This window comes from Triticum aestivum, chromosome 2D, assembly GCF_018294505.1.
Source record: "Triticum aestivum cultivar Chinese Spring chromosome 2D, IWGSC CS RefSeq v2.1, whole genome shotgun sequence".
NCBI lineage: Eukaryota > Viridiplantae > Streptophyta > Magnoliopsida > Poales > Poaceae > Triticum > Triticum aestivum.
Window position 1 is genome coordinate 248,286,898 of NC_057799.1, and position 72,089 is coordinate 248,358,986.

Genomic DNA, 72,089 nt, shown 5'->3' on the forward strand with positions numbered 1-72,089 from the left:
CAGCCGAGTGGAAGCGCGGTTGGGGAGGCCGCGCAACCACGGCGCGTCTCCCTTCAACGATGGTGCTTCCGCGACCGGAGCGACCCCTGCCACTCGTAGCGGCGCCACCCCGGGAGCGAAGGGCCGCGGCGTGGGTCGCGGTGTGCTTACGGGGACGGCCGCATCCACGCTTGGGCAAAGGGGAGCTGGGCGCCTCGCGGGGGACCTTCCCCTTCTCCACGGCAGAGAACCTCTTCGACGGCGCCATTGTTGCTAGCAGAGGAGAAAGGAGGAAGAAGCAAGAGGACTGGGGAGAGATGGACGACGGGGGCTTTGCCCCCTCCCCATTTATAGTGGAAGAAGGCCAACCGGTGCCTCCCACGATGACAGGTAATGATGGTTTTCCCTTCCATGTCGCAGGGACTTGTCAAGTCGGGCAGTTGCCGAGGCAGCGTGGGGAAGCGGAGACGCCCACGTACAATCAACCGCCATGCGTCGACCAAGGCCGCAGGCTTTTGGGGCCTGCGGCACTCCGGACTTGACCTTTGGCTTCGCCTCGAAGCCATGCCCGAGCGCGCCTTGGGCCCGGGGGCTACTGTCGGTGTTCTGGGAACAGGGGTCCCCAAACTTGCCTGCCTGCGGGCCATGGCGTGGCTGTGCTAGCAGCCCTGTACGACCCATCTTCATCAGCAAGGCATTCAAGACCCTCGCGAGGGGCGAAGCCTCGCGAGGAGGACGACACAAGCCCTCCTCAGGAGTGGCCTCACCAGGTTGGCTCGTGAGGGGCGGAGAGATCAAGGCAAGGCAAACCTCGCGAGGTTCTCGTGACGTGAGCCATGACGATCAAGATCAGGCGGGCGCCAGCGCGCGCAGCGTCCTTGTTTCCTCTTTGGTGCTAAGGAGGCAAGCGCAGGCGCGGAGTACCAAGGTGTCAAGCAAAGGTTTCCATATCTGTGCAACGAGACCAAGACCAGCGGGACGGCAAGATGGAGGTCACCATGGAGCCCAAGGTGGGGTCACCACCAGAGCTTTTTGCAGGCGAAGACCGCTTTTGTCAGGATAAGCTGTACTAGCTGTCCCCTTTGAAATTGGCCGTTGTTGGCTCCCTTCCCGCTCAATGTTTGGGAAGTGGACCAGGGCCTATATAAGTAGAACTAGCCACCACCGTAGGGGATAACTCATTCAGAGGCATCTCATCTGACCCTTAGCCACACACCAAGCACAAGAACACCTCAACCTCAGGAGGCTGTTCTTCTCCTTGTACTGCTCATCATCAGCCCAAGAGGCAATCCACCACCACCACACTGGAGTAGGGTATTACACCAAAATGGTGGCCCGAACCAGTATAAATCTTGTGTCCCTTGTGTTGTGAGTTCGTTGAGTTGGTCCACGAGATCTTAGCAAGCTAGGGCGTGGATCGGTAGGGGGGAAAGAACTTCGCGTGCACCCCAGAGTTCGAAGCTTAAGGGTTTTACCGGAACCCGTGATCCGAGAACCGCACGCAAGCTTCTCCCGTCCTGCAAGCTTCTCCTCGTTTGGCAAGTTGACGGGACACAACAAAGTAATGCTAGTCCATACTGCCTCCTTTTCGGTTATTATGGCTTAATTTCAAACGAGATTAATACACTGTCTATCACTGTATATTTGTAAAAGTATGGTCAATGGACTTCATAATACTCTCATTGCACTCAATATCAATTTTCCGGTGTTTATATGGTCACTAGCTCACCATGGGGGAGTATGTGTGTGCATGCACATGTAGGTTGAGCACTTGAGCGTGACCGTGTGTGTTCCGTCGTGTGCTCGGACGTGCATGCATTAAGGCGTCACGTGCGTTTTTACATCCGTGTGTATGTGTGACTGTTGCATGCATGCACGAGGTTGTAGTCCCTCACATTCACATGTTCATAAGTCAATGCTTTGTCAAAATGTTGCATGCAAGGTTTAATCATTCGTTGTTCACGCATGCATTCCCGATATTAATACGTTGGTAAAGAAAACTTCTTGAGGAAAACGAGCCCATGAATTGAGTACAAAGGGGACCATTAAGCCAGGATGGAGGGAGTACCAGTAGTGAACCGGAAGGAGGGAGTAGGTACTGGTAGTACTACGTAACAACGTGCAGTAACAAAATTCCTCAATGCGCATCCTGTCTATGTAGGGTAACGCGACATAAAACATAAAATTTCTGACTTACGCACCAGCCCAGGACCACTATGGAGACTACATACAAGGTTTGATCTTTTTCGTTACCAACTCTTAGCGCAGCGGGAAGTAGAGTCGATGACGATCGACGGTGCAGATCCCCGCAGCTAGGATTTACAACCTCCCAACCACGAGGATGTATACCATCATCTTCCCCTCGGACAGCCCTCCAGGAGGTGGTCGGACAGTCCCCCAGACGGTGTCGCGGACAGCCCTTCGGGAGGACCTTCGAAACTCGGACGGTCACTCGGACAGCCCTTCGGGAGGACCTTTGAAACTCGGACGGTCACACGGACAGCCTTTCATGAGGCACTCTCGAACTAAGACCGAAACTACGAGCTCCCTACAGAGTTGCACACATACGATGTAATCTATCCGGCAGGGCTTCGTCGTCCAGAACTAGTTTCTGCCGGAACACAGACAGCCTTTCGGCTCTACGAAACTATTTTGCTGGGAGGGAGAGAGAAGGTCAGATCATGCATGGCATTTGTATGTGAGAAAGAGTGTCTTTAGGCAGCCCCTCCACCCCTGTTTATAGGCCGATCCCAAGGGTGGCTTCTCCAAGAAGCCAAGGGGATAATACCAAAAGGCCCTCAAGGTGGCTTCTCCAAGAAGCCAAGAAAAAAGCACTTTCACTATTCATGACGACATTTTTCAGCGTCTGTTCGAACTGAAAATATTTATGTGGGCTCAGAACATTTCTAGCACCCACTAAATTAATTTTCAACGCATTCCGAAACAATTTCGGTTCAGTGATTTTCATCTGCGCAAAGAAAACAAGAATGCATTTTCACTATTCATGAAGACAATTTTTCGCGTCCAATAAATCCGAAAATATTTCTGTGGGTCTTAGAATAATTCCAGTGACCACTAAAATGATTTTGGATTTGTTCTGAAACAATTTCAGATTAGTGTATTTCATCTGCGAAAAGCAACCAAACCGGTGCGGGCAGCTCCGGAACATTTCCGATTTTTATCCCGAAAAATTCCCAGAAGTTTCTAGAATAATTCTAGCACCCTCCAAGAATTATCAGGCGTGTCCCAAACCAATTTGAATGAATGGTATATCCCGAAACAACTTTTCGGTTTTACGAAACTATTTTGCTATTCTCTCTCCGGAACTCTTCCATTGTCTCCGAAACTTTTTCTGCAAATTTCTCTCATACTCCCTGTCTTTTATTCAGCAGATAGATGACCCTTAAGCATGTGACCCTATAGGTTCGGTGAAGCATAGACATGATCGGAACACTTCCCGATCAATGATCAACATCGGAGCCGTGGACACCCATATTGACCCCTATACCCACACGAATGAATATTCGAGTGAACATCCAGTTGCCGTGTGCTATTCATGTTGCTTCGTGATATGTTACAAATACCCGAGGTGAGACATGTTGGCATCCCCGTGGATCAACAACTTGTCCACTATGCCAGCTACCTCGTTACTGGTATTGTTCTCTTTTCTCGTTGCCGTGTTCCGGCATCCCATGATCAAATCACAAAGTGTCTGGCCAGACGATGATGGATCCCGTAACATCGAGAGGGCCCAGAGATATCTCTCCATCGTCGGAGGAGCAAATCCCAATCTTGAGCTATCAAGTTACTTGACATACTTTTCCATGAACCCGTAAGCCGCCGTAATAGCCACCCATTTACGGATGACATTTAACAAACCCCAAAGTTCATGAAGCAAGCATGAAGAAACTCGATACTCTCATGGTCTAAGGAATCATGCAAACATTAACCATCTCTGTGTTATGTACCATTAACTTGTGACAAATGAATCTCATAGCATAACATCAATCCGGGTCGATTTGTAGCTTCATCTAGACACCATGCAACCGCATCCGAAAAACATTCATACACAATGGCCGCCTAAGCACACATGCGCGTGGCCGAAATCGCTCCCGCCCACTATTTGGGACACCTAGGATTACCATCCTACCCCGACCCGCAGTAGGTCCAAAATTTAAGAGGGGGGCAAAGTTTGTACTTTCCCCAAATTTCAAACAAGCGCGTCCCATCTTCTGTTCAAAAAAGCCAAAAACAAGCGCGTTCCAGACCGAAACATGGTTCCCCCACCCATCTGATTCCCCATTCGTACTCCGTGGGCGCCAAAACTACCTTTCCACCAGCCGCAAAACCCCGGCGTCCTCCGTCCGCCACCCCATCCCACCCGTCAACCGCCGCCCTCCTCCATCACGCCGGAGCCGATACCCCGACGTCTTCGTCTACCGCAACCTCAACCGCAACGCCCTCCACGACTAGTAGTTGAAGCCGAGGCCGAGCCGTCCGTACCCGAGCCAGTTCAACCACGCCGTCCTGCGCCTCACCGCTGCCGCTCCAACTTCACCACCCTCCACCGCACCGGAGCTGTTCCTGCTACGCCATCCTTCGCCGCCTCGGATCTGCTTCCCCTCTGCCGACATACGGCCACGGCAACATAGTCAACAATTTGGCCATGGGTTCGTCCAAGCCTGCACCCTCGAGAACATCGGTTTCCCCGGTAAAAAGAAGAAGATCGGCGCGACATGTGGAGGTGACCACACCGACAACCGAAAAAGGTACTCCTCTTCCCTTATTCGTGCAAATCTTACGTCTCTGCTTGCACGGTATTCATCCCACAGAAGGCACTAGTTGACCGCTTCTTCTTGATACTAGATGTTCCTAGTAACTCGCAATGCACAAGGTTTCTCCTCATATACTATTTCACCTTAGCTAGAGGTCCGTCGCCCCCCTGAATTTCAATTTCTGGCCAATTGATTCCCAATTAATGGAAGCATTCCCCGGCGTAACAGGCGCTAGTACGCCTATTACGCCGAGGAAGCAGTGCCTTGGTGTTTATCTTAGGGGCGTGTGCAGCCTAGACCTACTTGCGCCCGATCTAGAGGTCGGCCGGGATTAAAGGGATGGCCTGGGGGCGCTACCAAGCACGGCGGTGGTGTGAGGTCGATGGGAGGGCGGGGCGGCGGAGGCAGGGGTCTTGGCCGGTGGTCGCTGGCGGTTCGAGAATGATCGTCAACAGTGACTGGCGGGAGGTAGACGAAGGCCATCTGCCCGTTCCTTATAGATCGGACGGTTCATTAAAAAAATCGACTGACCTATTTATTTTCAGTCGACTGTTATCTTAGATATGACCACATGTGGTGGTGTGCTAGAGGAGTACCTGCATTTCCTGTGCTCCTATATTACAAAATCATACGGAGTAGAATCTAATTTTGTTTGCCATGCAATGTTGTAGAGCTATCATCTGTCTCCTATCATTTATTTTTCAGCTACCTGCTATCTGCTACTTTTACAGTGCACTAGTTCTGCACGCACTTCACCCTTACTCTCACTATTGTGTTTTTATGCAAGGGTATTTCAGACTCTGCTGCCATGAGAGAAGCCAAAAAGAAAAGAGAGAAGTCGCTCCAGCTTCGTATGCGGGTAGGCAAGACATGTTACAGCGCTATAAAGGGTGCAGAGTCAGCAGATGGAGATAGTAAACGTAGCTCTGGAGTTGATGACCTCGCTCGCAATGAACCACCATCCCAGGTGCTTGCTTTAACTTCGCGGTGTCATATGTGGTTGCATGTTCCATATGGTGTCTAGCTTGTATTCGAAAGGCCAAAGTCGGTAAGATAAGGAAAGATATTTTTTTACATGAACCACCATCCCGTGAGCACCAGAAGACAAATAGCTAGTCAGGGCATTGGCCGAGCCAGTGACAAGCCCAGCAAAGATAGGCATCACCTAGAAGCCAACTAGAAAGCTGTGATGGTGGCGAAGCAGCCCGCCTCCCACCAGGCTCTCAGGTCCTAGATGATCATGCTCAGCACTCCAGCCGGATGTCTAGCTTGTATTGTTTCCAATTTGGTTAAATTGCATCTGCTTAGCTTACACATTATACCTTTGAATATGACATGCCTTTCTGTTTTTGGTACATACTAGTACATCTGTGTATTAATCATGTTCTTACATCAAACCAATGTTCTTGTGTATCCCTCATCAATCACTTATGACGAGGCAGGCAGGCAAGGGGACTACTCCTCATTTAAAGAATGCAGCGTCAGCCTCCCGACATGATTCTCAAGAAACAGAAATGCTAGATGAAGATAGTGAACGTAGCTCTGTAGTTGATTACAGCATTTCCCCTACACTAGCATCGCAGGTGCTTGCTCTAACTTGGCAGCGTGATATGTGGTTGCATGTTGCATATGGTGTCTAGATTGTAATTCTTCCAATCTGGTTAAACTGCATGTGCTAGTCTGCTTAGCTTATACATTATACCTGTTAATGTGACATGCCTTCCTGTATTTAGTACATAGTACATCTGTCTATTAAGCATGTCCTTACATAAAACTATTGTTTTTTTGTATCCCGCATCAATCAACATGACGAGACACCTTTAGTATATGCAGTGCGATATTAGTTGCATCTTTCATATGATTTATAGCATGCGCTGCTTCTAATTTGTTGAAATTCCATTTATGATGGGACGCTTTTAACTTGGCAGAGTCATATTGGTTGCATCTTTCATGTGGTGTCTAGCTTGCATTGCTTCTTATTTGCTGGAATGGTTTCTGCTTAGTTTACACAAACAGTTGTGAACATGCCATGCCGTCCTGTTTTTCGTACATATTCCATCCTGGTATCATGTGTTTGCCTTACATCAAAGTAGTGATTGTCAGTATCATGCATGAATGAGTTCTGAAGAGAGAATTTTATTGCTTTTTCTTGTCGGTTTTACTTGACAATTCAAAATCAATAAAGCGGAAGGAAGTTAGCAAGGCAGCGGATAAAGGTGCTCCTTCCGAACGGAGGGCCTCTACAGTTTCTACTCCTCCACACCCCCAAGATGATTTCCAAGACAACACATGCATAGACACTCAACAAAGCTGTGTTTATGATGAGCACGTCTCCCCTAGTGCAGCATCACCGGTGCTCCCTCTAACTTGGCACTGTTATATGTGGTTGCATGTTATGTGTGATGTCTAGCTTGTATTGCTTCTAATTTTGTTGAATTCCATCTGCTTACTTTACACATTATACTTGAATAAGACACGTGTTCCTGTTTCTAGAACATACAATATCTGTCTATCACACCATGTTCTTACATCAAATTACTACTGTTGTGTAACCTGCAACAATCACTTATCATAAGACACGTTTGACTTCGGAGTGTGATATAGGTTACATCTCACATTCTTTTCTAGCTTGTACTACTAATTTGTTGAAATGGCACTTATGACGAGACAGTTTTAACTTGGTAGAGTGATATTCGTTGCATCTTTCATATGGTGTCTAGCTTTCATTGCTTCTAATTTGTTGAAATGCCTTCTCCTTAGTTTACACATCATAAGCTGTGAATATGCAATGGCACTAATGACGAGAGACCTCTAACATGGTAGTGTGATGTTGTTTGCATCTTGCATATGATTTATTTCTTGTACTGCTTCACATTTGTTTAAACGCCATTTATGATGAGACACTGTTAACTTGGCAGAGCGATATTTGTAGCATCTTTCATATGGTGTCTACCTTCCATTGCATTGCTTCTAATTTGGTGAAATGTCTTCTTCTTAGTTTACACATCATAGTTCTGGTTATCTCTTCCGTCCTGTTTTTCATACATATTACATCCTCCTATCATGTGGTTGTCTAACATCAAAGTTCAGTTCGTCTGCATCACGCATCAATTTGTTCTGAAGAACTAAATTGTTATTCGTTTTTCTTGTCGGCTTGACTTAACATGGCACAGAGAAAGAGGAAGAAACACAGAATGGCAGGGAATGAGAAGCGGATGAATCCTGCAGATTCTGCTGGTACTGATGGTGCAATAGAAGGTCAAAGTCCAGCGGAAAATTCTACAAACACGGCATCCCATGCTACACGAGTTGCAAAAAAAGCCAAACAGAAACAAATAGCTGCCACCAAACAAGCAGAGACAGCCCTAGTTCTTGCAACACCTACCACAGTACTACCAGCTGCACGACTTACTCGTGCGTCAACTGAGCTAGCAGCACGTTCCCAAGCTCCCTTGCCACCTGACACTACTTCCCAAGCACTCTTGACACAAGACGAGTTGGCAATATCAGATGAACCTTGTGAGCTTCAACAGCAAGAAGGTAGTTGCTGGAGTCAAGTTACAGTTGCATGCTTCTTTATATGTAGTCTCACAGTTTGATGTACACTAACACTTCCTATGTTCGTTGTTGGACTAGCACCTAGGCGCAAGAGGAAACAAACATCAGGGATAATGCTCGATAGGTTAACTAAATCTAGAGGAGGAAGAATGGAGATCCGTTTTGAGGCAGGTTTAAAAAGGCCACGTGATGCTACAGAGTCAGCCAAGTTAGTATCAGAGGCAGCGGTTGCCGTTAGGTGTCATGTACGTATCCTCCCAACATGGATTCAGTACAGGAATGACAAAGACGAAACCCAGTTCAACACCTTCCTCGACCATTTATCTGTAAGTATGGTTATGTATGGAAACTAGTAATATCGTCTTGCTCTGTCCCATACTTTCTAGGTTGCTGATAATGAGACTCCCATAATTTTCAACAGATGAGGTTCAAGTTGGATAGCCAAGATGATGCAACCAGACAAGCTTGCACCCATGTTTTCAAGTCTGCTCTGCGACAGTATCGGTATAACTTGAGGAAAACTCACTTTGAAGGCAAGGCTAACAGTGAACTTTCCCAAACATCTCCAGTGGAAAATATATCGGATGAAGACTGGAGGGGCCTTGTTAAACACTGGTCTGATCCGAAGTATCAGGTACATTATATATATGTGATCAGATCACATGTTGAAGTCCTATTTACGCATGTGCCACACAAATCTATCTTCTTGTAGGTGAACTGTTCAAAGAACAAGGCCAACCGTACGAAAGTGAAATTCCAACAGACGACAGGATCTCGTAGCTATATTGCACACTGCGAGGCTCTTGTAATTAGCTGTTGTTTCACTCTTTTCGCTGTACCATATTATCAGATCTATATTGACTTGTTCGAAATGCAGAGGAAAGCCCGCAAGGACCAAAAAGTACCTGAACCAAATGCTGTGGAAATCTTCAAGGACTGTCACACCAGCAAGAAGAAGGGCATGACTACACCAGTCAAAGCCGCTGTTGTAAGTCCTTAATCCTCATGCCTTTTAACTACTACTTACTCTGACTTGTGCCTTGAACTGCATGGTTTGCAGCCAATGTCTATTACTCTTTTCAATTTTATACACAATTGTCTTAGCGTATCATTGCACCTTACAAGGTTTAAAAGAGAGGAGTGATGTTCCTTTGATCTTGACCCGTAATCTAGTTCCGTGCTGGACTTGCCCACACAACGTTACAATTGCCTGTTTGTCTGTTCTCAGTTGTTTTGTGATATGAATGATGTCATACTATGCTTACCGTATTATAAACTTCGTCTCTTTATCCTTAGCCCTCAATACAATGTGAAGAAATAGACAATACATTAGCGATGGTACATGGTCATATGTTTGGAACCTGGTTTTATTATGTACTTTGCAATAAAATACAACTAATATTTTACATGGGTTCACCAGAATAAGTTCTGTATATAGACCAAAGCTATTTTGTTTGGTTTTGCTGCCTCCTTAATATCTTCTGTTCTGGTACTACTAATGTAAAACCTCAACTTTTCAGCGAGCTATGGAAAAAATGGTGGAACCGCCACCTTCTGAAGGTGGCGAGGCAACTATAACCGCAATGTCAGCTCTTGCTGCAGTGGGTCAGTACCTGTCCACTAACAGTGCCAAAAGCACGTTCCTGCGTAATACTGGGTTGGTTGTTAAGGCAATATCGTCCAAACTGCCTCATGATCAAGATATGCAAGCTCAAAGCAATGTTGTATCTGCGCTCCAGACACAAGTCCATTCCCTAACAGAGACCCTTTGTGAAACAAGGAGAAACATTGCTCAATGTCGTCAAGATATGCATGGTTTTGAAACCAGACTATCAGACATTTGCTATGTTGTTCAGGAGCCTAGGGGAAATGAAGGCGAGGGTTATGGTGCTCCATCGGACAATACAGCATGAAAACGTAACAGTCAGGTCAAATGAACTGAGCTTCTGAACTTCTGGTGGTGCATTTATCTGCTAGACTGTTAAGTTTTATGCCAACCTTCCTTTTGTTATATAGTTGTAATTTGTTTTGGTGCGATACAAAATTTATTCTTAACGTGCAGCCACCGGCTGAAGAAAACAGCAAGCCATTTTTGTATAGTGTAGGGTGTTCCCTATATTTGCACTGGTGGCGATCTTTGATGCCGAGTGGATGTAATCTGTGCAATCGCCTTAATAGCCTAGCGTTAGTTTCGGCCTTATTTATTTCCTAGTCTTCTTTTTCCCTGGTTTGCTAGTGGCCGCAACTACCATGGGCCATATACGGGCCGTAGGATCCATGGGTCTCCTACGGGCCGTCGATAAATGGGCCTGTAATCGGTGGGCCTCGGGCCGTCGGATAAATGGGTCTACATGGGCCGTAATCGGGCGTAATTGGTATCGGCCCAGCACGGTAACAGGCCGTTAACAGGCCGTAGGACAGCAAAGGCTTAATTCTGTCACAGGCATAACGGGTCGTTAATGGGCCAGAATATAGGACGGGCTGGAAACGGCGCAACGGGTTAACAGGCCAGAAACGGGCCGACTCTTGCCATGGGCCGAATTTGGCCCATTAGGGTAACAGGCCAGTAACGGGCCGACTCTTGCCATGGGCCGAATTTGGCCCATTAGGGGAACAGGCCAGTAACGGGCCGACTCTTGCCATGGGCCGAATTTGGCCCATTAGGGGAACAGGCCAGTAACGGGCCGGAAGTAATCGAGGGCCGAAAAGGAGCCCAAGAACGTATGGGCCGTCAATAGGCGAAAGCTAACACGGGCTGGAAACGGCCCATGTAAATCACGGGCCGTTAACGGGTATAAAGAAAATTACTGTTCATTATGGGCTAGAGTCACCGTGGGCCTGTAAAGGGCCGAAAGATACGAAGGCCTCATATGGGCCGAAAGACGTCGTGGGCCATACATGGGCCGAAAGTGAAATGGGCTGGTGTTATATTCGACGGCCCACATGACGTTGTTGGGCCGATTTCCTTTAGGGCCTAACGGGCCGTGAGTTAACGGGCCGTAAAATGGGCTATTTGCGAAGAGACCGTTAACAGGCTTTTCATGGGCCAGCCCGTTAACTTTTGACCAAGTCAAACGGGCCGGCTTTGTAAGCTAAATGGGCCAGTGGTGGGCCGTGGCACGTGTCGACATATCATAGGCGCCTATCTGACCCACTGACGAGCTGACAAGTGTTCGTCCGGCCAATAAGAATTTTACACGTGGAAATTTCCCATTGGTCGGGGCTGTTAACGGGTTATCGGATCCAAAACCTGACCCGATGGCTTAACGGCGTTCCGTTATGGTGGATGCCACGTGTCGGTCACCCTTGACGAAAGCACTTCTGTCACGCGCGATTTATCGTCATGGAAGTGGACACTTCCGTGATGATAATTTTGGTAATGTCATGGAATACTTCTACGACAACACAGGTATTACTATCTTGATTCTGTCATAAAATCGTCATGGATGTACATGCATGACAAAAAACGCGACCTACTGTGACAAACACGTATCATCACGGAAGTGTATTTTTTTTGTAGTGCCCCTAGACTATATATACTCCTTCTCCTCCATCTTTCTAGGTTTAGCATTGGTTTAGCTCATATGTGAGATAGAGCATTGCTCATCCATACGGATCTGCTCCACGAGAGAGACCGCGGCCCCTCTACGGAGACGATCCACATTGGATTCAAGACCCCCTTCTTGGGTGGCCCGATCAAGACCTCCTCACGGAGAAGAACTAGTTACCCTTTGTATCGTCTGTTGTTGACTTTGGATCTTGTATCTCCTCTTGTGTTTCGAGGATCTAGCATATGTGTGACTATATCTTGTTGGTTTTGAGAGTTCCTCTTGTGTTTTCCCTCTTTTTCCCCTCGTGTTCTTCGTGTTCTTAGTTGGGATCCGCTCCATTTGTGAAAGATCGGCCGTATAGGGTTCCACCCTACATCATCTTGGTATCATGAGCCACGTTGATCACGATTTTGGAGCCCCCTCTCTTTGTTTTCTAGCCTAGTTTTGTTGATTTTGTCCCTAGTTCAAAAATTGCCCCACAAAAATTGCCCCAATTTTTTTTGTGATTTGTTGGTGTGGTGAAGCCCCTGACAGCATCTCTTCCTTCCACCACTCCGTTTACCGTCCAACTTTCGTCCAATTTTGTTCTGGAACCCACATACACTTCCGTATACCACCACCACTTCCGCATACCACCACCATAGCTTTACCGCTGCGAACTCCGACAATTTTGACCCGTTTTGCTTTGAGAATTTGAGTTGTGGTTTCCGTGTCCTATTGTGTTTCGACTATTTAGGTACGGTTCAACATCAAAATCACCACCGCTCATCTTCGCCACGGACTACTGCGAACGGCTACATCACTTTGGTATCAACCTCACCTTGGTATCATCTTGGTATCGTGATATCATCATACTTTCTTGCATTTGCATTGATAACCCCATAGCCTTAGTTTCGCGTCACTTACCCATCGAGACTAGCCTTTGAGTATTGCCGGCAACGTGACTTGTGCACATTAGTGATCATACTTCCCATAGCATACATACCATATCATCGTGTTGCATATATTGGTATCATCTCTTGTGTCACAAAGTTGTCATCGCATACACAATTGCTATCTTGGTTCGTGAAGCATTGCATGAGAAAAGAGCTCAAACAACAAAGAGCCAAACAAGCTTTTAAGCAAAAAGAAGAGGAAAGATAAGCAAAGAGCTTATAAGCAAGAACCATTGCATCATACAACATTAAGATTGTCATACTCGATCATCTTGGATCATATCATCGGAATACCATACATATAGCATACTTGGGGTAGAAGTCGTTGCATTTTTGGTTAGTAGGTTGTGCACAAGTTCGTATCCGCCTATTGTGCAATCGTGCTAGCGTCTCGCTAGTGTTGTGCAGCAAGAGCATTTTTGTGGACTCCACATTTTGGCTCATCCCTTGATTGCACAACCCCGTCTTATCTATTTGTGTGTGTGTGTGTTTCCGTGTACCTTATCCTTCTATTGGTCTACTTGTTGCATTTGCAAATTTGTGAATCTTTTCCAACATTATTGAGTCTCACTTACAATTGCATCAAATTTTGTGCCACCATCCTAACCGAGCTCCACTATAAGCTTTTACTTGTGTAGGTGTGAGAAACCGACAAGAATTGGTACCAATTGTGCTATTTCCTTGTTCCACATTGGAGTGATCATTGATCCATTTTCAACATCGGTCAAGGTACATTTGGTATAAGTTCTCTTTCTCCCACTCACATATCTTTGTTTGGAATGATGGATAGGCCAAGTACTTCTACCAACCCACTCTTCCTTGAGCAAAACGACGACCCGAACAACTACGTCTCCAAGCTACACCTCTTTGGTACACAACGAGCCTTGCATGAAGAGCAACTAGCAATGAGCGACTGCATCGACAACCTCACCACCAACTTGCGACTCTCCGAGCAACGCACAAGAGACTACTTCGACAACAAGCTCAACGAGCACAAGCATGAGGCTGACACAAGAATGGACGAGATTCGTGCCTTGTTGGTCAACCGCTCTTCTACCACTTCGTCCTACTCAAGATGGAGACGCTCGAGTCGACACTCCGACAACACTATCTCCGGCCCAAGTACCCCGACATCGAACACTCTTCGTCATGCCGCGCATCAAGATCATCAAGCAAACCGCAATCCTCTACACGACAACGACTCTCAAGAGCAAGCTCGCGCAGAAATAACATCGACACCGTCAAAATCAAGCTACATTCGCACAAGCACAAGAACGGCAACGCCAACGACAACAAGAACAAGAGGAACGAGCGCGACAACATCAAGATGCACAAGACGCCGAGGCACAACGTCAAGAACAACAACTACGAGAAGCTCAAGCACTTTAGGCGCAACGTGCCCTTCAAGATTCAAGTTGAGCCGTAGCCAACCGAGGCCGACAAGCTCGTCTACATCAAGAAGCACTTCGCGACGAAGCTCAAGAAAGGATTTATCAATCACGTGTGCGTTGTCAAGTTCCTCAAGTTCCTCGTCAAGCTCGACAAGCTCCTCCACAAGCTTGCCAAGAACATCAAGTTCAACAAGAGCAACACGACAATAAGACATGAGCAACATGAGAACGATAATCCTCCTCACCAAGAGAAAATGACGTTGTCAATCCTCAACGACATGGGAATCATCATCCCTGACCCCAACACAATGAAGAGCAACAATACGACAGGCTAAAGTTCACCATGCCCAAGTTCACCAGAAGCAATGACCCCGAAGAGTACATATCATGGGCATTGAAGGTTGACAAAATCTTCCACTTGCACAACTACGAAGAAGAGAAGAAGATAGCGATGGCATCCCTTGAATTCCAAGATTACGTTCTCATTTGGTGGGAACAAGTCATTGAGCGCCGAGAGGCAAGAGGAGAACCACCCATCACTACTTGGGCGCGAATGAAGGATGTCATGAGAGCACGTTTCGTGCCAAACTACTAAACCGCGACCTCTTCAAGAAACTCCAACTACTCAAGCAAGGAACCAAGAGCGTTGAAGAGTACTACAAGGAAATGGAGATTTCCATGATAAGAGCCATTGTCATGGAAGATGATGAGCAAACTATGTCACGTTTCTTGAATGGACTCAATCATCCTAACAAGAAGATCGCCGACTTCCAACCATACTCGAACCTCATCGAGCTAGGGCACCAAGCTACCAAAGCGGAACGTCAAGTGCAAGATGACATCAAATATGCCAAGTTCTCATCCAAGTCATATGGCTTCTCCAACTCTCAAGCGTCAACGACTACAACACCTTCTACCTCAACCAAGCCATCTACAAGCAACGGCGACAAGTCAAGTTACAAGAAAACTTCGACAAGCTCAAGTCGTCCTCCTACTTCAAGCAACTTCAAGCCAAAAGCTTCATCATCATCTACCCCAACCGATGAGACCATCAAGACAAGTTCCTTCAAATGCTTCACATGCGGCGGCTGAGGCCACAAGTCATTCGAGTGCACGAACAAGCGCACCATGATTCTCAACGACGACGGAACCTATGACTCAATGAGTGAAGGAGAAATGGAAGCCCTTGAACAAGTGGGCATGCACCGGCAAGTGAACAACGAAGATGAAGATGATCAAGTCTTTTGTGACGAAGATTCGAGCCCCGCTCTTGTTGTCTCCAAGGTGTTGACTCTTCAACATCAACAAGATGAAGACCAACGATGCCACATCTTCAAGACCAAGGCCGACATCAATGGACGGTCCGTCAAGGTCATCATCGATGGAGGAAGTTGCCATAACTTAGCAAGTGAAGTACTATGCTCCAAGCTTCAATTGGTCAAGATGAAGCACCCGCACCCCTACAAGGTTCAATGGCTAAGCGACACCGGCACTTTGCAAATCAAGCATAGAGTACAAGTTTCTTTCAAGATCGGAGCTTATGAAGACACTTTGGAGTGTGATGTCATCTCGATGACCGTGTGCCACCTCCTCCTTGGATGGCCATAGCAATATGACCGAGGTTTCATCCACAATGGGCGTACAAACCACTATAGCTTCAAGATGAAAGGAAAGGAGTATGTGCTACGACCTATGTCTCCATGCCAAGTGATCGCCGACAAGCAAGCCGCCCATCATGGAGAGAATAGTGAGAGAGTGAGCCACCAAAAAGAGAGTGAGCGCCACAAGCCCAAATTGAGTGCCTCCACGATGAACAACAAGAAGAACTTAGTCATATTTGCCACCAAACGTGAGATGAGAGAAGTCTGTGAGAACCCATTAAGTGTTATATATGCACTATGTCCTTTTGTGCAAAGACGAAGCACCAAAAGCTAACACCTCTCACAATCTACCTTTAGTGTTAACTTCTCTATTGCAGGAATTCCAAGATGTTTTCCCCGACGAGCTACCTCCGGGTCTACCTCCACTATGAGGCATCGAGCACCACATCGACCTCATCCCCGGAGCGCCACTTCCAAACAAGGCTCCCTACCGAGTCAACCCCGAAGAAACAAAAGAAATACAAAGGCAAGTAAAGGATCTCATAGATCATGGACATGTGCATGGAAGTTTGAGTCCTTGTGCCATATCGGTCATTCTTGTGCCAAAAAGAGACGGTAGCTTTCGCATGTGTTCCGATTGTAGACCCATCAATGCCATCACCTTTCGCTATAGGTACCCCATTCCACGCCTTGATGATATGCTTGATGAGCTTAGCGGTGCCACTATTTTTTCCAAAATTGATCTCAAAAGTGGTTACTATTAAATCCTCATACAAGAGGGTGATGAATGGAAAACCGCTTTCAAAACTAAGTTTGGTTTCTATGAGTGGTTAGTCATGCCTATGGGTTTATCCGAAGCACCCGGTACTTTCATGCGTCTTATGCATTATGTGTTTCTCCTTTACATTGGTGAGTTTTTTGTGGTCTACTTCGACGATATCCTTGTTTTTAGCAAATCTCTCAAAGAGCATGTCACCCATCTTCGCACCGTGCTACAAACTCTTAGAAAAGAGCGTCTTTATGCTAACATGGAAAAATGCCTTTTTGGCGTTGATAAGCTTGTTTTCTTGGGTTTTGTAGTATCTTCAAAGGGTGATCATGGTGATGAATCTAAGATCAATGCTATTAAAACTTGGCCCCAACCAACAAATTTGCAACAATTGCGTAGTTTTCTTGGTTTAACCGGTTTCTACCGTAGATTTGTGAAGGATTTTAGCACCATTGCTTCACCTTTACATGCTTTGAGCAAGAAGAATGCACCCTTTGTTTGGGGACCATCGCAAGATAGCGCATTCAATGAGCTTAAGAATTTGCTTACTCATGCTCCCGTTCTTGCATTACCCAATTTTGACAAACCTTTTGAAATTCATTGCGATGCTAGTGGTAATGGCATAGGAGGTGTTTTTAACGCAAGAGAAGCGCCCCATAGCATACTTTAGTGAGAAACTTTCCTGAGTGCAACTCAATTACCCCATCTATGACAAAGAGCTATATGCTTTAGTGCGAGTTTTGCATGAATGGGAGCATTGCCTTCGCCCTCTTGAAATTGTCATCCATACCGACCATGAAACTCTTATGAATCTTAAGGGTCAAACTAAGTTGAACACGCATCATGCTAAATGGAGTGAGTTTATTGAGTCATTTCCTTATGTCATCAAGTATATCAAAGGAAAGGAAAATGTTGTGGCGGATGCGCTTTCCCGTATATGCATGCTCGTTACTCAACTTGAATTGAATGTCACTGGCTTTGAGCATATAAAAGACTTGTATGAGCATGATCCTACTTTTGCTATTCCTTATGCCAAATGTTTGACGCATACATCTTGGGAACGCTATTACATCAATCATGGTTACCTTATGAGAGCTAACAAACTATGCATCCTCGAGTCTTCTCTTCGTTTGTTGCTTTTGCAAGAATCTCATGGCGGAGGACTAATGGGACATTTTGGACACGACAAGACATTTGCCACACTCTCCAAGAACTACTTTTGGCCTAAGATGTTTCGTGACGTCAACCGCTTCACCAACCGATGTTCTACATGTCGCAAAGCTAAGTCTAAAGCTCAATCTCATGGCCTTTACATGCCACTTCCAATTCCATATCAACCATGGGAAGATATTAGCATGGATTTTGTACTTGGTTTGCCTAGAATTAGAAATGGAAAGGATTCCGTCTTTGTTGTTGTGGACCGAGTCTCCAAAATGGCACATTTCATTCCATGCAACAAGATAGACGATGCTTCACATGTTGCAAATATCTTTTGTAGGGAAATCTTGCGACTACATGGAGTGCCAAAGACGATTGTCTCGGACCGCGACGTCAAGTTCTTGAGTTACTTTTGGAAGACCTTGTGCGCCAAGCTTGGAATCAAGCTTTTGTTTTGTTCGGCATACCATCCACAAACCGACGGCCAAACGGAGGTGATGAACCGCACGCTCTCCACTCTACTACGCGTGTTGATAAAGAAGAACATCAAGGAGTGGGAGGAGTGCCTACCTATTGCCGAGTACGCCTACAACCGTGCAAGACGTTCGACTACCGGCAAGTCCCCCTTCGAGGTCGTCTACGGCTTCAACCCGTTGTCCCCATTGGACATTCTACCTCTACCGCTACAAGAGCGCACAAACATGGACGCGAGTGCCCGAGTCAACTACCTCAAGAAGATGCATGAAGATACAAGGCACACCATTGAACGCCAAGTACAACGACTCGCGACCAAGCTCAACGTCAACAACCAACCCATGATATTCAATGTTGGAGATTTTGTGTGGCTACACCTTCGCAAGGACCGCTTCCCCAACGAATGCAAGTCCAAACTTCTACCACGAGCCGATTGACCCTTCAAGGTGCTCGCACGCTACAACAACAATGCCTACAAGATCGACATCCCACGCGACAAGTACTACGTGGGCGACATCTTCAACATCAAAGATCTCTCCCCGTACGATGGTGATGAGGATTTCGATTCGAGGTCAGATCTTTCCCAAGGGAGGGGAGATGATGCAGAGCATCCTACGGTCATCCCCATGGACCTACCATCGTCTTACCAAGAGCCAAGAGGACCTATGACACGAGCACGAGCTAGGGCTCTCGAGAATGAGGTGACTTCTTTCCTTAGTAATATCACATATGATCCACTTGAGACATGGCTACTACCTAAGTCCGATATGCTATGCATGATTAGGTGTCAAGAGGACCCTCCCGGAGATGTACATGAAGATGGACAAGTCACCAAGTCCATGGATGAAGAGAACCAACGGAAATAGTCAAGAACACCACCCAGGCCCTGGACATCCACCCAGGACCCCGGACATCCGGCCCCTAGAGCATCCTCCTCAGCAGCCTCCCAGCCGCCCAACATCTACATGCCCCGGACATCCGGCCCCAGCCCGGACATCCGGTGTGAGCCCGGAAATCCAGCCAGAAGCCCGGACATCCGGCGCCACGGACCAGAACCTATAGAAGCTGCCTCCACCAGCCCGGACATCCGGCCTCTTAGCCGGGACATCCGGCCCTTCGGGAAGGCCCGGACATCCGGCCCCATCTATCTGCGCATAGTAAAGGGCCGAAGCCCATTTACCCCTTCTCCCCCTAGACTATATATACTCCTTCTCCTCCATCTTTCTAGGTTTAGCATTGGTTTAGCTCATATGTGAGATAGAGCATTGCTCATCCATACGGATCTGCTCCACGAGAGAGAGTGCGGCCCCTCTACGGAGACAATCCACGTTAGATTCAAGACCCCCTTCTTGGGTGGCCCCATCAAGATCTCCTCACGGAGAAGAACCGGTTACCCTTTGTATCGTCCGTTGTTGACTTTGGATCTTGTATCTCCTCTCGTGTTTCGAGGATCTAGCATATGTGTGACTATATCTTGTTGGTTTTGAGAGTTCCTCTTGTGTTTTCCCTCGTTTTCCCCTCGTGTTCTTCATGTTCTTAGTTGGGATCCGCTCCTTTCGTGAAATATTGGCCGTATAGGGTTCCACCCTACATCACGTACCATACCAATGCCGTCACTTCAACAAACTTGATGGAGCTCTTTTCAGTGTAAAAGTCGCAGTCTCTAAAGCATTACTCTTTAAAAGTGATAATGGAAAATTTGTTTATGTCATCTTTGATCTTACCATGTCATAAATGGTTTGGTTACATCTTCACAGACATTTCACTCATAGTGGTGTTCCGGGAGGTGTAAGTTATGAAACCCCTTTCACAACTCATCAAACATTCGCTAAACTTGTAACTCAAATTTTCCTTTCAGCAATCTAATTGCAGAAACATAATTTTCTTGTTACAATAAATTCTACTTCATATTGAGAACCTTTTGAATGATTTCCAAAGATCCAGACTTGTGTCTCATCAAGTAAATATCCATATATCTACATGAGTCAAATTTTGAAGATAGACAAATCCACTGCTTGCAACAACATTTATCGGACTACATACATCAAAATGTATGGTCACCAATAAGTTTTTTGCTCGTTCCTTATGGCCTTTGAACAGTATTTCAGTCACTTCACTTTTCAGAGAAAAGTTGCAAGTGTCACATGATTCAAAATCAAACGACTTCAAAATCCATCATAATGGAATTTTTCCATGTGGGTTTCTCCAATGTGAGCAAAATCAGTGCCACACATGTGCGGTATTCTCTTAGTCTTGCGACATTTAGCGTCAGTGTTATGGATGTACCATTTTACCATCAATATTCATAACATACATCCCATCTTGGATGGAAGCATGGCCCTTCATGTTATTCATAATACTGAACAACAATTGTTCTTTTATGAACAACCCTTTTGCAATAAAAATTGTGCAATGGGCTAGAGTGTATGAAACTCTAAAATGAATTATGAAAGTAAACACAGAGGTAATATATTAATATCATTATACATCTCATTCATAATGAAAGTATGGCCCTTATGTTATTCATAACGTCAAACATCAAAGGTTCTCTTATGAACAACCTTCTTGCAAGATACCTTATGCAATGGGCTAGAGTGTGTAAAACTCTATAATGAATTATGAAAATAAACACAGAGGTAATATATTAATATCATTATTCATAACATACATCTCATTCATAATGAAAGTATGGCCCTTATATGATGTAGGGTGGAACCCTATACGGCCGATCTTTCACGAAAGGAGCGGATCCCAACTAAGAACATGAAGAACACGGGGAAGAACGAAGAGAAATCACAAGGGGAAACACTCAAGAACAAGTCCAATCACACATCCACTAGACAATCAAACACACAAGATCCACAAGGTACATGAACGACAAAGGGAAAGATACAAGGTAACGTTCATATCCGTGAGGACGTCTTGAATCCACGAGGGGATCTTCCCATGAGGGGTCTTGAATTCAAGGTGGATCTTCTCTGTAGATGGGCCGCGGTCTCTCTCGTGGAGTAGATCCAATATGGATGAGCAAAGCTCTATCTCTAAATGGGCAAATCCTTTGCTAACCCTAACTAGGAGGTGGGGGTGGTCTATATATAGTCCAAGACACGAAGGGGTAAGTGGGAAAGAGAGATACATGGGCCTCTGGCCCGTGGCTGCGCGCAAGTAGGCGCCGGATGTCCGGGCTGGGGGCCGGATGTCCGGGGCTTCGTGAGTCGTCAGATGTCCGAGGCACTAGCCGGATGTCTGGCCCGAAGATGGGCAAACTTCTGGTGCGTTCTGTCGTCGATGCCGAATTCCGGGGAAGGCGCCGGATGTCCGGGCTTTGGTGAGGTGCCGGTTGTCCGGGGCTGGCGCCGGATGTCCGGCCGCTGAAGCTTGTTCCGCCTTCTGTTGGTGCAGCTGTTGGGCGGCTGCACAGGCACCGGATGTCCGGCCCCTGGGCCGGATGTCCGGCCGCTGTAGCTTCAGCAGCTTCGTCTTCTTCTGTCGTCGCTTCCAGGCTTCCCTCATGGATGGTGTAGTTGTTCCTTGGCGCTTGCACTCCTCCTCATCGTCCGTAGTGTTCCGACAATACCTATGCATGCACATGAGTGGAGTGTCAAGTAGTATACCATCCTCGAAGGTGTCAAGTGAGCACGTGTAAAGGAGATGATTCACCTTTGTGTATGTGAAGTAGATATCGCACATGTCACTCGCCGAACGAACTCTTGACATGGTGATGTCCATAGAATGCTCTGCATCTTCTTCCCTCCCTTGGGAAAGATCCGACCTCGGATCGAAAACCAAATCACCATGGGAAAGAGATGGCTTCACCGTGTAGAAGTGGACGTTCACCAAGTACATGTCGTCTAGAAGCTCGAAATGTGCACTCTCCAATGTCGCACCGTCTAGTGATTCCTTCAAAAGGAGTAAGGACAACAAACACTTGGAAAAACAAATGTGGTCAACGTTAGTGGAAAACCAAACATTCAAGAGGTGATTCACCCAACAAGTGTCTTCATCATGCAAAGCATATGGTGTGACAAAGGATTATGACATGGCATGTAAGCATATCAATCGAGCACAAGCAAAGATATTATGGGGACAAGTATGCAAATGTGAGGTAGTGATGCAAATATGTGTAACAGGAGAATAAGCATCTACCTCAAAGTCATAGCAAGCATTCACAAATTGCTCAATGAAAGGTCTATGGTAGGCATAGGAAGCATTCACAACACCAAATAAAATGAAGTGTCTAAACACATGGGTCAAGTACAAGACAATCCAAGCATAATGTGCATGGGGTGTAGTGAATATCGTGTGGCACTCAACACATTGGAAAGAGCAATTGTTCATCATGTGTGATGCAATCAAGGCAAGCATGTAGCAATCAATGGGACATGGCATATGTGAAGTGATGACGTTGTTGCAACCAAACATATGAGAGGAGCAAGTAATCCAAGAATTGGATGCAACACAAAAGGCATATATATCATGATGCATGGAACGGTGAAAATGACAAGTCGAAGCAAGATCTCTAACAAGTGTTCAATCAAGTAGTCCAAGATGAACAATAAGTCTCATGGTGCAAGCAACACAAGTAGTATGATCTGTCATATCCATGCTCAAGAAAGATGTCACCTTGAAGGCGTGTCCTTGTGCGTCCTTCACAATGCCGAAGTACAAGCAAGTGCGATGTAGAATCGTCGTGGTAGAAGGTGGTTCGCTCTCAAGAGCTTGAATGGTTAACTCACGTGAAGCGGAAGTCGACACATGGTCCAAGTATCCTACACATGCACAAAAGAAAGCAAAGAATGTATGCGCATCTTAGATAAACACATCATCCATCATGATGGTTCTCTTCTTTTGCCCATAACCATTAGAAGCACAAGTGCATGAATAATATGATGCAACAATGGCAATATTCATGGCACTAGGTACATGGTGCAAAGAGGTAAGACAAGCATGCTTCACAAGAATTATGTTAAAATCTCCAAATATATGCGAGAATGCTATGGGGGCAAACTCATTATCAGGATGAAAGGCATAATTGCACTCAATACATGGCAACTCTGGCATGAGAGAGGTAACACAAGGAGGTATATGACAAGAAGTAATAATAATCATGTGCAAAGCATGTAGATGGTTGTCATCAACCACATGAAATGGGCAAGTATGAATCATGGGTGATGCAACGTAAGCAAGCATAGAGGTTAAGTCGTGCAAACTAGTAGTGCGAAGATGCAAGGAAATCATGGCAATCATGTCATGTGAGCAAATAATAGGCATAGGCAATGCACATGACATATCACAAGCACGAACACAAAGCAAGATCATAGTATCATCATAGGAATGGGTCATAAGTGGAACATGGCAATAACAAGCAATATCTCCACCAAGCTTGCAAATACACATACAATTAGTAGAATCAATCATCATGTGTAATGCAAAGCATGGGTCACAAATGCATGGTAAATGTATATGAATAAGCATGTCATGCAAAGTGAACATGGCAAGATGGGCATAGAATATGTAATGGACAATAACCCATAAGCAAGTGAGGGCCATGTAGAATGAATGTGCGAAGTCTTTTCACGAAGAGAGCGGTGGGAAAGGCAATCCATGGGATCCCAAGTCAGCGGTACTCTCTAGAGCTCGTTTTGTCAACTCGTGGGATTGTGAGATTGAAAAGTATTCATGGGTACCTACACGGAAGAGACACAAACCAAAGAAATTGTGTCAGTGATAAATGTACACATCATCCCTCATGATGTGTATGTGCAAGTGAGTGTTAGCACAAGATAAGCATCGCTCAAAGAAATTTGATGCATAGTATAAGAACATGTCATCCATCATGAAAGAATAGTTATTGTGTTCACGATGGGGACACAAATTGAGAATGCAAGTACATGGCACATCAATAGCATTATCATTCATGGGGAGCATATTGTGCACATAATTATTGGGATTATGCAATGGATAGGATGGATAAAAATCTCCTAACATGTATGAGGAAACTATGGGGGTCTCCTCGTGAGCAATAATGGAAACATCATATGGAGAAAATGGACAACATCTAAAACAATGCATATCCGAAGCTAGGTAGTCATGGCGTGGCATATGAGATAAATGATGCAAAGGGAGCATATCAATATCATCACAAGAAAAACAAATGCCAATAACCATGGGCTTGTCATCTATGCCATAAGTGCAAATTGGGTTAATTTTAATGGCATATGCATAGTCACTACGATGAGATTGCAAATATGACATATGGTGGATCTCATGCATAGCATACGACAAGTCAAGCGGATTATCAAACATGATGTGACCTAAAGAATTGTCACAAGAAATCCTATGTAACATGGCATCACAACTAAGAGATTCCACATGGCAATCATCATACTCATCATAACTGGGTAAATCATCGCATGAGGAAATCATACTAGCATGAAGCATGCTAATAGGTTGATCAACATCATGCAAGCAATCAATGTCAAGAATGTCCACTAGTGGGACTAGAGCATCACCGTCACCTATGTTACCTTTGTCATTCCACTCAAGTGTTGAAGGTGAGGTGGGAAAGATCAAATGGTGGTCATCATCTTCATCTTGATGGAACCATGTGGGGGGTGCATCATATTCCACCATGGCCATCGTCTTGTCTAAAGGAAGGACGAAGTCATCGAGTATCGGCGTGTCATCATATATGAGACCTAGCACCAAATGAGAAGACACAATAGAGGTAGAGGTTAAGTCGTTAGAAATCATAGTGGCCTCACATGCCCTATCAACTATCACACTCTCTCTATGTGGTGGTTCACTCACTCCCTCAAAATAGGTGCACTCAAACTCACATATGGTGTAGTCACTCGTCTTACTCAAGTGGTGGGGGTTGTGGCTCTCCTCACATGGGAATTGGGGCAACACATCATATATGGGGCTAGTGGTGAAGTCACTCTCACTCTCAATGTGGTGGCTAAAGTCACACAAGTCATCATACATCGCCGTGGTCGAGGTCAAATACTTAACCATCTCATCGCCGTCGCCATTGATGAAGGCCGAAGATGGCACATCATCACTCTCCTTCATGACCGAAGGGAAAATCCCATGCTCGATCATCTCGTCATCGTCGCCATGGATGAAGGCCGAAGATGGCACATCATCACTCTCGCCTCCTAGGATGGAAGCATCATCCTTGCTCACCACCTTGTCTCTCGCCTCCAAAGCTTTGTTCTTGAGGGTCTCCGTAGTCGTACTCGTGGCCGCACCATCTTGAAAAAGAGTCCAAGTAGACTCGGCACCATCAAAGGCAGGAAGAGGGATGGCGGTGAAGTCGAACTTGGGAGCATCGTCTTGGAGCTCGTCGGGCTTGGACATCTTGGTGGTACTAGCCTCATGCTCGTAGTCTTTGAGCTTGGTCTTCGAGAAGTGTGCTTGGGGTGGAGAAGCCTTGGCCTTCATGAGTTCTTGTTCGGCCTTGAGAGCACCAATGTAGTTGTCGTCGAGGGACTTATAGTTCTCGAGGAAGATAGTCTTGGAGATGTCATTGTTCAATCCCATCATGAAGTGTAACTTCATTGACATGGGGTCGTCCACGCCGGCTCGTCGTAAGGCATGCTTCATCTCCTTGAATTACTTGTCGATGGACTTGTATCCTTGGGTGGTGTTCTCCAATTGGCGTAGAAGTTGTTCCGTGTAGGTTGGAGGCACAAACTCTCACCGCAAAGCTCTCATCGTCTTGGGCCAACTCATGTCGTAGCTCGCCGAAGGTGTGTGAAGCCACCATGTGGACGTGTAGTCGTGGAAGTTCGTTGTGGCGCACTTCACTTGATCTTCGGGAGGAACTTGATGTAGCTTGAGGTAGTCATCCATTAGGCGCTCCCACTCGAGATACTCCTCGGGTTCTTGAGTCCCATAGAAAGGAACCGTGTGGTCGGTGTCAAGGTCGTAGTAGCTCGTGGAAGTCGTGGACTTGAGCTTAGGGAGCTTCTCTTGAGCGTAGTCTTGAGGTGCTTGTTGGCGAAGATGTCGTATATCCGAAGGCGAAGATGCCTTGAAGTCGCTTGGCGAAGATGCCAAGGGAGAAGGTGAAGTCGTTGAGCGGTTGTTGGTGTTGAGCTCTTGACCTTCACGTTCTTGTTGGTGATGGTGTCGATGCTGATGTGACCTTGCCAGAGATGGTAGCTCGGAAGCATGTATACTTGAGCGTCTTCTCGAAGATGATGAAGATCTCTTGTAGGACTTGATGAGGGCTTTGATCTCCTCCATTTGAGCTTGCATCTTGGCGTCGGTAGAGTTATTCGTGGCATTGAACTCGTCGTTGTTGTTGTAGACCGAGGGTGAAATGCCTTGCCTATCCATCACAAGACTCGAGTAGAGGTGAGTAGGAAATGAGATAAACAATACCAAGTTACCTTTTCCCAAAGTTGAGGATGTATCCCGTTTCACTCAATGTGAGATGAAAGAATAGTGGAATTGGTACTGGACTTGTTCACTCACACCTACAAACTAAAGCTTATGGAGTAGGTCGGTGAGGATAGTGGCACAAAAATTTAATGCAAAATGTTAGCAGGAGTCACTAATGTTGAAAGAGATTCACAAATTCGCAAGTGGAACAAGTAGACCAATAGCAATTTGTGGCACACGGAAACACACACACGGATAGATAAATGGGGTCGTGCAACCAAGGAATGAGCACAAAATGTGGAATCCATGGAAAACGCTCATGTTGAACAACTCAAGAGAGACGCTAGCACGATTGCTTAATAGGCGGAATACGACACTTGTGCACAACCTATAAGATGCAAAATGGATAAACTTTCTAACCCAAGTATGCTATGTATGTATGGTTCCCGGTGTTTCTCTCAAGATGATCCAAGATGATCGGATATGACAATCTTATGCAATGTGGTATGATGCTATGGCTATTGCTTATGAGCTCTTTGCTCTCTTTTTCTTTGCTTAAAAGCTCATTATTTTTTTTGTATGGCTACTTTGCGAAATGCACAAACCAAGATAGCAATTGTGTATATGCGGGAACAAACTTTTGGCACAAGAGATGATATGATACCAATATGATATGGTATGTATGCAATGGAAGGTGTAGATCACTATTGCGCACAAGTAACATTGCCGGCAATACTCAAATGGCTAGTCTTGATAAGCAAGTGACGCAAAATGGGCTAGGTGTAACAATGCAATGGCAACGGGATATACAATGGAGGGATACCACGATACCAAGATGATATGGAGGTTACCGTCCGAGACGATGATGAGTGGCGGTGTTCTTGATGTAGATACCAAGATGATGGAGACTCATCCGTAAGTAGCAAAAACACCTTAGGAAACGGAAAAACCGCGAACTCAAAATCTCAAAGGCAAATGTCAAATGGTGGTAGCAGGAAAGCGATGGTGGTTGCGTAAGCTCAATGGGACTGCGGAAATGCAATGGTGGTTTTTGGAGTACGCAATGCGGAAGTGGAGGGTAAGTTGGTGGACTATGCACGGTGCCGGAGTCGGAAGCACGGTCCCTAAGTAGCCGAAACACCTTAGGAGACACAACTCACAACACAAATAAAATTGCGTTAAGTTGGGTTGGCGGAAGTGTATGGTGGGCAAGCCTATGCGGAAGTTATGGTGGTGGTGGTGGTTGATGAAGATGCAACCGTCCCTAAGTAGCCGAAACACCTTAGGAGACTCGAATCACAACTCAAACAACCACTAATGCTATGGGGAACAAAATGGGTTAGGTTGCGGAAGTCGGTGCTGGTTATGCGATGTTATGGTGGAAGCCCTAGGCAAAGATGCCAAAGTTCAAAAAAATTGATGGATTTAAATGGTGATGCAACCTATCTAGATGGATAGAGGATGTCAATAGCTACACAATGAGCTAAAGAACGCGAAAATCGGACTCCGGATGTGAAAGTTACGGTCAAAACGGTGAAACACGGGAGGCTGATGCTCCAGGGGTCGGACATCCGGGGTCGTGGCCGGATATCCGGGACCTGATGTCCAGAAACTTCAGCGATTTTGCGCTCCAGGAGCCAGATGTCCGGCTTGGGGCCCGGATGTCCGGCCTGACGATTCCAGATCGGGATTTGGACTTCGAAACTCGATTTGGGGCGGAAATTGATGATTTCAAGGGAAAAATTGGAGAGATTTCGTGGATGGAAGGTTGGGAAACTTGGGGAAAAGCTAGATCCACTCGAAACCCAGCAAATCCATGGATCAAAATGAACAAAACATCATCAAACCAACAAATCACAAAAAAATTGGGGCTATTTTTGGTGGGGATTTTCGAAATTGGGACAAAATCAACAAAACTAGGCTAGAAAACACAACGGGGAGGCTCCGAAATCGTGATCAACGTGGCTCATGATACCAAGATGATCTAGGGTGGAACCCTATACGGCCGATCTTTCACGAAAGGAGCGGATCCCAACTAAGAACACGAAGAACATGGGGAAGAACGGAGAGAAATCACAAGGGGAAACACTCAAGAACAAGTCCAATCACAGATCCACTAGACAATCAAACACACAAGATCCACAAGGTACATAAACAACAAAGGGAAAGATACAAGGTAAGATTCATCTCCGTGAGGAGGTCTTGAATCCACGAGGGGATCTTCCCATGAGGGGTCTTGAATCCAAGGTGGATCTTCTCCGCAGAGGGGCCGCGGTGTCTCTCGTGGAGTAGATCCGATATGGATGAGCAAAGCTCTATTTCTAAATGAGCTAATCCTTTGCTAACCCTAACTAGGAGGTGGGTGTGGTCTATATATAGTCCAAGCCACGAAGGGGTAAGTGGGAAAGAGAGATACATGGGCCTCTGGCCCGTGGCTGCGCGCAGGCAGGCGCCGGATGTCCGGGCTGGGGGCTGGATGTCCGGGGCTTCGCGAGTCACCGGATGTCCGGGGCACTGGCCGGATGTCCGGCCCGAAGATGGGGAAACTTCTGGTGCATTCTGTCGTCGATGCCAGATTTCCGGGGAAGGCGCCGGATGTCCGGGCTTTGGCGAGGCGTCGGAAGTCTGGGGCTGGCGCCGGATGTCCTGCCGCTGAAGCTTGTTCGGCCTTCTGTTGGTGCAGCTGTTGGGCGGCTGCACAGGCGCCGGATGTCCGGCCCTTGGCCCGGATGTCCGGCCGCTGTAGCTTCAGCAGCTCTGTCTTCTTCCGTCGTCGCTTCCAGGCTTCCCTCGCAGATGGTGTAGTTGTTCCTTGGCGCTTGCACTCCTCGTCGTCCGTAGTGTTCCGACAATACCTATGCATGCACACGAGTGGAGTGTCAAGTAGTATACCATCCTTGAAGGTGTCAAGTGAGCACGTGTAAAGGAGATGATTCACCTTTGTGTATGGGAAGTAGATGTCGCACGTGTCACTTGCCGAACGGACTCTTGACATGGTGACGTCCATAGGATGCTCCGCATCATTATTCTATTCATAACGCTGAACATCAAAAGTTCTCTTATGAACAACCTTCTTGCAAGATACCTTATGCAATGGGCTAGAGTGTTTAAAACTCTATAATGAATTATGAAAATAAATATATAGGCAATACACTGATGGAAGGTATAGTAACTTTTACTATGATCCCATCGCGTATCAAAACCTTATTCCTGGATAGTCTTTCAGGCCGTAGTAGTTCTTGCATCGATTCACAACAGAATGCAATCGAGCGGGTATCTTTGTGATCAACTCACAATACCCAAGAATTAGTGATTAATATGTTTAATCATAATTCCCAAGAACTATTTCTTCTGACCAGCCTTCTATACATCAATAACTCGTATGACATTCATACATATGAGCTGGATATACCAGTCTTCACTCCTTTTGCCTTTATACTTCTAACAGTTTAACTTTTAGTATTTCTCCTACTCGCAAAAGAAGCACCCAACTTAAGAGTGGCGTTAGCCCCGGACTTCCTAGGCGTGTAAGTCATACTAACACCCTTTTGACACTTCCTTTCTCTTTAAGTTGTTGTTTTATTCACCTTTCATCATATGGCAGGCGTTCTTCTGGATCCATCTCTTATCAGTCTAATGCATAGTAAACACTTTACTAATAATTTGCAAACAAACATTGCTTTGGATATTTCATATCTTTCAGCCTTTGTTTGTATCTGAAAATTTATTTCCAGTTCCATGAATATCACATAACTATCCCAAACTTTCGATGTTCGGGTCTCATGGAAGCCAACATTTTGCACTTGAGCGTAACGGAATTCTAGCTTTTGGATCGAAAGATGAGAGTCACATCATCCATAGCATTTGCGGGAGGATACCGAAAGCATGCGATAGGACAAAATCCTTCTCGACACTCTTGAGGACAATCCTCACATTACGTTACCAATCGTATAGTTTTAAACAGATATTTAATAGCTATTCAATTTTAACAGGGAAGGTGGAAACGCGAGCCATTATTCTACAACTATTTTGCAAGAAACACTTAGACAACATACATAATTAATTGCACTCAGAATTAAACATGTTAATTCAACAGTGCGCTCCCACTCAAATCAATATCTCTCATAATTGATTGTGAGTGATTCAAGATCCATATTAAACATGTTAATTCAACTTGCCAGTCACATCTTTATGTGACTCTTGTTCATCTTTCGTTGCGCGTGTTCCGAGCTCATGACTTTCATGCCTGAACGTCAAGACAACCAAGTGATCTTGCTGCGAGTTCTCAACTCACCCGCCTCACACTTCTCTAATCGTTCGTACCCATGCATCCATGTGATACCCCAAAGAGATAGGTGCCATGACGGTGCTACACTTGGGAGAACACTAACTACTTGCTATTTTAAGTGAGAGATCACCCTAATAAAAAGAGACTACCGCGCAATCAAGAAGGGTGCATCATAAGGGATAAACATTTCATGCAATTCATAAATAGCATGATATGGTATAGCCCTTTCTGACGGAGAAGTCTTTCATTTCTTCGTCTTCGGCATTTACGTCGGTGTTCACCTTCGCGAAGATTTCCACCACCTTGTCGATGCACCAGATAATGTTGCTTTCTCTATAACTAATAAAATAAGTGCATTACATAAGGTTTACATGCAGGTCATTTAAAGTGACAATCATATGGCTCCAGCCATCATGCCGAATCATGACACGCAGGTCATGTTAATTTTACATTGTATAATCATCTCATACATAATCAAATTATTATATTATGAGCACTGCTATACCACATCACATGCAAACCATCCTGCAAAACCAAGTTAGATGCCTCTAATCGGTTCATAGAAAAAAGGTTTTACGTGGCTTCTATGGTTTCATAACAAACTGAAGCTACCAACGTCCATCATCAAGTATGATTATTCACGTCGCTAGATTAACTTTGCGGGGTGTATGAAGCACGAGATAATTAAATCTCGAACCCCATACTAAACTTCGTCATACGCCCTTTCATGTGCGAAACATCCATCTTTCTTTAACTATGGTGGAACCCAAAGAACTGTTGGCACTTCATTGATCTGTCAATCAGCATACTCATGAGCAGCATGCAAGGATCGCGGATTGCCAGAACTTTGTGAGATTCCACCATGCCATCAAGATCAGGATTATGCAAATTCAAGGGAAGCAACATGAACATCAGGTAACAGATTTCATCTGCTACCCGCACAAATAATTTTTAGTAATAGAACTCATCTACTACCTAATTATATTGTGAAACACCCATACATCTCTATGTATTCTAGATCGCAACCTGCATCTACGCATAACCTGGCTCTGATACCACTGTAGGGTAACACGACAGAAAACAAACATTTTTTGACTTACGCACCAGCCCAGGACCACTATGGAGACTGCATACAAGGTTTGATCTTTTTCGTTACCGACTCATAGCGCAGCGGGAAGTAGAGTCGATGACGATCGATGGTGCAGATTCCCATAGCTAGGATTTACAACCTCCCAACCGCGAGGATGTATACCATCATCTGCCCCTCGGACAGCCCTCCAGGAGGTGGTCGGACAGTCCCCCGGATGGTGTTGCGGACAGCCCTTTGGGAGGACCTTCGAAACTCGGACGGTCACTCGGACAGCCCTTCGGGAGGACCTTTGAAACTCGGACGGTCACATGGACAGCTCTTTGGGAGGCACTCTCAAACTGAGACCGAAACTACGATCACATACGATGTCATCTATCCGGCAGGGCTTCGCCATCCAGAACTAGTTCCTGCCGGAAGCCAGACAGCCTTTCGGCTCTACGAAACTATTTTGCTGGGAGGGAGAGAGAAGGCCAGATCATGCATGGCATTTGTATGTGAGAAAGAGTGTGTCTTTAGGCCGCCCCTCCACGCCTATTTATAGGCCAAGCCCAAGGGTGGCTTCTCCAAGAAGCCAAGGGGATAATACCAAAAGGCCCTCAAGGTGGCTTCTCCAAGAAGCCAAGCATAAAGCACTTTCACTATTCATGATGACATTTTTCAGCGTCCGTTCGAACTGAAAATATTTATGTGGGCTCAGAACATTTCCAGTACCCACTAAAATAATTTTCAATGCATTCCGAAACAATTTCTGTTTAGTGATTTTCATCTGCGCAAAGCAAACAAGAATGCGTTTTCACTATTCATGAAGACAATTTTTTGCGTCCATTATATCCAAAAATATTTCTGTGGGTCTTAGAATAATTCCATTACCCACTAAAATGGTTTTGGATTCGTTCTGAAACAATTTGAGATTAGTGAATTTCGTCTGCGAAAAGCAACCAAACCGGTACCGGCAGCTCTGGAACATTTCCGGGTTTTATCCTGAAAAATTCCCAGAAATTTCCAGAATAATTCTGGCACCCTCCAAGAATTTTCAGGTGTGTCCCAAAACCAATTTGACTTAATGGTATATCCCAAAACAACTTTTCGGTTTTACGAAACTATTTCGCTATTCTCTCTCCGAAACTCTTCCATTGTCTCCGAAACTTTTTCGGCAAATTTCTCTCATACTCCCTGTCTAGTATTCAGCAGATAGATGACCCTTAAGCGTGTGACCCTATAGGTTCGGTGAAACATAGACATGACCGGAACACTTTCCGATCAATGATCAACATCAGAGTCGTGGACACCCATATTGATCCCTATACCCACACGAATGAATATTCGAGTGAACGTCTAGTTGCCATGTGCTATGCCTGTTGCTTCGTGATATGTTACAAATACCATAGGTGAGACATGTTGGCATCCCCGTGGATCAACAACTTGTCCACTATGCCAGCTACCTTGTTACCGGTATTGTTCTCTTTTCTCGTTCCCGTGTTCCGGCATCCCCGTGATAAAATCACAAAGCGTCTGGCCAGACGATGATGGATACCGTAACACCGAGAGGGCCTAGAGATATCTCTCCATCGTCGGAGGAGCAAACCCCAATCTTGAGCTATCAAGTTACTTGACATACTTTTACATGAAACCGTAAGCCGCCGTAATAGCCACCCATTTACGGATGACGTTTAACAAACCCCAAAGTTCATGAAGCAAGCATGAAGAAACTTGATACTCTCATGGTCTAAGGAATCATGCAAACGTTAACCATCTGTGTTATGTACCATTAACTTGTGACAAATGAAACTCATAGCATAACATCAATCCGGGTCGATTCAACACAAATGTTCTCTTAACATTGTACGTTGGCATAGATATGCCCATGATCAGGAAAACAGAACCATCATTCATTAATTGAGCTAGTCTTAGAGGCCAGACTAGGAATACTTCTTACTGTTTATTATTCCACACGTGCGTATGAGCCTTCCTCCGAGCCTCGTGTTATTGCAGACTCGAGAACCATAGCAGTTAGAGCATGGAACATAAACATAATTATGAACATGGAGATAAATAATAGCATTAGCGGTCCACTCTCCCGCAACCCGCTATACCCTCAACTTGAACATGGTGCTTTATGCTTCATGTTATTATCCAAAGATGTGTTGCCATCCTATGATGTCTGAGTAGATTTTTGTTGTGCTATCTATGATTGCTGAATTGCTATGATTGGTTTAGTTTGCTTGTGGTTATGTTGTCGTCCTTCGGTGCCCATCATATGAGCATGCGTGTGGATCACACCATAGGGTTAGTTGTATGTTGATAGGACTATGTATTGGAGAGCAAGGGTGACAGCAGCTTCAACCTAGCATAGAAAATTGATGCATACGGGATTGAAGGGGGACCAATATATCTTAATGTTATGGTTGGGTTTTACCCTAATGAATGTTAGTAGTTGCGGATGCTTGCTAATAGTTCCAATCATAAGTGCATAGAATTCCAAGTAAGGGACGACATGCTAGCAGGGGCCTCTCCCACATAAAACTTGCTATCGGTCTAGTAACGTAGTCAATTGCTTAGGGACAATTCCGCAACTCCTACCACCGCTTTTCCACACTCGGTAAACTAACGTCATTGTTTCTATATCCAAACAGCCCCTAGTTTTTATTTACGTAGTCTTTATTATCTTGCAAACCTATCCCACAACAGCTACAAAGTACTTCTAGTTTCATACTTGTTCTAGGTAAAGCGAACATTGAGCGTGCGTAGAGTTATATCGGTGGTCTGTAGAACTTGAGGGAATATTTGGTCTACCTTTAGCTCCTCGTTGGGTTCGACACTCTTACTTATCGAGAAAGGCTACAATTGATCCCCTATACTTGTGGGTTATTAATATGATCACCATCGCACGCTCCCTGTAGCTTCGAGATTAGTGTTGAACCTAGATGAAAGTTATTTGGTGTTTGCGTTGAGCATGAATATGATTAGATCGTGTTTATTGCAATACAACCATTCATTTAAATCAAAGAATAATGGTTATTCTATTTACATGAATAATACCTTCTATGGTCATGCACACAACATGAATGGTTTATTGAATCTCGATCGTAGTGATACACATGTTCATAACATTGATGCCAAAAGATGTAGAGTTGATAATGATAGTACCACTTCCTTGTGGCACTGCCGCTTAGGTCATATTGGTGTGAAGCGCATGAAGAAACTCCATGCTGATGGGCTTTTGGAGTCACTTGATTTTGAATCACTTGAAACATGCGAACCATGCCTCGTGGGCGAGATGACTAAAAGCCCGTTTTCTGGAACAATGTAACGGGCAAGTGACTTGTTGGAAATCATACATGCTGATGTGTGCGGTCCAATGAGTGTTGATGCGCGCGGTGGATATCGTTATTTCCTCACCTTCACCGATGATTTGAGTAGATATTGGTATGTTTACATGATGAATCATAAGTCTGAAACGTTTGAAAAGTCAAGCAATTTCAGAGTGAAGTTGAGAATCATTGTAACAAGAAGATTAAATTCCTACGATCCGATCGAGGGGGAGAATATCTGAGTTATGAGTTTGGAAATTAGTTAAGACAATGTGGAATTGTTCCACCGTTGATGCCACCTGGAACACCACAATGTAATGGTGTGTCCGAATGCCGTAATCGTACCTTATTGTATATGGTGTGTTCTATGATGTGTCTTGCCGATCTACCACTATTGTTTAAGGGTTATGCATTAGAGACAACTACATTCACTTTAAATATGGCATCATCTGAATCCGTTGAAACGACACTATATGAATTATGGATTGGAAAGAAACCTAAGTTATCATTTCTTAAGGTTTGGGGCTGCGACGCTTATGTGAAAAGGCTTCAGCCTGATAAGCTTTAACCCAAAGCGGAGAAGTGTGTCTTCATAGGATACCCTAAGGAAATAGTTGGATACACCTTCTATCTTAGATCTGAAGGCAAGGTCTTTGTTGCCAAGAATGGATCCTTTCTAGAGAAGGAGTTTATCTCGAAAGAATTGAGTGGGAGGAAGATAGAACTTGATGAGGTTGTTGAACCTTTACTTCAACCAGAGAGTAGCGCAACACAGAAAGATGTTTCCGTGGCACCTATGTCAATTGAAGAGGAAACTAATGATTATGATCATGAAGCTTCGGATCAAGTTACTATCAAACCTCCTAGGTCGATAAGGGTACGCACAACTCCTGAGTGGTACTATAACCCTGTCTTAGAGGTCATGTTGTTGGACAAGGGTGGACCTGTGAGCTATGGAGAAGTGATGGTGGGCCCGGATTCCAACAAATGGCTAGGAACCATGAAATCCGAGATAGGATCCATGTATGAGAACAAAGTATGGACTTTGGTGGACTTGCCTGATGATCAGCAAGCCATTGAGAATGAATGTATCTTTAAGAAGAAGACAGACGCTGATGATAATGTCACCATTTAGGAAGCTCGACTTGTCGCAAAGAATTTTCCAGCAAGTTCAAGGAGTTGACTATGATGATACTTTCTCACTCATAGCGATGCTAAAGCCTATTGGAATTATGTTAGCAGTTGCTGCATTTTCAATTACGAAATCTAGCAAATGGATGTCAAAACAAAGTTGCCTTGACGATTCTGTGAGGAAAGGTTGTATGTGATACAACCAGAAGGTTTTGTCGATCCTAGGGATGCTAAAAGGTATTCAAGCTCCAACGATCCTTCTACGGACTGGAGCAAGCATCTCGGATTTGGAACATATGCTTTGATGAGGTGATCAAAGCTTTTGGGTTTATACAAAGTTTGCAAGAAACTTGTATTTACAAGAAAGTGAGTGGGAGCACTACATCATTTCTGATGAGTATATGTGGATGACATATTGTTGATCGAAAATGATGTAGAATTTCTGGAAAGCATAAAGGTTGTTTGAAAGGAGTTTTTCAATGGAAGAACTGGGTAAAGCTACTTAGATATTAGGAAGCAAGATCTTTAGAGATAGATCAAGACGCATGATAAGATTTTCACAGAGCACATACCTTGACATGATTTTGAAGGAGTTCAAAATGGACCAGTCAAAGAAGGAGTTCTTGCCTGAGTTGTAAGGGGTGAAGTTGAGTAAGACTCAAAGCTCGACCACGGCAGAAGAAAGAAAAAGGACGAAGGTCGTCCCCTATGCCTTAGCCATAGGCTCTACGGTATGCCATGCTGTGTGCCACACCTGATGTGTGCCTTTCTAGGTGTCTGGCAAGGGGGTACAAGAGTGATCCAAGAGTGGATCACTCGACAGCGGTCAAAATTATCCTTAGAGGAATAAGGAAATGTTTCTCGGTTATGGATGTGATAAAGAGTTCGGCGTAAAGGGTTACGTCGATGCAAGCCTTAACACTAATCCGGATGACTCTGAGTAGCAAACCGGATACGTATAGTGGAGTAGGCATTTGGAATAGCTCCATGTGGAGCGTGGTAGTAGCATCTACAATATGACATAGAGATTTGCGAAGTACACGCGGATCTAAATGTTGTAGACCCGTTGACTAAAACCTCTCTCACAAGCATAACATGATCTAACCCCAGAACTCATTGGATGTTAATCACATGGTGATGTGAACTAGATTATTGACTATAGTGCAAGTGGGAGACTGTTGGAAATATGCCCTAGAGGCAATAATAAATTGGTTATTATCATATTTCCCTGTTCATGATAAATGTTTATTATCCATGCTAGAATTGTATTGTTCGGAAACTCAGATACATGTGTGGATACATAGAAAACAATGTGTCCCTAGTGAGCCTCTACTAGACTAGCTCGTTGATTAAAGATGGTTAAGGTTTCCTAACCATAAACATGAGTTGTCATTCGATAACGGGATCACATCATTAGGAGAATGATGTGATGGACAAGACCCAAACTATAAACGTAGCATATGATCGTATCAAGTTTATTGCTATTGTTTTGTGCATGCCAAGTATCTGTTCCTATGACCATGAGATCATGCAACTCACTGACACCGAGGAGTACCTTGTGTGTACCAAACATCGCAACATAACTGGGTGACTATAAAGGTGCTCTATAGGTATCTCCGAGGGTGTCTATTGAGTTGGCATGGATCAAGATTGGGATTGGTCACTCTGTATGACGGAGAGGTATCTTAGGGCCCACTCGGCAATACAACATCACAGCAGGCTTGCGAGCAATGTGACTAATGAGTTAACCACAGGATCTTGTATTACGGAACGGGTAAAGAGACTTGGTAGTAACGATACTGAACTAGGTATGGATGGGGTTTTCGCCCACACAATCATGATCCAATGGCGGAGAGCATGGATGGGGTTTAGATGGGCTAGTGGGCTATTGTGGAGGGGTGCTGGGCTGCAAAGAGAAGGAGGGTTTCGGTTAACGCGGTTAACCGTTGGGGCATCAAACAACCTCCAAATGGAACGTAATTTGACAGGCTATCTACCGGTGATATACCAAGGCCACTCGATAAATCTCGACCCATTCCGAGAACGTTTTTCTCCCGCTCATAAAAAAAGTCTGAGAGGTGCAACGGGTGCATGGGAGAGTGCCGGATTCTGAAACGGACAACAGAGAAAGTGACCGGATGCAAGAGATTAACATGAATGCAAAGAGCAACACACAAGCAGTTGACATGGCAATGACGGCGAATAGCTGGAAGACACCTGGCACATCGGACTAGGGGCGTTACACGAGCGCCTAGCTGTTCCTTGTCCGAGCGCATGTTTTTTCCATCTGAATATGGTTCAATAGAAGATCCGTTCCGTGCATCTTAAACTAGTCCAAGACCGTGTTAGGTGGTCTTGCTGCGATTGTTTTGCATCCACACAAGATTGGGGATAATGCAAGATTATTCAAGGACCAATGTATCGTTTCTAGGTGCTGGCAAGGATGCTGAATTGCATTCATCTATCTGCATTCTGACTGCATCACCATTACTGGAAGTAAAAGCTTTACAGATCAGTTGATACTGGGTGGTGTTCCAACATCGCCATTTTTGTGGAGGAATATTCTGCAAAAAATATCTGAAGGGAAGATGTCTGATGTCCATGAAGTTTAGACTGCATGATCCTTAGAGAGTGTGTGGTGCTTGCTACGACAGCATCGATCCACTCCAGGCCTTATTGATCAACTACAACAGTACTGCCATGCAACCTGCTGAAAATGACATCATGGATTGGACAAGTATGGGGAGCTGGTTGAATTTACCTACGGGATTATCAATAGAATATGAAGTATAAAAGGCAGCAAAGGGGCCAACTACTAGTGCATTACTATTATATATTATTCCTATGGGTGTCACTCAAACAAAGAAACGAGCCTACAATTGCTGGAATATGGCGTTCACCCGACAGGACACCAGGTGATGTCTTTCCTCTGGATTTTATCAGCACATTAATTTTTCTAAGAACAATCACTCTGGTAAGAGGTATTTTTTCGCAGGACCATTATTCATTACATAGGTGTTGCAAGGGGGTGTGCGCCATATTATTTTTTGCACTAGCGCTTGTCCGTGTCGCGCTGTTGGATGGATACGTGTGCAAGTCGCCGCCCCCGCTACATCAACACACGCGGCTGATTTGTCGTCCGCACCCACGACCGACTCACCTGCGTCCGTGCCATTTCAAACGTCGCGACTGACACTCTAGCTTGCGCCCGCTTGCTGTTGAATGGGTGTGCGCAAGCCGCCGCTCGTGTAGCTCGATCTACATCAACTCGCCGGGACCACGCCCATGATTGTCTCGTCGTCCGCACCGGCTTACAACGCCACTGCCGACTCATGCATCCACTCTGTCTTCTAAATGTCGCAGTTGACTCCTACATATACATCAACAAATCAGAGCCATGTCTGCCCACACAAGCTGTCCAATGGACACATGCAAGCCGCCGTCCTGTGCTACCTCTTGAGCACTGCGTTGGTTTTCCCTTGAAGAGGAAAGGGTGATGCAGTAAAGTAGCGTAAGTATTTCCCTCAGCTTTTGAGAACCAAGGTATCAATCCAGTAGGAGACCACACTCAAGTCCCACGCACCTACACAAACAAATAAGAACCTTGCAACCAACGCGATAAAGGGGTTGTCAATCCCTTCACGGCCACTTGCAAAAGTGAGATCTAATAGAGATGATAAGATAATATTTTTGGTATTTTTATGATAAATACTAAAAGTAAAGAAAGCAAAATAAACGGTAATAGAAATAACGGTAGATTAATATGATAGAGAATAGACCCGAGGGCCATAGGTTTCACTAGTGGCTTCTCTCAAGAGCATAAGTATTACGGTGGGTAACCAAATTACAGTCAAGCAATTGATAGAATTGAGCATAATTATGAGAATATCTAGGTATGATCATGTATATAGGCATCACGTCCGTGACAAGTAGACCAACTCCTGCCTGCATCTACTACTATTACTCCACACATCGATCGCTATCCAGCATGCATCTAGAGTATTAAGTTCATAAGAACGGAGTAACGCTTTAAGCAAGATGACATAATGTAGAGGGATAAACTCATGCCATATGATATAAACCCCATCTTTTTATCATCGATGGCAACAATTCAATACGTATCGTTTCCCCTACTGTCACTGGGATCGAGCACCGCAAAATTGAACCCAAAGCTAAGCACTTCTCCCATTGCAAAAAGATCAATCTAGTAGGCCAAACCAAACTGATAATTCGAAGAGACTTGCAAAGATAACCAATCATACATAAAAGAATTCAGAGGATATTCAAATATTGTTCATAGAGAATCTTGAGCATAAACCCACAATTCATCGGATCTCGACAAACACACAGCAAAAGAAGATTACATCGAATAGATCTCCAAGAGAATCGAGGAGAACTTTGTATTGAGATCGAAAGAGAGAGAAGAAGCCATCTAGCTAATAACTATGGACCTGAAGGTCTGAGGTAAAATACTCACACATCATCGGAGAGGCTATGGTGTTGATGTAGAAGCCCTCCATGATCAATGCCCCCTCCAGCAGAGCGCCGGAAAAGGCCCCAAGATGGGATCTCATGGGTACAGAAGGTTGCAGCGGTGGAAAGATGGTTTTTGCTCCTCCTTTGATGTTTTCGGGGTACGTAGGTATATATAGGAGGAAGAAGTAGGTCGGTGGAGCCACGAGGGGCCCACAAGGGTGGAGGGTGCGCCCGGGGGGTAGGCGCGCCCCCTGCCTCGTGGCCTCCTCGTTGATTGCTTGACGTCCACTCCAAGTCCTCTGGATCACGTTTTTTCAGAAAATCACGTTCCCGAAGGTTTCATTTCGTTTGGACTCCGTTTGATATTCCTTTCCTTCGAAACACTGAAATAGGCAAAAAAACAGCAATTTGGGCTGGGCCTCCGGTTAATATGTTAGTCCCAAAAATAATATAAAAGTGTATAATAAAGCCCATTGAACATCCAAAACAGATAATATAATAGCATGGAACAATCAAAAATTATAGATACGTTGGAGACGTATCAAACATCCCCAAGCTTAATTCCTGCTCTTCCTCGAGTAGGTAAATGATAAAAACAGAATTTTTGATGTGGAATGCTTCTTAGCATAATTTTCAATGTAATTCTTTTTATTGTGGCATGAATATTTAGATCCGAAAGATTCAAGATAAAAGTTTAATGTTGACATAAAAACAATAATACATCAAACATGCTAACCAAGCAATTATGTCTTATCAAAATAACATAGCCAAAGAAAGCTCATCACTACAAAATCATATAGTTAGGCCATGCTTCAATTTCGTCACACAAAACGTTCTCATCATGCATAACCCCGATGACAAGCCGAGCAATTGGTTCATACTTTTTAACGCGCTTCAGCCTTTTCAATCCTTACGCAATACATGAGCGCAAGCCATGGATATATCACTATGGGTGGAATAAAGTATAATGATGGGGGTTATGTGAGAAGACAAAAAGGTAGAAAGTCTCACACTAACGCGGCTAATCAATAGGCTATGGAGATGCCCATCAATTGATGTCAATGAGAGGAGTAGGGATTGCCATGCAACGGATGCACTAGAGCTATAAATATATGAAAGCTCAACAAAAGAAACTAAGTGGGTGTGCATCCAACTTGCTTGCTCACGAAGACCTAGGGCATTTTGAGGAAGCCAATCATTGGAATATATAAGCAAAGTTCTATAATGAAAAATTCCCACTAGTATATGAAAGTGACAACATAGGAGACTCTCTATCATGAAGATCACGGTGCTACTTTGAAGCACAAGTGTGGAAAAAGGATAGTAACATTGTCCCTTCTCTCTTTTTTCTCTCATCATTTTCTTTTTTTGTTGGGCCTTCTCTTTTTTTTTGTCCGGAATCTCATCCCGACTTGTGGGGGAACCATAGTCTCCATCATCCTTTCCTCACATGAGACAATGCTCTAATAATGATGATCGTCACACTTTTATTACTTACAACTCATGAATTACAACTCAATACTTAGAACAAAATATGACTCTATGTGAATGCCTCCGGCGGTGTACCGGGATATGCAATGCATCAAGAGTGACAAGTATAAAAAATTATGAAAGGTGGCTTTGCCACAAATACGATGTCAACTACATGATCATGCAAAGCAATATGACAATGATGGAGCGTGTCATAATAAACGGAACGGTGGTAAGTTTCATGGCAATATACCTCGGAATGGCTATGGAAATGCCATGATAGGTAGGTATGGTGGCTGTTTTGAGGAAGATTTAAGGATGTTTATGTGTGATAGAGGTATCATATCACGGGGTTTGGATGCACCGGCGAAGTTTGCATCAACTCTCAAGGCGAGAAAGGGTATTGCACGGTACCGTAGAGGCTAGAGAATTGTGGAAGGTTGAGAGTGCGTATAATCCATGGACTCACATTAGTCATAAAGAACTCATATATTATTGCAAAAGATTATTAGCCCTCGAAGCAAAGTAATACTACGCATGCCCCTAGAGGGATAGATTGGTAGGAAAAGACCATCGCTCGTCCCCGACCGCCACTCATAAGGAAAGCAATAAAAGAACACCTTATGTGTCAAAATTGTCACACAACTTTTACCATACGTGCATGCTACGGGACTTGCCAACCTTAACACAATTATTTCTCAATTTCACAATTACTCAGCTAGCACACTCTAATATTACCACTTTTATATCTCAAAACACTTATCAAGTATCAAACTTCTCATGATATTCAATGAACTCAATATGGAAGTTTTTATTATGCTCATCTTGGATGCCTATCACATTCGGATTAATTTCACAATTAAACAAATTACCATGCTGTTTAAGACTCTCAAAATAATATAAGTCAAGCATGAGAGATCAATAATTTCTATAAAATAAAAACCACCACCATGCTCTAAAAGATATAAGTGAAGCACTAGAGCAAAAACTATATAGCTCAAAAGATATAAGTGAAGCACATAGAGTATTCTAACAAATTCCGAATCATGCGTGTCTATGTCAAAAGGTGTGTACAGTAAGGATGATTGTGGTAAACTAAAAAGCAAAGACTCAAATCATACAAGACGCTCCAAGCAAAACACATATCATGTGGTGAATAAAAATATAGCCCCAAGTAAAGTTACTGATAGACGAAGACGAAAGAGGGGATGCCTTCTGGGGCATCCCCAAGCTTAGGCTTTTGGTTGTCTTTTAATTTTACCTTGGGGTGCCTTGAGCATCCCCAAGCTTAGGCTCTTTCCAATCCTTGTTCCATAATCCATCAAATCTTTACCCAAAACTTGAAAACTTCACAACACAAAACTTAACAGAAAATCTCATGAGCTCCGTTAGCGAAAGAAAAGAAAACACCACATCAAGGTACTGTAATGAACTCATTCTTTATTTATATTGGTGTTAAACCTACTGTATTCCAACTTATCTATGGTTTATAAGCTCTTTTACTAGCCATACATTCATCAAAATAAGCAAACAACACACGAAAAACAGAATCTGTCAAAAACAGAAAAGTCTATAGTAATCTGTATCAAACGCAAACTTTTGGAACTCAGAAAAATCTACCACAATAGGATGACCTAGATAATTTTTTTATTGATCTACTGCAATTGGAATCTGTATTTTTATCATGTTCTGGTGATTTTTAACAATTGTTTTCCTGAATAGAAAGTTTCTTGAATTTTCAGCAAGATCAAATAACTATCATCCAAGAAGATCCTATAGGTTTAACTTGGCACAAACACTAATTAAAACATAAAAATACATCTAACCAGAGGCTAGATCAAAGATTTATTACTAAACAGAAATAAAAAGCAATAAAATTGGGTTGCCTCCCAACAAGCTCTATCTTTTGACGCCCCTAGCTAGGCATAAAAGCAAGGATAGATCTAAGTATTACCATCTTTGGTAGGAAATCCCTAAGTGGCTCTCATAATAGATTCATAAGGTAATTTAATTTTCTTTCTAGGGAAGTGTTCCATGCCTTTCCTTAACAGAAATTGGAATCTAATATTCCCTTACTTCATATCAATAATTGCACCAATAGTTCTAAGGAAAGGTCTACCAAGAATAATAGGACATGAAGGATTGCAATCTATATCAAGAACAATAAAATCTATGGGAACATAGTTCCTATTCGCAACAATAAGAACATCATTAATTCTTCCCATGGGTTTCTTGATAGTAGAATCCGCAAGATGCAGGTTTAAAGAACAATCATCAAATTCACGGAAACCTAGCAAATCACACAAAGTTTTTGGGATCGTGGAAACACTAGCACCCAAATCAAACAAAGCATAGCATTCATGATCTTTAATTTTAATTTTCATTGTAGGTTACCACTCATCATAAAGTTTTCTAGGGATAGAAACTTCCAACTCAAGTTTTTCTTCGTAAGATTGCATCAAAGCATCAACGATATGTTTAGTAAAGGCTTTATTTTGGCTATAAGCATGAGGAGAATTTAGCACGGATTGCAACAAGGAAATACAATCTATCAAAAAGCAATTATCATAATTAAATTCCTTGAAATCCAAAATAGTGGGTTCATTGCTATCTAAAGTTTTAACCTCTTCAATCCCACTTTTACCAATTTTTGCATCAAGATCTTAAAACTCCGAATTTTTGCTATCTAAAGTTGACTCATCTCCCGTCCCATCATTATCAAGATTCATATTTCAAAACAAAGATCTAATAGGAGACACATCATTAACTTTTAGATCTTCATCTTTATTCTCATAAAAACTAGAAGAACACGCCTTCACAAAGCAATCTTTCTTAGCACGTATCCTAGCGGTTCTTTCTTTGCACTCATCAATGGAAATTCTCATGGCTTTGAGAGATTCATTGATATCATGCTTAGGTGGAATAGATCTAAGCTTCAAAGAATCAATATCAAGAGAAATTCTATCCACGTTCCTAGCCAATTCATTGTAACATCCCAAAATTCTAAATTTTGGAATGTTATACTAAATAGATAGATTTGATTGATTGTTCGATTGTTGTGTGATTGAGTGAGTGAATTCGAAACTTTTTGAAAGTTAAATGAGAGGGAATAAAAGGACTTTCCCAAACTTTCATTTTTGCTTTTATGATCCCCGTGAATTCAAATTCTTTCACCACAAAACCCTAGAGAGAAGATGACATGACTTCTTCCATTTATTTAAATGACAAGGGGTGTTGAAAATATTTGAATTTCATTTGAAAATATTTCCAATTCTGAAACTTTATGCAACTCAATGATTTTCACGAGAGAAGATAAAATGTCTTCTTCAAAACATATGAAATATGAGTTGGGAGTTTCAAAGGATCAAATTCAAAGTCCTCTTGGAAATTATTTTAATTCGGAGTTATTTGGGTTTTATTCATATTATTTTTCTCCAAAAATAATACATGGAAAATAGGGTAACATGATTCCCTACAACAGAAAATTGGAGAGAAATAAATTTGAAATCATTTTGGTATTTTTAAGATGATTTTTATTGGATTTTATTAGAACAATAGCACTCTTTGCTTTATTCAAATTTGTGTGAATTTTATTTGGCGTTGGAAAAATGCCCATGCTGTAGGAAATCTTTTTCTGAAAATTTTGATATATTATATGCCTATATAATTCTTTTTATTTATTTTTTTATTTATTATTTTGTTTGTGTGTCAAAAAAAAACCTTTCCACGCGCCAACTGGGCCGGCCCCGCCGAGCCAGCCCAGGCCCAAGATCCCTCCGCCGCCTTCCTCCCCCCGTGTTCCACCCGGACTCGCCGGAGTTCGAGCAAGCCACGCCGCCGGCCGCCCCTTTCCCCAAGGAAGCCGCAGCCCCTGGCCCCTTTAAAAGCCGCACCCCACCGCCTTCTTCCCCTTCTCTCTCTCCCCTCGCGCCGCCGCCGACGAGATCCGTCGCCGCCGCCCCGCTCCGTCCCGTCGCCGTGGACCATCGTCGACGCTGCCATCCTCCTCACCTCGCCGCGCCGCCCCTCCCCGACCTCTCCGTTGCCCTCCTCGACCACCGGAGCCGCCGCCCCGGCCGAGACCGAAGCCGCAGACATCGTGCTCCCCGGCTCCGGCGATCGCCGCGGTAACCGCCACCTGCCCTCGTCCGTAGTGAACGGTTTTCGTCGCGTAAGTTTCTGTAGCGAACGTTCACTATTTAGTCTTTTTCTTTTATTTTAGTTTTTCGCCAGGGACCTATCTGTGATGATTTTATTTATAATTTAGTCCCTGTTCTTCAAACGGTCACAACTTTTTACTCGTTTATCCAAATCCAACGAAACCAACGCCCACTTCTTCATTATGATCCCCTCTATCCAGTAAAACAACTTAAACATGTTTTTGAAAGTTTTAAAAATTTGAATTCAAACAGATTTGTATTCAAACTTCGTTTGATCGTAACTTGAGTTTCGTAGCTCCGTTTGAGTTGATTCTTTTGCTAATCGAAGCTCTTGACCTAAACTTTCTGATAAGGCCAAATTCACATAATTTTGGTACTGTTAGAAATTGTTTTATGTTGCAAGAGTTATTTGCTTGGTTTTGAAGTTTTCCGAATTGTTTTCCTCGTTCTTTCTGATCTTTTGAGTGATTGCTTATGTGTGCTTACCATTGCTTGCTTACGATAGATTGACCAGAGTGTGACGAGTAGATCTATCCAGAGTTATGAGTGCGAATCATCTTCATCAACATTGCAGGCAAGTTCACTCTTTGATCAGATCCCTTCCATACCCAGTTTTTATGCATTAGTTTCGCCCTCAAACATTGCATGAGTAGGATTGATAACATGTGGGTATTGGGAAGTAGTTGAGGTAGTACCTATTGCCCTGTTTATTATCAAACCTTTGGGAGTTACTTCTACGTTTGCTCATATTGCTATGTTATGCTAGTAGACGTGGATTGGGTTTGAGTGTTACCATGACAGATGTGAGATTGTTAATTAATGGTTAACCTTAAGGTGGCAACTAAAACTCATCTCTCGGAGGATTGCGGTACCTGGGTATTCCAGGATTGCCTGTTTTTCTTTAGGACCGCCACCCGGGTTCAAAGGGATCATGAGATTATTCATGCTAGAAACTTCCGTGTGCAGCCACAAGCTATTATGGGCTCTAGCATAGTTGAGTAGGTTACATGATCTCTTGAAGAGGTGGGCTAGCAGATGAAGGGGAAAGTAGGTGTAACTGTCCACCAGGAGTAAAGAGTTATTGTTTCTGAAAGACTGTGTCTCGGTCATCCATTTCTCAAACATCATGTAGTGCGAGAATCAAGCAGAGGCGATCGAGCCTTGTGGGGAAAAGTGCGCAAACATCTGCAGAGTGTACAAACTAATCATGATTAGCCGTGTCTCCGGTTATGGACATCTTGAGTATCTAGTACTTGGATTATCATGTGAATCTCATCATGTTACTTTAATTAATTTTGTTGGGTTTTGATGATGATACTTAATTGGGATTGAGAATGCTGTCAACCATTCTCAATGTTCAACAACCACCATGATAGTCAAATAAAAATTTATTCCTTTGTAGTAGGGAAAAATTGGCTTTTCGCAAAAACATTATAACCATAGAGCTTTTCCACCAGCCATATATGCATGTAGTGATAGCCTTTGTTCATCATTTCTCTATGGTGTGAATTTGCCAGCATATTCCATGTGCTAACCCGTTTTCGGGCTGCAACGTTTCATTTTGCAGGATTCTTACGACGAGTAAGTGATACGTTAGGGTTATGATTTCTACACTCAACTTTGTCGTTTGTGTTGATGGGAATCCACAACCTTGTTACTTCCGCTTTTTGGATTGAGGTAATAGTATTTACGTTACTTTATACATGTGATTTACCTCTGTTATAAATCCTAGAGTACTGTGTGTGTCAGCATACCGATCCAGGGATGACACTTATGCACAGAGACTTGATCCATTCGGGTCAGGTCGCTACATTCGTCAACCTTAAGCAATTTTTCTTCAAGCAAAGTATTGAAATTATTTTGTGAATTCATAAACTCTTTAACACTAGTCTCAAAATCAGAGGGCTACTTATTAAAATTTCCATAAGGATTGTTGTAGGAATTACCATAATTATTAGAGGAATTACTAGGGAATGGCCTAGGATTAAAGTTTCCTCTATACGCGTTGTACCAAAATTATTCCTACCAACAAAATTCACATCCATAGATTCATTATTATTCTCAATCAAAGTAGATAAAGGAATATCATTAGGATAAGAAGAAACACTCTTATTAGCAAACAATTTCATAAGTTCATCCATGTTTCCACTCAAAACATTAATTTCTTCAATCGCATGAACCTTTTTACTAGTAGATCTTTCAGTGTGCCATTGAGAATAATTAACCATAATATTATCTAGGAGTTTAGTAGCTTCTCCTAAAGTGATTTCCATAAAAGTGCCTCCCGCGGCCGAATCTAAAAGGTTTCTAGAAGCAAAATTCAATCCGGCATAAATTTTTTGTATAATCATCCACAAATTCAAACCATGAGTAGGGCAATTACGTATCATTAATTTCATCCTCTCCCAAGCTTGTGCAACATGTTCATGATCAAGTTGCTTAAAATTCATAATATCGTTTCTAAGAGAGATGATCTTAGCGGGAGGAAAATGCTTAGAGATAAAAGAATCTTTGCACTTATTCCAAGAATCAATACTATTTTTAGGCAAACATGAAAACCAAGTTTTAGCACGATCTCTAAGAGAAAACGGAAATAGCTTTAATTTAACAATATCATTATCCACATCTTTCTGCTTTTGCATATCACACAAATCAACAAAGCTATTTAGATGGGTAGCGGCATCTTCACTAGGAAGGCCGGCGAATTGATCTTTCATGACAAGATTCAGCAAAGCAACATTAATTTCACAAGATTGAGCTTCGGTAAGAGGAGCAATCGGAGTGCTAAGAAAATCATTGTTGTTGGTATTGGCAAAGTCACACAATTTAGTATTGTCTTGAGCCATCGTGACAAGCAAGCAATCCAACACACGCGCAAACAAGAACCAAGCGAAAAAGAGGCGGACGGAAAGAGAGGGCGAATAAAACGGCAAGGGTGAAGTGGTGGAGAGGAAAACGAGAGGAAAATGGCAAATAATGTAATGCGAGGGATAAGAGTTTGTGATGGGTACTTGGTATGTCTTGACTTGTGCTTAGAATCCCCGGCAACGGCGCCAGAAATCCTTCTTGCTACCTCTTGAGCACTGCGTTGGTTTTCCCTTGAAGAGGAAAGGGTGATGCAGTAAAGTAGCGTAAATATTTCCCTCAGCTTTTGAGAACCAAGGTATCAATCCAGTAGGAGACCACTCTCAAGTCCCACGCACCTACACAAACAAATAAGAACCTTGCAACCAACGCGATAAAGGGGTTGTCAATCCCTTCACGGCCACTTGCAGAAGTGAGATCTGATAGAGGTGATAAGATAATATTTTTCGTATTTTTATGGTAAAGACTAAAAGTAAAGAAAGCAAAATAAACGGTAATAGAAATAACGGTAGATTAATATGATAGAGAATAGACCCCGGGGCCTTAGGTTTCACTAGTGGCTTCTCTCAAGAGCATAAGTATTATGGTGGGTAAACAAATTACTGTCGAGCAATTGATAGAATTGAGCATAGTTATGAGAATATCTAGGTATGATCATGTATATAGCCATCACGTCTGTGACAAGTAGACCGACTCCTGCCTGCATCTACTACTATTACTCCACACATCGACCGCTATCCTCGATGGCAACAATACAATACGTGTCGTTTCCCCTACTGTCACTGGGATCGAGCACCGCAAGATTGAACCCAAAGCTAAGCACTTATCCCATTGCAAAAAGATCAATCCAGTAGGCCAAAGCAAACTGATAATTCGAAGAGACTTGCAAAGATAACCAATCATACATAAAAGAATTCAGAGGAGATTCAAATATTGTTCATAGATAATCTTGATCATAAACCCACAATTCATCGGATCTCGACAAACACATCGCAAAAGAAGATTATATCGAATAGATCTCCAAGAGAATCGGGGAGAACTTTGTATTGAGATCCAAAGAGAGAGAAGAAGCCATCTAGCTAATAACTATGGACCCGAAGGCTGAGGTAAACTACTCACACACCATCGGAGAGGCTATGGTGTTGATGTAGAAGCCCTCCGTGATCAATGCCCCCTTCAGCGGAGCACCGGAAAAGGCCCCATGATGGAATCTCACGGGTTCAGAAGGTTGCGGCGGTGGAAATAGGGTTTTTGCTCCTCCTCTGATGTTTTCGGGGTACGTAGGTATATATAGGAGGAAGAAGTAGGTCGGTGGAGCCACGAGGGGCCCACGAGGGTGGAGGGCGCGCCCACGGGGGTATGCGCGCCCCCTGCCTCGTGGCCTCCTTGTTGATTGCTTGACGTCCACTCCAAGTCCTCTGGATCACGTTTGTTCAGAAAATCACGTTCCCGAGGTTTCATTCCGTTTGGACTCCATTTGATATTCCTTTCCTTTGAAACACTGAAATAGGCAAAAAAACAGCATTTTGGGCTGGGCCTCCGGTTAATAGGTTAGTCCCAAAAATAATATAGAAGTGTATAATAAAGCCCATTCTACATCCAAAACAGATAATATAATAGCATGGAACAATCAAAAATTATAGATACGTTGGAGACGTATCATCCTGCAGCCCAGTCTGTTCCAACAAGTCTTGAGACAATGATATATTACTAGTATCTGCCTGCACCAGATGGCTCAATGGACGGGCGCAAAAGTCGCCACCACTGTGGTTTTTTTAAATTTGACAAACAGTTGGGATTAACTAATGGCTGGATTACTGACACAAATATAAGGGGTCACTTATAACCCCTCGACCGTTCCGTTGTTCAACTATATACCGGTTTATATCACGGTCAAGTATGAGAAATCTCAAGCCAACTCCTCGAGTCGTCTTGAGACTCGGGGGTTACAATGACATGACTTAGCAAAATCTGCCAGTTTCAGCAAATTCAAGAACCTCGGGTTATTGGAGGGAAAGATAACCCGGTCCCGGAGGCTACTGCCATATTGATGAAAATTTAAAGGTCGTCAGAACATTTCCGGCTTAAAATGAAGGATTCCGGTTTAAAATCCAGCTCAAGAGAAATCTCTCCCACAATGTTGTGAGCTCTCAACATCCGGCGCAACGCCCGGTGCAAGAAGAATTCATCTCTCACAAGTTCGAGTTCTCAGAAAAATTAAAGGTTGCCAAAGAGAACTTGCTGCCATGATGGGCGGTTCAAACATGGGTATCCTACCTTATGGGCTTATCTTATTGGTCACTTGGGGGCTTATTGCTCGACGAGCATAGCTGTGCTTACCCTCTTGATCCGGCTTGCAAGCCTTGTTACAAATTACTTGGGGGCTTCCTGCTCACTGAGCATAGCTATGACTACCCTATTGATCCGGTTTGCACGCCTTGTTACAAATTACTTGGGGGCTTCTGCTCACTGAGCATAGCTATGACTACCCTATTGATCCATCTTACACGCCTTGTTGCAAATCACTTGGGGGCTTTCTACCCAAGTTAAAAGTTACCAAAGAGAGCTTGTTGTAGTGCGCAGTTTGAACATAGGTATCCTGCCTTGAGGGCTCATTATATATCACTTGGGGGCTTCCTGTTCAATGAACATAGCTTTATTTACCCTTTTGATCAGCTTGGACGCCAGGTGTATTCACCAAAAATCCAGGTTATCCTGTCTTTTTATGTCTGCCAGTCCGCCCACGTAATCTTGGAATGACCCACCGTACTCTTGACAGTCAATCTTATAAAGACCCTGAACTTGTCATAGTTAAAATGGCAATTTTTCTTGTGAGGCCTGGCTTACAGGTTTGAATAAAGGATTAACTCGGTGGTTGTGCGGCCATTGAACAGTACTTGAGATTGAGGCTTGGCGGCCTATGAAAGCCTTATTTTCTGATTTGCTGTTTCTTCTGAACATTTTTTGGATTCATATCATTGTTCCATATTAACATATGGTTTAAAACAATTCAGGCCATGCAGCCTTAATTTTTATGACTCATATTTGAGCATATTTGGGGTTTTGATAACCCATCCTGGCTTTGGATGTTAAGTCGACAGTATACTTTGATTGCGCAATTGGAATTATGCGCTATAAAATCTTTGGATTGCACCCTGGCTTTGGACGTTAAGTCGCCAATATATTTTGGATTGAACCCTGGCTTTGGATGTTAAGTCACCAATATATTTTGGATTGCGCCCTTGGAATCATGCGCTTATAATCCTTGGGTTGTCACCCTCACGAGATATGGTGATGTAAGCCGGCAGCATGAGCCAATTTTACAGGTATGTTGTTAATTGTTATATGAATATGGGAGGTTTGATAACCCGCTCTGGCTTTTGACTTTAAGTCACTAGTATATTTTGGGTTCAATGGCCTTAATTCTAGTCTTTTCTATAATTGCATAAGACTATATTATGTCTGGGTTGTTACCCGCCCTGGCTTTTGATGTTAAGTCATCAGGGTATATGTGTGTTTAAACTTTGTGCAGGACATGCAGAGCTATGGCTTACATAAATTATTAAGTTCAAGCCCATCATCAAAAATTAAATTGTATTTCAAAAGGGTTATCAGTTCCTGATTTTTACAAAAGGTTATAAGCCGTCGGGTTACAAAAATCCCGGATTACAATGGATGCGCATTAAGTCGCCATCGGCCAAGAGCCGCCGGGTATTTAAACTCCGGATTTACTTGTCAACAGATAAAGTATTCAAATCTTTAATTGCCAAACTTGGCTTGGATTTGTCATTATGGTATTGAATGATTGAGGTTTTCATACCGGATTATATTATTCAAAAATTTAATAGCCAACATGGCTGGATTTTTATTATGGTTATCAATAACCAGTATTATGATTGAGGTTTTCAAAAGTTGCTTCAGAGCAATGGCTATTATTTCTTTATCCAAGAATATTGGCTCACAGCAGAGAGCATGGTTCAATATTGAGTATGCAAGGAGTTCAGCAACATCATCCGGACAATGGATATGCTTTTATTTTACAATGAAAGGAATAGTCCCGAGTCGGTGCAGGCACACGACTCAACACTTGGGGGCTACATTATTCAAATCATGATTATATCAAGTACGCAAGTCCCATGTCGCTGCAAGCATGCACCATGACACTTGGGGGCTAATGTAAGGTCATTTTAACTAGCCTTATTGAAGATCCAACTCATCACATCGTAATGAGCCGGCCTTTGGGGCCAACTAATTGCTCCTATCAAAGTTTTTATATTGAAGAAAGTCTTAAGTTCTTACCACGCTCCCTTCTTAATACTTGGAGGCTACAGTCGATATGCATCTAAGGGAGGTACACTTTCAAGCTTGGTGTTAGCAACAATTATGACCCGTGCCATCAATATTTACAAACCGACAATTTTGGCAATCATAACTCGGCAAGATCTACGTCTTTAAGCCGGCTGAAATTCAGATGAGTATTTCAAGACCAATATTTTTATCAATCTAGAGCATTGGAAGCTGAGTCAAATGGATTATTCTTTATAATATTTTTCTGCAAGAAGCCAATGTCAGAAAATTAACTATGAAGCTGCTTTACTGACCCGGAATTTCCAGAAGGAGGAAATGACAAGGACTTAAGGATGATCAGGTGCCGGCTCAGAATTTTTTTAATCCAGAGCACAACCTGTCAAACTTGTTCTTGTGTTTATTTTGCACTATCAGTTTAAGATGGATAAATCCAAATTAAACTAGGGGCTAATGTCGGTGATATACCTCGCGGTATGACCCGGCCGGACTTGGCGACTCACTGGTGACCCGCCCTGACTTGGCGACTCACTAAGTGACCTGCACGGATCTCTCCACTCGCTAATGACCCGGCAGAGACAGGTGACTCATTGGTGACCCGGCAGGCGGGTCAGAGGAGCGAGAAGGCCTGGAGGCCCAGAAGGCGGTTCATGGAAGGCCGGCTTGGTTTATGGTGGGCCGGCTTAAGATGAAAGGCATAAGGAATATTTTCCTACAAAGGAAGCAAGACTAGGACTCCACTTGTAATAGAGTAATCCTAATCCTACTAGGACTAGTCAAGTAACCCGCCCCTTCAACTTATATAAGGAGGGGTGGGGCACCCCAAGAGGGACAAGTTTTAGAAGTTTAGGCAGACAAGTCAATAGCTCTCGAGGTAAAGGTAGCGAAAGAGCACCCTTGTAATCGTGAGCATCATCATCATGAATATCAATGAAGCAGGATGTAGGATTTTTACCTCCACCATGAGGGGCTGATCCTGGGTGAAACCTCACGTCTCTCGTCCCACTCAACCCCTCTCAAGCTACTACATAGATGCGTTGGCCTCACGACTAAGTCCTCACACTAGGACATCTGCCTTGACAAATCCACGACAAGTTGTATTCCCCAGATCAAAATGTCAATCCAGCTTTTGTTCTGTTCTACCTTGGAGTGTTGCCCTCTTCATGTCAGGAATGTCATGAGAAATGTGCCCCCTCTTATGAACTCTTGATGCAGTGATACTTCTCGCCATCATCATTCGTTCCTCGGTCCCGTGTGTCACAACCGGAATACCGACAAATGAAATTTGATGTGCGAAATCGATACTCCTAACAACTATGTAGCTTAGTAGTTAATGGATGATAATTACATTCTTAGCATAATGGTTATTGAATCATCATTTTAAGATTGATCGTGCTACCTAGTCCATCTCCCAGGTGCACACTTCGATCAATGAGCTAGGAATTTGTCAATCACTTTCTCTTTCAATCATATCAACTTACCTGAAAAGTAAGATTGTCCTCGATCTTAATAACATATCGGTGGTTCGTGATTTTCCGAATATCTTCTTGGAAATATCACCAGGGTGTCCCCTGACTGTTATGTTGAGTTCGTAATCAAGTTGGTTACCGCTATAACCACCTTTTCTCCAAGAATTTGTGTTAGATACCCTGAACAGGTTGGTTAAGCTAAACAACAACTTGGAGAGTTGGAAGGTAAACGCTTTGTCTGGCTTAGTTCATTTCAAGGGATATCTTTTGTGTGTGTGTATGTTGAAGAAAGATGATATCTTCATCAATTGATCCTCGTGATCAATTGTCGGTGCTATTGTCTTATCCAATCCTTGATTTGGGTATGGACTATCGTCAAATCAAATCAGAACCAACGATGTGTTGTCATACTCGTGGTTATTTCCTCGAGCATACACCATTATATCTTTTGGGTCCGACCAATGCTATCACCTTGTTCCCATGACTGTGGAATTCTATTTATATGGAACCTTGATAAATGTTGTTGAGCCCATCGACAACATCCTTAGTTTCTCCATGATTCATGTTGAACATTAAGCTTGTGTTGGAAACTTGTGTAAGCATTTTCTTCGTGATCCATTCATGAGGCATATGTTTGGACAAAAGAAGTGAGTTCCTCTAATTCATGTGCATTTGATGCAAGTTGCCGCCATGAATTCAAGAAGGCTTGTTTTTACCTCCTCTGGAATCATTCCAAGTTAGCCATGCACGCGCAAAGTATTATGTGGTCTGTTAGACTGATCATCTTCGTTCCATATAAATTCCGTAGCACACCAAGCCACTGATTGATTTGTTCCAGGAGAAGAAGTTCCTTCTTAAGAGCAAGACCTATGCAAGGACTTCGTTATCCTCGATGATGGTTCCCCACCTGAACCCGTTAGTGTTTTGTTGTAAGACTTTTACGTGGTCATGCTTGTCTTGGACAACGTGTTCACATGTATGTAGCAGAACCAGCTCATGTGTTGGAGCTTGCTATCGTAGCTCATCTCCCGAGAATCTTGCAACGTCATCTCGTTGGTTTGTGTTGCAAACTTTCTTTCGCAGACATGTTGTCTGAAATATCCCGTTAGCAACCAGATCTGAATCTTATGAAGATATGATGTTTGGAGCTATTCCAAGATCTATGATGTAGGTCTCGACAAGGTTGATGTCCTCGCCGACACACCTAGCCGGAAGATCTATCATTGTAGTATCTTGATTGAGCAATTTGACCATATTCTCCATGAGGATTTCGTGGGACTTATTCTAGAAGTTGTTCCTTAGGGATTCTTGTGCTCTTAGTTCCTTCAATTATATAATAACCACTCAAACAGTGGAATCACTCTCTACTGTTGAGCTTTTCCCCAGTTACTAGAATCATTCCCAGCATTTGTATTTTGTTCCTAGCTTGCACCTGCCATTTTACCATGGCTTCCCTTCTCAGTAATTTCTGTTCAGGATCATTTTCAAAAGTGGGCTTACCATGGGTCCCTTCCATTTCCATTGTTAAGCAAAAAAATCATCCATTGCGTTGTCTTCAACTAGATAGCCCACATCATCCATTCTAGTCGGAATATGCCATTCTGTCGAACTCCTTCAAACGATCGATTGTGATTTGCCTTAGGCTAGTATAGAGAGTTTCAATGATTTATGTATCGAAAGTAATTCTTTTTGCCACTTAAGGGAATCATTCTACAAGTCACCTTCTCTAAGGTGCCCCGTTATGGAATCATGGAAATTATCTCCCCGCTATCTTGAAACCATGCACCATCTTCTTAAGCATGGAATATTTTCCTACCCAATTGAACCCTTGTCATCTACCTCTTTCCTTTGCTCCTGATTTGTGTTTTATGTCTCAACTCAAGAGATGTTCCTACGTCTCACTCCATGAGTTCATCTTGAGTGCTCGATCTTCGAGGAGATCGACTCTTTAGAGTTTACCTTTCTTCTCATTGTCGTGTTGGATGAAGTTCTCAAAGCAAGACATCGAGACCAGATGATGCAAGGAATCAACATCTTCAAGAAGGGCAATTGAACCGAGAAGATTGTGATAGTTTTGTGGCACCTTTTCCTCTTACCTCACGTCTTAAATCTCGGGACAAGATTCTTGTTTAGTGGGGTGAGTTGTCATAGCCCTAGCATAAGCCCTGCTTGTCATGTCACATTCATACATCATATTGTTGCATTGCATTGATTTTGTTCCTTCTCTGTTTGCCGGTGTTTGTCCCCTCTCAGTAGACAATGTTTTCCGACGTTGAGACCTATGTCACTTATGAAGAGAAGTTCTATCTTCAGAAGTGTCAGGCAAGCAAACCCACATTGAGCATTCTGATACAATCCCACTCTCTTGCTCTTGCTCGCTTTTACTGCATTAGGACAACAACGATTCAACTGTTACATGCTGTGGTAGTTGAAACCCTTTCCTCTGCATGACCTATCTTTGCCACAGTAAATAGTTGAAACCCACTAGCATCAGTAGGAGTTGTTTGAGCCATGATGTGCCTACACATTTATGCTTTGCTTGTTATGCCTGCTATGCTTAGAGTTGTGTCGGGTCTGATTCATCTGGGATGATCTAAAATGTGGTCATCATGACCTACTATTGAGAGCTAAGTGTGTGAACACGATTTGGTAAAGGTAGCGGTGAGAGGCCATGTAGGAGTACATGGTGGGTTGTCTCATTGAAACCGTTCTCAGGAACTAAGTTATGTGTTTGTGATCTAAGAAAGTTACTACCACACATTGGGTTCCGGTAACTCGACCCCTCTCGGCTTATTAATCACCTCGATCTCTGTCCAGGAGTTGCAACTAGTTTCTGATGTTTGTAGGTTATGCTAGTAGTCTACCAAGTGGCACCCGGTACAGGTGGGCTTGGGACAGACTAGACACCATGGCCCGGTGTACCAAGTGGCACCCATTTGGTGGGCTTGGGAACCCTCCACACATCGTTTGGGGCCGTAGTGGAAACCTCGGCCGGACTCCCTGCGGATGGAACCTGAATAGGCGATAAACCTGGACTAGAGACTTGCGTGGTTAGTCAGGTCGTGGCCGACACCCTCGCCAGGCTTCCACTTGAAGGTTGCCGAGATACATGACGTGTACATGGCGGTAAGTGGCGAGAGCGTGTGTGAAGAAGTGCACCCCTGCAAGGTTAACATGATCTATTCGAATAGCCACGTCCACGGTAATGGACTACTGGGTTGCTTATGTAGTTCATAGACAAGTGAAAGTGGATACTCTAAAATGCACAAGATAAGCGTGAGTGATATGGATGGCCATCTCCTAGGGAGACGGGAGTGGATCCATAGTGGTGTATAGATATGGTGAATATGTGGACTCGTGTGCGTCACCTCAAAAGAGTTACCAACAGTCGTAGTACAGGATAGCCACTGAGTCAAAGCTGGCTTGCTGCAGTTAAACTCCACCACCCCTTTTGTTGATACTGCTGCATATGTAGCTAGTTCTGATGTAAGTCTTGCTGGGTACATTTGTACTCACGTTTGCTTAATTTATGTTTTTGTAGAGAGACTTTAGTCTCACTAGTAGTTCCGCGTGGACTTCGACTTTTAGCTTGTTACCTTAGCTACGATCTTGTACCCTTGGGAGGGTCTTGTAGATAGTCAGGCTCTAATGCCTTCTTCCTTTTCACATGTCTGTACCCAGACATGGTTATGCTTCCATTGCTTGTACGCTCTGTATGTTGGGTCATGTGCCCCATGATTGTAATTCTTACTATGTATGACTCTTCGGAGCCTTCTGGATAAATACTTTGAGTCGTAGAGTTCTGTTGTGATGCCATGCTGTATTTGCACATATCAAGCATATTATGTGTATGATTTTGAAATGCTTGGTATGTGTGGGATCTGACAATCTAGTTGTTTATTCTTGGTAGCCTCTCTTAGGGGGAAATGTCTCCTAGTGCTTCCATTGAGCCATGGTAGCTTGCTACTGCTCCGGAACACATGGGATGATCGGCATGTATCCTTCTTTGCTCCTGTGTCTGTTCCTTCGGGGAAATGTCACGCGTTGTTCCTTTAAGTCCTTGTAGCTTGCTACGACTTGGGTTCATACTTGATGACCGGCACGTGCATTGCTGGGTCATGTATGCATGTCCCTATAAGTTAGTGCCACCTTGGGTTTACGACTAGTCATGTCGGCTCGGGTTCTCTGTCATATGGATGCTAGCGACACTATCATATACGTGAGCCAAAAGGCGCAAACGGTCCCGGGCCAGGTAAGGTGGCACCCGTGGGGATACCGTGCGTGAGGCCGCAAAGTGAAATGATGTGTTACATGCTAGATCGGTGTGACTTAGGATCGGGGTCCTGACACCAGTCATCGCTACATGCAAATGTGTCTTCCAAGAAAAATATATGTGTTGCTTGATTTGCCAAGATAAAAGGCTCGTTGGTCTGGTACGCCGCCTTGACATTGATCGATTTGAAATAATCATCAGCTCTGGGTTTTGCGATCCTGGAAAACAGGTTATACCAACGACAGCACAACAGAACGACACACCGATGAACCTCGAATCTCGAGATATACTGCAACTGAACAATGTCTGTTATGTTAGCACACATTTCAGTTGTCACTCTGCCATACTTACCAGTGCTCATAATGGCACTGTTTTGTGTCTTCCTGTCTTCATCGCGTGCAAGGGTGTTGTAGCGCACATCTCCAACAATGCAAGATTCATAATGTCTTACCCGAGTATCAGGACCCATTGCTAGTGTGTAAATGGCATCGTCAACTGCGTGCCCATCCTCCGGCATCTTCTTAACCTAGGGTTAGAAAATAGACAAGCTGATCATCTTATGTACTCAATATATTAAAAAAACTGACAGTGCAATTCAAAAGCTTACATGGCTCTTGAACCATTTTGCAAATCCTGCCATAACCAGTTTGTCAATGTTTCTTGGATTTTGCGACTGTAACTTATTTTGGTAGATGCTGCCCAACATAATGATCGCGTCAAACATCTAAATATATAAGAATATGCTGCAAGTTTAGTACATTATGATGTATTAGCTGCAGTACTTGGCAGTTACTTGATATAAGATAGTATCTCAGGATAGTTATTCAACACCTACCAAACCATTTTGTCCAAATCCTTAGGTTTGTCGTCTTGTCGACTCTTCCCTGTAACTGGAACAGAACAATCGAAAACATTGAGCCCGAGATTGTCTTCACCCACCTCTTTGCTAAGCTGATCAGTTGTTTCAATGTATTTTGAGCAGAATGTCAACGCTTCTATAGCAATGTAGGCCTCTGCAATGGAACCCTCGGGTCTAGCTCTGTTCCTAACATAGCCCTTGAAAGTGCCTAGCCGCCTTTCATTAGGGTACATCCAGCCATACTGTACTGGACCTCTAAGTAGTGCCTCATTAGGTAGATGAACAGCCAAATGCACCATCACATCAAAGAAGGCTGGAGGATATATCTTCTCAAGGTCGCATAGGATAGTTGGTATCTTGTCTCTAAGACGCTCCAAAGCATCTATCCTAATATTTCTACTTCAGAGTTCCCTGAAGAATTGTCCCAACACTGCAGCTGCTCTGTATAAGTCAGGGCGGCCCAATCCTCTAAGGATAACAGGTAAAACCCTTTGAAGTAGGACGTGGCAGTCATGAGTTTTCAACCCTTGTACCTTGCTTCCATCTGCACTGACTCTTCTTTCAGGGTTGGAAGCAAATCCTTGTGGGAATCTCACACGTGATAGGACCTCGCAGAATTCTTTTCTTTTTACCTTGTCCAAGACATACACAGCTGGTGCCAAATCCCGTGGTTTACCTTCATGTTGCACCTGCAAATCCTGTCTGATACCCAGGTGTGTCAAATCAATGCTAGATTTTAAGGTATCTTTCGTCTTGCCTTCAATATTAAGTAGTGTGCCGACAGTGCTGTCACATATATTTTTCTCGATGTGCATCACATCAAGATTATGCCGCAGATCCAAATGTTTCCAATACTACAAGTCCCACAAAGTGGACCTGCGGGTAAACAATAATCTCTCTTCTGCCCTGCCACGCTTCCTTTTCTCGCTACCATTATCAGGATGGTTTCCTGGTGTAATATGCCTGACCTTCTCTAATTCCACTTGCAACCCATCGGCGGTGAGCCTCTTTGGCGCATCACGGTTTTCATGCTTTGCATAGAACACATATCTTCGGTATTTTGTAGGACGCGGCTTGTCCTTGGCAAGGAAACGACGGTGTCCAATGTAACAAATCTTGCTAAGTATTGGGTATGATAGTGGATTCCTGTCACAGCGAACACATGCATTGTAACCATGTGGTGTTCGCCCTGACATAGTGCCCAAAGCCGGATAATCATGGATGCACCAAATTATAACAACACGCAGAAAGAAATCAACTGGTGGGCTGCTATATAGGTCTCGAGTGAGAACACCCCTCCATAGCAGTTGAAGTTCCTCCACAAGAGGCTCCATGAATAAATCAAAATCCTTTCTAGGACTTTTTGGACCTGGGATGAGCAAGCCATGTAGTTTGATTCTTTGGTGCAGACATTTGGAGGCATGTTGTAAGGGACAACAAGCACTGGCCACATGCTATATGTGGCGCTCTGGTGGCCAAATGGTGTTAAATCCATCTGAAGCTAAGCCAAGTCTAATGTTTCTCGTGTCAGCAGCAAACTTTTTGTGTTTCTGATTGAAGCTATGCCACTCACTACCATGAGATGGATGGCTCATTACATTCTGATCTCTATACTCCTGGTTCTTAGAATGCCACAGTACATCCTCTCTTGTTTCAGCATCATGAAACAACCTCTGCAATCTTGGTATAATTTGAAAATGTCTCAGAAAATTATGAGGAATCCTCTTCACAGCATCGCCATCTTTCCATCTTGATGATTTGCATTTCGGGCATTCACTTAAGTTGGCATAATCCTTTCGGAACAGAACACAATTATTCTTACAAACATGGATCATATCATATCAAATTCCAACTGGACGAAGGAAAATCTTCATTTTACTGTAGGTGTGTGGCAGCTCAGACGCATCTGGGAAAGATTTTCGGAAAGCAACCAACATCGCATCAAATGATTTGTTCGTCATCCGCTCAGATGTCTTCACCTGAAGAAAGGTGACCATAGCTGAGAATACTGACAGCTTATTTCCTGGGGTGACAGTCACGTTGCAATGTTCCAACATGCGGGCCCACCGTTTTTCTTCTGCAGGTGAAAGTTCACGAAATGCACTAGCATTTTGTAGCATTGTTTCAATGTTGGTCAAACTCACTGGCTCCGCCACCACCAACTCCTCCTCCTCTTCCACCTGAGCACCAAGTAGATCAAGATGGTGATCTGCTGCTTCCACGTAGTCAGTAACATTGACGTTCACAGCTTCACCATGATGAACCCACCTAGTATATGTGACCGACATCCCATACAAGATGATTTTGCACAGTTGACTGGGGTCTTGTAACTGAATTCATACAACTGCTACATGGGCAGAGCAAATCTGATTTTGGACCACTGTACTCACCTCTGATAAAGTTCATGAAGTTTTCAACCCCCTCGACATATGTAGTGGAGAATCTTCGAGCAGAAGTTGTCCAGGTCTTGTCCATCTATTAGACATACAAATAAGTTCTTCCACTAGATATTACAGGAAAAACATATATGCTTTTCTATGAAGTCCAGAAAAAATACCTAGGTTGATGTCTAAAGCTATGTCAAGATATTTGGACGAGCAGACCTAAGTAATGAAATATATGTAAAGCTAATTTAGCAAACAGATTTGAGTGCTAAATTATGGCAGGTTGTTTCAGCAGTCAATGAGGCCGAGCACATAGCCATCGAACTATCGAAGGCCATCGCAGCAACAAAGATCGAGTATAAAACGGTGTACAGCTATTTCACCTAACAGATTGTCTACTAGACCATGGCAATCTACGTCACAATAAATATATGGCAGGATATTTTAGCAACTAATCGGGCTTGGCATGCCATCTCAGCTAAGCAGATTGAGTGCAGAACAGGGCAAGGAAGCTTCTTAAGCAGAGCATATTGACTGTAAACTACTTCGGCAAACAGTGAGATTAACAACGTCTATCAGCTAACATTCAGCGCTACACCGACATGCATGGGGCCTCAGTCTAGAATGCGCGTACCATGGCAGAAGCTGACCGCCGTGCATATCCACACGAACGTCACCAGTGGTGGCGGCGCTGACCGCCATGCGCCTCCACAAGAACGTCGCCAGTGGTGGCGGCGCGAGTAGAGAACGGCAGTCTACAAGAGCGTACCGTGGGAGCAAGAGGATCGCCGTGCATCCCCTCGACGAACCACGGCGCCGACGTATCAGCGCGGCGGGGAGGGCGGCTTTGGTGGAGCAAATGGAGTGGAGGGGGACGGGGGGGGGGTTGGTGAATATTATTGGCTAGTTGACCGAAGGGTGGTTGAATTTGGGATTTGGGGGGAATTTGGGGGGGGGGATTTTCGCGCGGTGGGCGGGGGGAGTTTGGAGCATGGTCGGTTTCTCCAAGTGTAGTCACACGTGTCAGTGAAGAGGCAAGCCGAAGCGCGTTCCGTTTGCGTGAGCCATGCGCAGGACCGACTGTGTGTGGGGTGCAATGCGACCACGACAGATGTGCTGTGAGTGTACCCCCTAAAAAAACTTGGTGCTTCGTGTGATCCATCGATACTGCTACTAGATCCGGTAATCCCGACTAAAACAGCGCGGCCGGGTCTTTTCCTGCGTGATATGCTGGGAGGTTGGCTTAGTTGGTTTTTTAGGACGAGTAATGCTACACCTGTGTAATCCCAGTTACATAATTAACGTAATGTGAAACACGTGAGCTATTGATTGTAGATTGGGGGAGGGAGGGGCCCACCACCATGAAAATCAGGGGGATCGAGGAAATTTACGTTAACCCTTTCGTAGGTTCCCGTAGATGTAGCAAGATGTGAAATGTGTGAATGTGTAGTGGACGTACTATTGAAGTGCCTAAGATAAATTGTGTATGTAGACCCTATGTGTTTATTTACTTCGCATGTTAGCTTTGTCTCGGGTCAAACCTTCTAAGTTTACACACATAAAAATGAATTATCATTCCATATACTCCCTCTGTCCCAAAATTCTTGTCTTAGATTGCTCTAAATACGAATGTATCAAGTCACATTTTAGTATTAGATACATCCATATCTAGACGAATCTAAGACAAGAATTTTGGGACGGAGGTAGTATTTTCATACTCCTACAATATATCTTACTATTATTGTGAAAGTTCATATACACCGGACGAGATTAATGCAAACACGATAGATTTTCATTACATTTCGAACTTTTATAGGACAGAAAAATAAAAGAAACCCGACCCTAAACTTATTCTACGGCGGCGACCGACGTCCTCCATCTGCGATCTCCATGTACAGGGGCAGGGTTCAAGACCCGTGAAGTGAAGGTGCGGTCTCCGGCGAGGTAGAGTAGAACACGGGAGATGGACCGGCTAGTTGGCACACCATGCCCTGCCGCCTCCCATGCCCTACTCATCCTCGGAGGAGTCCTCGACCTTGGAAGTGCCGGTGGATGTGAGGTCGATGATGACGGATGTGGACGATATGTCGCTTCACCTGCCACATGCGCCACCGAACGTTGCATGCCGACAAGTAGGACGCGTGGTTCGCGGTGCTGCCGCTGTCGGCCGCCAGCGTGGCCACTGCTTGTGCGGTCGCGGTCACGTCCGGCTACGCCGCTATTGCATCGCGAGCCTCGACTTGAGCGAGGGCGATGACCTAGAGCTTCCTCCCCGAAGACAAGTTCTCCCGCAGAGCATTCGCGCTCGCGATCATGGCGGATGTGGTGCCAGGTAGCAGGACGATGCGCTACGGTGTGGAGTTTAGCTGGGCGTTGCCGCTTTAAGTAGCGCATTTCGGTGAGGCCAAGCATCCTGGCGCGTCATTAAGTCATTGGAGTTGGTTCCTCGGGCACCGAGCCTCTTAATGACGGCATACAGACGGACGACATGAATGCGGGCAGCTGGCGCTGGCTGGGAACGCACCGCATGACGGCGCGAGGGACGAGGGTTTTTGGTGTGCCAGGGTAGTCAGCTGCGGTCGTGGCAATGTTGGAGATGCCCTTTGCTCACATGCGATCCCCACATGTCATTGAAAAAGCAAGACGACCCGGTATGGTCTCAGGTCCTGGGGATGCACTTGGCCGCGCTACAACACTCCGCGGCCGCGTCACGGCGCGCGCGCACTTCAGCACCCCGTGCATCCTCGATGAGCCGAGTGTTGATATGCTGGTCATGCCACAGCACTAATGCCACCCTTGGCACACTAAAGCCACCGTTATCAGTGTACAAAAGAAGGGGCGCATCTTTGTACCCCTTTACCTGTGCACGGACAGTCGGAGCCGCGCCCACGGCCGCACCAAGCAGAACAGGGGAGGTGAACCGAGGTAAAACCAAAGCCCAACACAGCCAGAGCAACGCCAAGGCCAAGACCACAAAAGAGCAGAGAGACGAAGTAGGTTCCCCTGGCAAGACCCTTGCCGGGGTAGCCTCCGCGGCCCCGACAAGGCCCTTGTCGGGGCTGCTCGTCCAACACCAGCGGAGCGCACCACCCTTGAGCCCACGGTCTCCAACACCATCAACCACGTTGGGCCAGGGCTCGGAAGGCACCTCCATCGTGGCATGCAGATCTTTGTGAAGACAAGGAATATTCAAGATCAGATGAGGATTAAAAGACAACGATTCTCAGCAAGGTCCTTGCCGAGGGAAGCCACAAGGCCCCCGGCAAGATCCTTGCCGGGGACAACAGCACGCCACGGCGAGGCCCTTGCTGGGCCACCCGGCAAGGCCCTCGCCAAGGGCGTCAGCAGGGCCACCTCCAGGCCCGCACCAGCCAAGTCTCCACCGCCGTTCGCATGCAGCTGCTAGCCCAACCAGCTGGGCAGGCACCTGCGTGGCAACATGCAGCTCCCAGGCCAACTCAGCAAGAACCTGCGTGGTGGCATGCAGATCTTCGTGAAGACTTTGCCACCACGCCACCTCAGCTGCCTGCCTGCCTACATGGCGCCGCATGCATCGCTGACCAGGGCGCGTGTCGAAGCAAGGAAGAGCTGCGATGGACGGGACGGGCCTCGTTCCCGTCCCCAATAAAGCAAGGGGACACCTAAGCGATGCATTAAATGCGTCTTGTCCTATAATACGAGTGATAAGCTCGTAGCACTGTACGCCTTTCCACCTCCTGTGTGCCACTGTGGCAGCCCCTTTCGACTATAAAAGGAGGCCCATGGCGTACTGGAGAAGGATTCGGCTCTTTGGAACGACCCAGCCACCGTAGCTAGTTGGAAGGCTCAAGAACACTCAATACATCCACCAAAGCAGGACTAGGGTTATAAGCATCGTCGCGGCCCGAACCTGGGTAAACGATCCTTGTGCTGATTACTAATCCTGCTCTTCTTGCAACCCTGCACCCCGGCAACCGTAGTAGGGATTCTTGTGATGCCATAGGTGTCGTTTCCCACCGACAACCGTGTCCAGTGACGATGAGCATGTCGCTCACCGCGGTCGCCGTGTCCAGAGGCGGTGCGGGAGCTGCGCCACGTTGCTGGCCCCCACGACCCACATGAATGGTTGCCGGTGGCGAGGAGGTCGTGGGCCAGCTCCTCCATTGGACTAGTCTGTGCCACGTCGTCCCGACAGGTGTGCCACACATGTCGGTTTTCCTGTTTTCCCAGCCAAATTTGAACGCCAGTGCTCCACGTTGCGCATTAGGCACAGAACAGGTGGTTTTTGTGCCCTGGTTCAAATGTGGTATAGTACCAAGTTGTTAACCTAGCCCCAAGTGTGGTGGTTTTGGGTACGGTACCACCCTTTTCCTTTTCAACTAGTGAAGCATAACACTTGATTAAGTAGCCGGATGGTGTGTTAATGTAGGTGTCCGACTGTTTGAAGGAATAATTGAGGTGTGCCTGGTCCGTGCCCGCATTTAGGGGTCCAACTTACCATGTTCTGCCAGTAGTAACTATACTAGTCCCTGCGTGCTCCCTCTGTTTTTTATTTACTCCGCATTTTAGCTTTGCTCAAATTCAAACTTTGAAAACTTTGACAAAGTTTGTAGACAGAACTAATAACATATACAATAACAAATCGATACCATTAGATTCATTATTGAATATACTTTCACATCATATAGATTTGCTATTGTAAATGTTCGTATTTTTTCTATAAATTTGGTCAAATTTTATGAAGTTTGACTTCAGTCAAACCTAATATGTAGAGTAAATAAAAATGGAGGGAGTATCTTACTCCGTGACCAAGACGGAAGGGAAAACGAGACAACTTATTGTTTATTTGAGCCGTTCAAGTATAATCATGTGGCGTTGCTTATTTCTCATTCCTCTCCAACCCTCATCTCCATCGATCATGTCGCCCTCCGGTCGAGTCCATCCTCCCGCATGCCTCATTTGAACAATCCGTCGAGTATCATTCGCATGTGGGCCTAGACCATGGTTGTATTTCCAATGTTGTAATTTGTCCGACATGCATACAGACAAACGGTTCGTTTAAAGTTTCACTTTGCCTCCACTATGAGTCGCTTCCCATCTTAGTTTTGACATCCCATTCGGTTCATGCCCCAACACATCCTGACGAGATCGATTGATGTTGAGATATCAATTGCGTGTCGTGCAAGGAGATAAAGGTTTGGTCTGTTTGTATGATAGAAATGACCCACGTGGGGGGGCGAGGGTCTGTCATAAGCGGAACGAACATATTGTACCCACCCTAGTCCTCTTTCAATCAATCTCCGGACCCCGAGAGGAAACCGAGAGAGAACGAGTGGATGCATGTGTGATACCTAAGGCGGATTCAAAATGTTGGGCCGATGATCATAGCATCAACAAATCATATATAAAGGGTATTCAATGTTTGTTTCGCTTTTGAACGTACAATATACTCCCTCTGATCCTTTCTAGTTTACATATAAGTTTTATGTGTAGTCAAAGTATCTCTACTTTGATCGAACTTACAGAAAAAGTATCAACATTCAACAACGCCCAATCAATATTGTTTGATTTGTACGTACTGCTAGATTTGTATTCAAAGAGAGATGGTTCCCAATTTGTTTTCAAACACGTGAATGTGCTTGTTCTCGCAAATGCTCTTCCTACTAGGATTTCGCCATGTATAGCCAGCCCAGTAGTAACTTTTTTTAAGCTCCCTATCCAATAGTACTAGTGGAGTACTAGCAACATCTGCAGTAGAGTATGCAGTGCTCGTAGTAGTGGAAGTGGATCCTCTGACGTAGGTATCCCTGCCTTACCCTGCCTTTTGGTCACTGACAGGCAGGCCCCATGCTTTCTAGGCCCTGCATGTCAGTTACTCAATGGGTTCAGCCACGTCAGGGGATCCTCATCCATAGTATACTCCCTCTGTTTTTATTTACTTCGCATAAAATGAAGGGAGTAGTAGTATAAATGACGCGGGCGGGGGAGGGGGAGGGACGTCGGTTTGCTCTCAACTGCGGTCCCACAAGTGAGCAAAAACACAAGACGAAGTGCGTTCCATTCGGTGAGCGATGTGGAGGCTCTAGCGTGCCGGGGTGCAACACGAACGCGACAAGAGCGATGTACAGTCAAAACTTATTGACCGGTCGTCACCGGAACCACTATTCACACCAGAACCTTCGCTGCTCGGCCTACACCAGCCACTGCCCCAAAACCACACCTCCTCTCCAGCCCATTCCCCCACCTTTCGATCCCCTAGCCCGCATCAAGCGTCCCCTAGTTCGCCGGAAAGCCATGGTGCACCGCAAGATCATGTACTACAAGATGCTGACGCCGGAGCGCCACGCAGAAATCGCAGCGGCGGTCGGCGCCATAGACCTCCGTTCCCAAGCTTGCTTTGCAGCGGGCCAATCCCCGAGTTCTCTGGAGCCAACCTCCGAGGAGGAGGAAGTCGATCCAATGTTCATGGCAGAGGTCGCGACACAGAAGGCCTCCGATGCATATGAGACGATGGACGTCGACTTTGTGTCGGCGTACGGGTCCCCCATGGTGCAGGCGGACCAGCGGTTCAACCTGGCGATACTAAAGAAGGACCGGGAGGCGAAGGCTCAACTCGACTCGGAGCACGCGCATGCCGCTGCCATCGAGGCCCTCCTGCAGGTGGAACTGGATGTCGTGGATGTGAACTAGGCGGCGGAGGCTCAACTTGACGTGGAGTGCATGGATGCCGCTGCCATCGAGGCCCTCCTGCAGGCAGAACCGGACGTTCTAGACTTGAACCGGGCGGCAGAGGCTCAACTCGACACGGAGCGCATGGATGCCGCTGCCATCGAGGCCCTCCTGTAGGCGGAACCGGACATCCTGGACTTGAACCGGGCGGCGGAGGCTCAAGACGATGCGGAGCGCGCGGATGCCACTGCCATCGAGGCCCTCCTACAGGCCGAACCGAACGTCGTGGACTTGAACCGGGCGGTGTTCTCGCCCATGCAGAGCGCCCACACGCTCCGTGATACGTCTCCAACGTATCTATAATTTTTTATTGCTTCATGCTATATTATCTTCTGTTTTGGACATTATTGGGATTTATTATCCACTTTTATATTATTTTTGGGACTAACCTATTAACCGGAGGCCCAGCCCAGAATTGTTGTTTTTTGCCTATTTCAGAGTTTCGCATAAAAAGAATATCAAACGGAGTCCAAACGGAATGAAACCTTCGGGATCGTGATTTTCGGAACGAACATGATGCAGGTGACTTGGACCCTATGTCAAGCAACCAACAGGGAAGCCACGAGGTAGGGGGCGCACCTACCCGCCAGGGCGCGCCCTCCACCCTCGTGGGCCCCCTGTTGCTCCACCGACGTACTTCTTCCTCCTATATATATATATACGTACCCCCAAACGATCAGATACGGAGACAAAAACCTAATTCCACCGCCGCAACCTTCTGTACCCACGAGATCCCATCTTGGGGCCTATTCCGGAGCTCCACCGGAGGGGGCAGCGATCACGGAGGGCTTGTACATCAACACCATAGCCTCTCCGATGAAGTGTGAGTAGTTTACCTCAGACCTTCGAGTCCATAGTTAGTAGCTAGATGGCTTTCTCTCTCTTTTTGGATCTCAATACAATGTTCTCCCCCTCTCTCGTGGAGATCTATTCGATGTAATCTTCTTTTGCGGTGTGTTTGTTGAGACCGATGAATTGTGGGTTTATGATCAAGTTTATCTATGAACAATATTTGAATCTTCTCTGAATTCTTTTATGTATGATTGGTTATCTTTGCAAGTCTCTTCGAATTATCAGTTTGGTTTGGCCTACTAGATTGATCTTTCTTGCAATGGGAGAAGTGCTTAGCTTTGGGTTCAATCTTGCGGTGTCCTTTCCTAGTGACAGTAGGGGCAGCAAGGCACGTATTGTATTGTTGCCATCGAGGATAACAAGATGGGTTTTTTTTATCATATTGCATGAATTTATCCCTCTACATCATGTCATCTTGCTTAAGGCGTTACTCTGTTGTTATGAACTTAATACTCTAGATGCATGCTGGATAGCGGTCGATGTGTGGAGTAATAGTAGTAGATGCAAGCAGGAGTCGGTCTACTTGTCTCGGACGTGATGCCTATATACATGATCATACCTAGATATTCTCATAACTATGCTCAATTCTGTCAATTGCTCAATAGTAATTTGTTCACCCATCGTGAAATACTTATGCTCTTGAGAGAAGCCACTAGTGAAACCTATGGCCCCCGGGTCTATCCTCATCATATTAATCTTCCAACACTTAGTTATTTCCGTTGCTTTTATTTTACTTTGCATCTTTATCATAAAAATACCAAAAATATTATCCTATCATATCTATCAGATCTCACTCTCGTAAGTGACCATGTAGGGATTATCAACCCCTTATCGTGTTTGTTGCGAGGATTTATTTGTTTTGTGTAGGTGCCAGGGACTCGCGCGTAGCCTCCTACTGGATTGATACCTTGGTTCTCAGAAACTGAGGGAAATACTTACACTACTTTGCTGCATCACCCTTTCCTCTTCAAGGGAAAACCAACGCAGTGCTCAAGAGGTAGCAAGAAGGATTTCTGGCGCCGTTGCCGGGGAGGTCTACACAAAAGTCAACATACCAAGTACCCATCACAAACCCTTATCTCCCGCATTACATTATTTGCCATTTGTTTCTCGTTTTCCTCTCCCCCCACTTCACCCTTGCCGTTTTATTCGCCCTCTCTTTTCCGTTTTTCTCTTTTTGCCAGTCTCTTTTTTGCTCGTGTGTTGGATTGCTTGCTTGTCATGATGGCTCTACCTAGATTTGGTGATCTTCACCTTAAAAGGTTAGAAGAGATCGAAAACAACGTCAGGAGTTTTGTGGTTTTGCAATTTGAGCATAATAATTTCTTCAAAAACGAGCTTAAAGAGCAAAAAGGCTTTATGAGTTATATGAATAAAGAGCTCGATGATATGTCTAAAGAATTTGATGGTTTGAGATCCCAAATTGCTCGTCTTGAAAAGTTGATAGCTAAAATATCGGATAAGCAGGCTACCTTAGTTAATAAGATGGCCGCTAAACCAGTTTTTTATGAAAATAAAGATGAAGATCTAAAAGTTATTGATGTGTCCCCTATTAAATCTTTGTTTTGCAATATGAATCTTGATAATGATGCGACTGAATATGATCCACCTTTACCTAGAAGGCGTTCCAAAAACTCAGAGTTTTTAGATCTTGATGCTAAAATTGATAAAAGTGGGATTGAAGAGAACAAAACCCTAGATATTAATAAACCCACTATTTTGTATTTCAAGGAATTTAATTATGATAATTGCTCTTTTATAGATTGTATTTCTTTGTTGCAATCCGTGCTAAATTCCCCTCATGCTTATATTCAAAATAAAGCCTTTACCAAACATATCATTGATGCTTTGATGCAATCTTATGAA